Raw genomic sequence first — 72,089 nt, forward strand, 5'->3', positions numbered from 1 at the left:
TTTTTGAAAAATAAATTGCATTGAAAAAGCATTGAGCCAGTGAGGACCAAAACGTTTTTGTATAGTGTTCAACAGGAATAAAAATAATATAATATACAACCATTCGCCAAAGGTTTTCAGTGATACAGTTGTGGAACACAATTGCTCACTTTAATTCATAGTGTACATTATTTTCGTGTTTTCCTTGTGTTTTTGGGTGTTTTGTTTGTTTGTTTTTTGTTTCATTTTTGTTGAATTTGTATACACTGACAAATTACTGAGTGGCAGTCGCTATGTGTGAAAAGCATGTTGTATATTATTTCAGAAAATTGATATGTAATACACCAACATGGCCAAATGTTTTCAGTGTTACAGCTTGTAAGATACATGATTTGTCGTCATGACATTACTATGAGAGATAGGTTCATTTGTTTTTATCATGTACTCATTGCTCGTGAGATATGAGAGGTATGTCGTTTGGATATTCGTTTGTTTTTATCTGTCTCATTGATCGTGAGATACTCATATGATTTGTGGTTGTAACAGACTGATACGAAATTTTTTTATTGATCATGAAGGATTCACTGCGAATTTCTCAAGTAACAAATGATTAAAATATATATGCATTTAGCAAATATTTTCTATATCAAGACTACCTTGTATTATTGTGTACGTCATTGTTGTACCTACCGGCCATCGGTCTACAGGCTGGTAGGTACTGGGTTCGGATCCCAGTCGAGGCATGGGATTTTTAATCCAGATACCGACTCCAAACCCTGAGTGAGTGCTCCGCAAGGCTCAATGGGTAGGTGTAAACCACTTGCACCGACCAGTGATCCATAACTGGTTCAACAAAGGCCATGGTTTGTGCTATCCTGCCTGTGGGAAATAAAATGTGTTGAGTGCGTCGTTAAATAAAACATTTCTTTCTTTCTTTGCTGTGCATTATGCATCTTTGCCCTGAAATAGACAGTTTTGATTCAGAAGAAAGTATTCAACACTGGATTGAGTGTGCAAAAGGTACACGCCAATGGACACAGTCTTCCTAATTATATTGTGAATTCCTGTAGTGGCCATGTGGAAAAGTTGGTGAAGCTTGATTAATAATTCTTGACCTGTGGACAAATTTCATGACATGGTTTATATTATTGTGTGTTTTATGCTCTTGCTTTAAAATGAAAGTTACAACGTGATTTAATTGTTTGTTTTATTTTACTGTTATACTTAAAGAGACATTCCTGAGTTTGCTGCATTGTAAGATGTTTCCGACTAATAAAATAATTCTACGATTAAACTTGCATATTAAATATATTTTCTTGTTTAGAATATCAGTGTCTGTATATTCAATGTGTTTCTGGTCGTCTTAATATTTGTAAGAAGCCCAAACTCGATAAAAATTATATTTTAGGAAATAAAATATTAGAACGATCAGAAACACGTTTAATATACAGCCACTAATATTGTATGTAGAAAAATATATTTGATATATAATTACAATCGTTAAAAAGTCTTTGTTAGTCTATAACATCTTAAAAATTGCAGCAAACTCAGGAATGTCCCTTTAAGATTTCATTACTTTTTTATTTGTGGTGTTAGTGTTGTTTGAATGTGTGTGAATGAGCTTCTATTTAGGGGTGGGGGGGGGAGAGAGAGTGCCTCACACCCCGCTCTCCGGCGTGGGGGGGGGGGGGAGATGTTCCACCGGAAGGTTAGGGGTAGGGGGCATAGGCGGTTTTGGCCGTAGGGTGAGTTAGGTCTGATCGGGGGTCCGCCCCCTCCCCCTCCCCCTCCCCCCTGGCTGGTCACACTGACGTTCCCAATACGAATGGTACACTTCCCAATACCAACCATCAAATAACCTCCTCAGTGGCCTAGGCCTAACCTATCTAACCTACATCATTTTCCAACCTCCTAAGGGCTAATATTATGTTAAATTTAAGTATATTAATTTATATTCGGAAGTCCGCTCTAAATTGCGCCAAAATTATCAATGAATACTTTTATATATATTTTTTTTTTAGTTTATTTTTTGAATGCGCATACACATTCAAATAAGTCCCCTTTCTTTTGACATTCATAATCTAAATTGTCCCCTTATATTTTCTGTCCCGGATCATGCCCCTGGCTATCCAGGGTCGGGACCCGGGACAGACATGCTCGAAACTTTAGTGGTATATGAGCATGTTAAACCAGTTCAAAGTCAAAGTCAAAGGAAGGATTATTTTACTTAACATCGCACTCAGACATAGTATGGTTAAGAACCACACAGATATTAAATTAGTGAGGAAATCCGTTGTCGCCATAGCCATAGAGAGAGAGTGAGTGAGAGAGAGAGAGAGAGATATGGGACACAAATGTATGTATGTATGCATGCATGTATGTATGTATGTATGTATTGATGTATGAATATCTGTATATTGTATGTATGTCGAGGTTGACTGTTACATACATACATATTAACGCACTGGCGCAGGGGATAATTAAATCCTTTCTGGCCTCACAAATTGTCCCATGTCGTTGCTGGGACTCGAACCTGTGGCACCGAATCGCCCGCAAATTGCAAGACTAACCACGATACGCTCTGAGCTATCGAAGCTTCCATAAAAAGGAAGTTCTTTAACTCAACCATATGCATGGGGCCTACAATCTACGCGGTCGATCCCGCTTACGTGCACGAAACAGTGGGCATACCTGGCACTGGCTAGTATGTATTGATGTATGAATATCTATATATCGTATGTATGTCGAGGTTGACTGTTACTTGCATAGATATTAACGCACTGGCGCAGGGGATAATTAAATCCTTTCTGGCCTCACAAATTGTCCCATGCCGTTGCTGGGACTCGAACCTGTGGCACCGAATCGCCCGCAAATTGCATAAAAGGAAGTTCTTTAACTCAACCATATGCATGGGGCCTACATGTATGTATGTATGTATGTATGTATGTATGTATGTATGTATGTATGTATGTATATATATATATATATATTGTATGTATTTTGGTTTTGACTGTTACCTATTACATCTACGATTTTATTTTTTAAAAGTGCTATTAATGGGTACATTAATTGTTAAAAGGGGTACATTAATCGTTAAAAGGGGAACATTAATCGATAAAAGGGGAACATTAATCGTTAAAAGGGGTACATTAATCGATAAAAGGGTTACATTAATCGTTAAAAGGGGAACATTAATCGATAAAAGGGGAACATTAATCGTTAAAAGGGGAACATTAATCGATAAAAGGGGAACATTATTCGTTAAAAGGGGAACATTAATCGAAAAAAAGGGGAACATTAATCAATAAAAGGGGAACATTAATCGATAAAAGGGGAACATTAATCGTTAAAAGGGGAACATTAATCGTTAAAAGGGGAACATTAATCGATAAAAGGGTTCATTAATCGTTAAAAGGGGAACATTATTCGAAAACATCTTATAATGACTGCAAATTCAGGGCAGTCGCTTTAAATCCTGGGGCGGGATCTAGCTCACTCGGTAGAGAGCAAGCCTGAGATGCCTGCGTCGTAGGATCGAATCACCTCAGTGGACTCATTCACTGATTGAGTTTTCTGTCCCATGTAGTGCGCCAGGACTGGTTTGTCAAATGCCGTGTTATGTGCAGCCATGTCTGTGGTATAGTACATATAAAAGATACTACTAAAACATGTAGCGGGTTTTCTCTCTAAGACTATGTGTCAGAATAGCCGATAATCAAGGCATCAATGTTCTCTAGTGTCCTAAAATAAAATAAACTTTAATGCATCAATGTTCTCTAGTGTCGTTAAATAAAATAAACTTTAATACATCAATGTGCTCTAGTGTCGTTAAACAAAACAAACTTTAATGCATCATTGTGCTCTAGTGTCGTTAAACAAAATAAACTTTAATGCATCATTGTGCTCTAGTGTCGTTAAACAAAATAAACTTTAATACATCAATGTGCTCTAGTGTCGTTAAACAAAACAAACTTTAATGCATCATTGTGCTCTAGTGTCGTTAAACAAAATAAACTTTAATGCATCAATGTGCTCTAGTGTCGTTAAACAAAATAAACTTTAATACACCAAAGTGCTCTAGTGTCGTTAAACAAAACAAACTTTAATGCATCATTGTGCTCTAGTGTCGTTAAACAAAATAAACTTTAATACACCAAAGTGCTCTAGTGTCGTTAAACAAAACAAACTTTAATGCATCAATGTGCTCCAGTGTCGTTAAACAAAATAAACTTTAATGCATCAATGTGCTCTGGTGTCGTTAAACAAAATAAACTTTAATACATCAAAGTGCTCTAGTGTCGTCAAACAAAATAAACTTTAATACATCAATGTTCTCTAGTGTCGTTAAACAAAATAAACTTTAATGCATCAATGTTCTCTAGTGTCGTTAAATAAAATAAACTTTAATACATCAATGTGCTCTAGTGTCGTTAAACACAATAAACTTTAATGCATAAATGTGCTCTAGTGTCGTCAAACAAAATAAACTTTAATGCATAAATGTGCTCTAGTGTCGTCAAACAAAATAAACTTTAATACATAAATGTGCTCTAGTGTCGTCAAACAAAATAAACTTTAATGCATAAATGTGCTCTAGTGTCGTTAAACAAAATAAACTTTAATACATCAAAGTGCTCTAGTGTCGTTAAACAAAATAAACTTTAATACATCAAAGTGCTCTAGTGTCGTCAAACACAATAAACTTTAATACATCAAAGTGCTTTAGTTTCGTTAAACAAAATAAACTTCAATACATCTATGTGCTATAGTGTCGTTAAATAAAATAAACTTCAATACATCTATGTGCTATAGTGTCGTTAAACAAAATAAACTTCAATACATCTATGTGCTATAGTGTCGTTAAATAAAATAAATTTTAATACATTAATGCGGTGTAGTGTCGTTAAAAAAACAAAACTTTAATACATTAATGTGCTCTTTATTCCATTTCAACTTATTTCCGTGCTTATATCCAATTAAGTGTTAAGCAGCGCTGTCCTGGGCACAAACCTCAGCTATCTGGGCTGTCTGTCCAGGCCAGTGGGTGAGTTGTTAGTTGTTAGTGAGAGAGAAGAGGGTGCAGCGGCCTTGCACCTACTCATTGAGCCCTTAAGAACTCGCTCTGCGTTAGAGCCGGTACTGGGCTGCGAACCCTGTACCAATCAGCATGTAGTCCGGTAGCTTAACCACTGCGGCAACGAGGCCGGTTTTAACTTCTTGTATAACCTGTGTTCTGTTTATATTAACTGAATTCAATCTGTTGCTGTCCGGTGGTCATTTAGAAATATCGATTGCACCACATTGTGTGACTGTAACAGCTTGGGGAAAAATGTCTCTACCGCTATCAGATAAGGGCGGCAAATATGAAACTACAAAAAACAACAACATTATTATGTTACATTTTCTGCAAGCTGTTATACTTTAACCTTTTGTCGTGAGCGGCTTTGGAGGATGATTTCAATTTTTTTTTAAAATCGTCTCGTAACTGACATAAAACTACTTATAAGTGGGGGTATCCGCGATTTGAAATGTTAACACAATTAAATGTGATCCCTCAGATATTCCTCGGTTGTTCATCACTGTCCGAGGGATGACCCAGCTAAGCCTGAACTTTCCACCTTTTAGCACGTGGCTCCGTTCGTATATCCAGTGCGCCATTCTGTCTCACTTCAATGGTCGGGGTATGTTTTTAAAAATATAATTTCCCAACAAGTAACTGAAATCAATCAGACACGGTTCGTTAACAGTTTGGTTAGGATTTTACACATTTTGTTTTAAAGTTTCTAAGGTACTTTGTGGTATCTGTGGGATTTTTTTGTTTGTGGACATGTCTTGATAGGAAGTGCGTGCAACCCTTCATCAATACACTGCCAAGTGTTACAATATCAACTTTAATAAGATGTCGCACACCGACATAAAAATCGCTAACGGGATAGCAACGGAAACAGATACATTCCAGTTAAAGAAACAGCTTGGACTCTATAACGGTGTGACCCTTATCGTTGGAATCATTGTTGGAAGTGGGATATTCGTGTCCCCTAAAGGGGTTTTGCAGGAAGCAGGTTCCGTGGGCTCATCGCTCCTGATTTGGGGGTTGTGCGGTGTGATTTGCCTCGTGGGGGCACTGTGCTACTCGGAACTAGGCACGTCCATTTTGAAATCAGGAGGAGATTACTCGTACATAAATGAAGCGTTCGGAGATTTGCCTTCCTTTCTTTATTTGTGGGTTGCCATAGTGATAATATTCCCCGTTGGGAACGCAGTGACGGCCATAACGTTTTCAAATTATATTCTCCAACCAGTGTTCACGGGTTGTGGTCCACCGAATATTGCCGTTAGCCTTCTAGCGGCTTCGTGTATAAGTAAGTATTCAGGTTTGCTAACTTTTATTTATTCATAAATAAGTACACAGTGCATACAATATGTAAATCCATTTGTAGAAGGAAGGAAATGTTTTATTTGACGACGCACTCAACACATATAAATATTATTTTCATATACTTACCGTTTGTGACACCCAATAGCCGATGTGTATTTTTGTGCTGGGGTGTCGTTAAACATCCGTTCATTCCATTCCATTCAACACATTTTTCATTTACAGTTATATGGAAGGAAGGAAGGAAGGAAGGAAATGTTTTAGTTAACGATGCACTCAAAACATTTTATGTATGGTTATATGGCGTTGGACATATGGTTAAGGACCACACAGATATTGAGAGAAAAAACCCGCTGTCGCCACTTCATGGGCTACTATTTTATTAGCAGCAAGATATCTTTTATATGCACCATCCCACAGACAAGATAGTACATACCACGGCCTTTGTTACACCAGTTGTGGAGTACTGGCAGGAACGAGAAATAGCCCAGTGGGTCCACAGACAGGGATCGATTCTAGACCGACCGCGCATCAAACGAACGCTTTACCACTGAGCTACGTGCCCCCGTTTGTAAATGCATGCGTATAAGTCAATGTGTGTAACACTCTTAGATATGGAAGAGAGTTAGCCACTTTGTTTATATAGTAAAGGATGTTAGCGACTTCATGTATAAGTATGGAAGATTGTTACAGATTTAATGTAATAATACAGAAAACAGTGTTAGCGACTTCATGTATAAGTATACAAGATTGTTACAGATTCAATGTAATAATACAGGAAACCGTGTTAATACAAGTATAAAAGTCTTAACGGATGTATGTATAGGTGGGGGGAAAAAAGCTGACATCGGCTTCATGTATACATCTGAAAACGATTTTGCTGTTTCATGTATAAGTATGCCACCATGTTAGTGATTTCAAGTACATGAATAAGTATGAACGTTTGTTAATGGTTGTATGTATAATATAGAAGGCTGATTTTCATTTATAAGTATAAAAAGCTGTTAGCAACTCGATCAAAGTGTGTTTCCAGTTTCATGTATAAGTATAAAAATTACAGTGTTGCCAGCGGGAAGGAAGGAAATGGTTTATTTAACGACGCACTCAATGTTGACGGGCGGGATCCAGCTTAGTCAGTACGGCGCTTGCTTGAAGTACTTGGGTCGAATCATCTCAGTAGACCCATTCTCTGTTTGGGTGTTTTCCCCACCCCAACCAGTGCACCACCAAAGGTATATAAAAATCGTGGTATGTGTTGTTCTTTCCGTGGGAACATGCTTTTAAAAGATACCTTTCTACTAATAGAATAATGTGGCCGCGGGTTTCCTTTAAGTCTATATGTTAGAATTGCCAAATGTTTGACATTCAAAGGAATTAAAGGGACATTTCTGACTTCGCTGCATTGTAAAATGTTTCCGACTAATAAAATATTTCTACGATTAAACTTACATATTAAATATATTTTCTTGTTTAGAATATGAGTGTCTGTATATTCAATATGTTTCTGGTCGTCTTAATATTTGTAAGAATCCAAATAATTTCGTATGTACGAACAAAAGATATTTTAAGAAATAAAATGAAACTTAAAGGCATACTGTCACGGATTTAAGGACCTTATTTCTCTAACAATGGATAATAAATACAAATTACATTAATTGTTACAAACCAAATCTAGCTATCGCATCACCTTAACTGAACCATGATGGAGTGAAATCCATGTCAACGCTCTCGGCAATTTTAGTTTTTTAATTATGGACCATTGCCATAATTCAATTATTTTTACAAAATATCATTAATAAATGGAGTATGGTAGTTATGGAGATGGTTGAATAAAATACATTTATTGACAAATCAAATTATTTTTGTTCAGGTAATACTTTGTTAGTCCATTAAATAGGTCAGTGGTCTGTGACAATATGTAATTACAATCGTTAAAAAATCTGTGTTGGTCGATAACATCTTAAAAATTGCAGCAAACTCAGGAATGTCCCTTTAATAAATTAATGTGTTCTAATAATACATTTTTTTAACTTGAATTTTGTATTGGCAGCTCCATGCATAAATATTAAACGAATTCAGAGGAAACCCGCGACATTTTCCCACTATCAGTAACTAATCTGCATTTAAGTATGAAATGCTATTTTGCGACTTGATGTATGAACAAGAAAGGTTGGTGCTTTCATTATGTAAAGTAAAAAAAAAAAAAGGCTTAGGCGAGGGCCTCGTAAGTTAGAAAACTTATGTCCAATCCCTTTGTAAAATTTAATATACACTATATATATATATATATATATATATATATATATATATATATATATATATATATATATATATACTGTACAGTATGTTTTAATCAAAGTAAGTAGACAGCTAACACTTACTGTTAGCTTTATGCATATTAAATTATGTTTGGATATATGTTATAGTATTTGATATAATACATTTTTATATAAATGTTGGCTAATAATGTTTTCATTTCGTGATATTTTACGACATCAATGCTACTTATTACCCATATGGGCAATGACAACTGGGGGAAAAAACAAAATATAGCTTTCCTTAGGGACAGAAGCAGTCTTCTTCCACTAAATACGTGTTGACGTCATAATCAGTGCTTAACTATATTCGTTGACGTCACAGCTGTTCGCTGATCATTTTAGTGTGTGCAGCGGTTAAGTGCGCCAGTGCGTTTCCATGGTGGCAGTCATGTCAACAACAGTTACTAACTTACGTCATTAGCGATACTACGTACGCCAGAGCTGAGACGCAACGCTGTCTCTTGTTCTCAACCTGCAAACTTGTTTTCAACTGACCTGAACTTTATTTACTCTCAGGCCGTAAGCCACGGCATATGAGATAAATACTAGTAATACAATTATACATATATTTTAACAAGATTGCAAACGTATATGTATTTCACATAAATAAATAAAGAAACATACATACATTTATACATACATACATGCATGCCTCAATAGCTCAAAAGGTATCGTGGCAAGTCTGCAAAGTTGCGGGCGATTCGGTGCCATAGGTTCGAGTCCCAGCAACAGCACGGGACAATTTGTGAGGCCAGAAAAAAATTAACTATCCCCTGCGCCAGTGCGTTAAGTTCTGTATATGTAACAGTCAACCTCGACTCGACATACATACAATACATAGATATTCATACATCAATACATACATACATATTCATATAGGTATTTTAGCCGGGGGACTTCAAAAGTATTCATAATGAATTTACAGAATTGACAATTTACGAAGGACACCGGTTTTCTTGCTTTTGAAAATATTATAAAATTTATATGTATTAGGTTTCGGTTGACAGTATTGTGGAAAGTAAATAGTTCTGGATTCTTTTTAAAAAAAGGCATTTCAGTATATAGTGGAACTCGTCTCCGATGTCGTTACTGTTGCAGAGGGGACATACTCTATCATGTAGTGGTATTCGTGTCCATCTACCTGTTTCAATGGGGAGATTATGGTTTGAGAGTCTAAAGCGTAATAATGGACACCAATATTTTTTCGCAAGGGATGTTAAATATATCTAAAACGTAACACAATCTCTTAACAATTTGTAATTTGAAGCTTTTTCAGAATTATCGATATGAGTGTACCATGTTTGTAGGAATTGATCTTGTAAGTTTTAGAGAAATAAATTCTTTAAAAAGTGTAGCACTTACAATTCTGTTACATTGTGACATCCATATATATGTACAACCAATGTTATCCAATATTGATTTTACAAAGTCTATCCATGTATGTTTGTAAATATTATTATTGTAGTCATTCAACAACAATCTATAAACAAATAATGATAACTTGGACTGCTTCCCTGTAATTAGTCTGAACCAAAAGGTAATCATCCTTAGCTTTACAGTCATAGTTACCGAAAAACGTCTAAGTTCTCCATACAACGTGTACAACGGTGTAGAATTCCTCACTGGTAAAAGTAGTTTTAAAAATTATTATAAAGTTTATCTATGGAATAAACTTTGTTTGTTTGCTTTTATTATTGCACAACATTCTATAAAAACGATATAAAAAAACCTATTATTTTTAGATATGTCAAATAATATTACGAAAATATTAAATTATTTGTTAAAATACATATATTAAATATATATTAAATAATTAAATAATGGAATTAAATGTAATATTTAATACAATAATTAATACAATTATAAATACAAATAATCAATCAATTAATGTAACATTAATCATAATAATAATAATTAAATTTTAAATAATGTAATATAATTAAACACTAAATAATATTACGACGAGATACAGTTACGTGTATTGGTATGATATCTGATAACACGTGGTATGTGTATGTGATGGAGGAGTGGGTAGGTCGGGGGGGGGGGGGGGGGGGGGTCCTGGGTAGTGGAGAGTGTATGAACCTAAGATCGCCATCTGTTGGCAATGGTTAGACTGAATTGATTGATACATTGACCAGCCTGTGGTCTATGTGTCTGTGTTGTAAACTAATCCACGAAGCTAGCGCAGCGTATAATCGTGTCCTAATGGTATTTATAACATGGAGGTGGTTTGATTTAAAACATATTTTATTTTACAAAGAACAAAAAATTCGGGTAGCAGTTTTAAAACTTACGAAACCCTCGTCTATATACATACAATATAAATGTTGACTATATTACATAACTGTTTATTTAAACAATAATTAAACAGTCAAGGATAACAAGAGGAATGAATTATATACAAAATAATGTGAAAACAGGAAGGAACAAATAGTGATGCAAGAGATTACACAAATAATACTTCAATTGCAGACAAACTCTCGTTATCACATTTACAAATAATCCACATAGTGATTTATATTATACTTTATTAATTAGTACGATGCATCTGTATTATATATATATTTGAAGACAAGTAAATATTTCTTTGTAAAATAATAATAATAATAATAATAATAATAATAATAAATTTGAAGACAAATAAATATTGCTTTAAATAATAATAATAATAAATTTGAAGACAAGTAAATACTTTTTTATATAAAATAATAATAATAATAAACAAATAAGAATAATTAATAAATAATAATAAATAATAATAATAATAATAATAATAATGACACTATTTATTATTAGCATTGTTTAATGTTTTTCGATCATATAAAAGTAATTGTAAATCTATTACTTGAAAATACCGTTAGGAATTACACATAACCTGATGTTCATACTGTTTACAATGAAATAAAGAAAACATTTATATTGTTTTGTAACCCGTATCCATTGATACACGAAGTATCTGTTGTATCCACGTCGTAAAGCTAATGTTTACACTGGCTATATATATATATATATATATATATATATATATATATATATATATATATGTATGTATTGCTAATCAACGGATGTGTGCTTCACAGTTGACTATAAATCAACTTTTGACATGTCGTCTCCTTCAGAAATAATGAAAATGGAATGTATTAAATTAATCGTTCTCAACAAGTTTGTTTTCTTTTTCCATTTAATTATGCAATTCCTACTTCATGCGGTGTATTGTCATAGTAAGTGGCCGCTTAATACAGGTATTTTGGCGATTTGGGATCCGATTTAGGTGGCCGCTGGCCGCGTTAGACAGGTGACCGCTTATTACAGGTGCATTTATATTATAAATCGTTTGGGAGGGAAAAAATTGACGCTTAAGGCAGGTGACCGCTGAGTACAGGTGGCCGCTAAGACAGGTTTGACTGTATCTATATCTATACCTATCTATCTATCTATCTATATATATATATATAACAAAATTACATTAAAAATAATAATAATAATAAAAGTACTACCAACAGTTCAGTTATTTAATAATGACATGTTTCGGCATATTGCCTTTTTCAAATTAACAATAAGATGACGTAACGTCATCCTGACGTCATTCTCATCATGACGTCATTGAGACAAACAGATTATTTTTAATTTTTTATACACTCTCATTTCCATTATTGTAATATTGTTTTATCAATTTGTACAGGATCTGCGTAGATACAACAGTAGTCTAAAAACAGCAGGTTAATGCATTGAAAAGTAGCCGTCAAAACAGACATTAGACCACTAACTGAACATATTGAAATTTTAAAGAACAATGTCACATTTTAAATAGAAAAAGGTAATAATAAGTGTATAAATACATTTTATAGCAATTTTGTTAAATTACTATAAAGACAAGATTATTTAATTAATTATGGAACATGGAAACACAAAGTAATGTCACTGTACTGCATTGGATATTTATAACGTTACTGAATGCCTAAGATGTGTTTACATGAAATATAACGTTATCATAAGTCCATGTGGCGTTTTGGTTCTCAGTTCGTGTATCCAAAAAGTTTCTCTAACTAGTCGATGATGTTCATCATTGCTAAATACTTGTTCAATAGGCATAAAAGAAAAGTTAGATATGGAATGATAATTCGTATTAAAGTGGGTATTAACCAACGTAGATTTGCTAGGATATAAATTGATGTCGCTACGATGTCCATCATACGTAAAGACAGCTTACCCCGTTTGTACTACATATTGCATACTACATTTTGTGCAAGTGATAAGATAAATCACGTTTGAAGAATAGCATGTCATAGTATGTTTTATGGGATAAACGCGTCCAGTTTGACTGCTTTCAAAGTGCGTTTTTTCTTCAAGGAATTTGTCATTTTTACATTTACTTTTACCACATTTTAATGCAGAGTGCTTTTTATTATCATCATTAGATTGTAGTTTAGAATGAACAAGCATGTCTTTAAGATTATGTGGTCTTTTAAAAGCAACAATTGGTTTACTTTGTGCTAGTATGTTGAGTTTACTTGACTGTTCGAGAATTCCCCAATATCTGTGTAATATATGGCCAATATTTGGTAGGCATGGGTTGTCTGTTACGACAAAAGGTATCATTGTTTCTTGTTCAGACGTAGATGCAGGAGATTCGATATGTTTTTCTTTGGGTCCAATTAATGTGTTTTCTATAGCATTATTTACAATGGCAGGAGGGTAAAGTCTATTCAAGAAGTGTTTTTTCAAACTATTTAGTTCAGTTTGTAACGTGTCACTGTTTGAAATGATTCTGGTGTACCTTTTAGCTTGACTGAAAGGAATTCCTTTTTTACATGCCTTGGGGTGAGCAGATTTGAAAAGTAAATATTGGTGTGTGTTTGTTACTTTTGTGTGAACAGTTGATGAAAAAGACCCACTCTGTTTTAATGATATCGACATCTAAAAATGTAACTTTATTCCTTGAATATGTGTATGTAAATTGAATGGTAGGGTGCTGTTGATTGGCAGATTCAATGAATTTATTAAGATCTTGTTCAGAATGGTCCCAAATAAAAAATATGTCATCTATATATCTAAGCCAAAGTAGCGGCGATCTAACACATTTGCTCAGCAGAACTTTTTCAAAACAACCCATAAATAAATTAGCATAACTAGGGGCCATTCTTGTACCCATTGCAGTGCCTTGTATTTGGATAAAGGTTTCACCATTAAATTGAAAATTATTTGATTCTAATATTGTTGCAACTAGTTTACTAATTGTTTTAATGGGTATGTTGGAGTTGTAATTATCACCAGTTAGAGTTTTCTATTGCTTCAATCCCTTCGTTGTGAGGAATGTTTGTATATAAAGATGAAACGTCCATAGTTACGAGGAATGATTCTTTGGATACATTTGGTATATTACGCTTCAGAATGTCATCTATGAGACACGAAATACGTTCTGTTGGTGAATTACATCCGGATATGATTGGGCGTCCTGGATATCCCAGAGGGAGGTCTTTATTAACAGTTTTGTGTACTTTAGGTAAAATGTAGAACTGTGGAGTCTGACGTTCCTCGTGTTTTAAACATTTAAATACATCCTCTGTAATTTCTTTATTATTGCGCATTTGATGTATTATTTTGCTAACAGTTTTTATATGAGCCTCAGTTAAGTCTGTTTCTGGGGTTTTTTTGTAAAATCGTTTGTCTGATAGCTGTCTCTTGACTTGATATATATATACATACATACATACATACAATAGTCCTGGGTTTTTTTAACAGGCGAGTGAAAAAGCGCACACCTCAAAACACTTAAGTGAGTGAAAAAAAATCGCACTCATAAAAATTCTAAGGCGAGTGAAAACAAAGCATTATTAATGTGTGAAGTAATTAGTAAATGTAAATGTAGAAACTTATGTTGCAAAAATGAACCAATAAATTAATGTTTTCTTCTAATTTTATGTTGTTTGATTCATTTAGACATCATCATCAATGCGTAATAAGTTGTCAAGTAGACCAGCGTGTGCGTGCAGAATTCCAAGAGTGAAATAATCTGACCCCGATAGCTCTGATTGGTCAATATGCCACAGAGTACTGCGCATCAAATCATGTTCCAGTCACATGGTCTGTGACTTTCTAATTAACGAAACAAAAATTAAATAGTCGACAATGATCATTGATTACTGTTGCTATATTGTGTACACACACACACACACACACACACACACATATATATATATATATATATATATATATATATATATATATATGGTCATTCATTAACCTCTGGCTGAAATACAAATATTTAAATGAAGTTTTATTTGATTTTTTTTTTATAGATGAAAAATAATAGACGTAAAAAAATACCTAGGCTTATTCCTACATACCTATTATCACTTCTATTCCTTCTTTTTATTATTCCGTTTAAATTTCATTTCTTTGTTTTTAAAGAAAGTATAAAATTACACGATTGTCATTTTCGGGACCTCGCGTAGGCTTTGTAGGCTAACAGTTATGAACTAATCGAGACAATTTTACCGACTGCGCTGAGTTCATTTGTGTAGGCTACAGAAGCCACTATTTAATGCAATCCCTTTTCTCTTTTTGTCTCAACTATATGAACAGTATAAATGAGTTATCATTATCAGACGTTGTGATCTATTACCTTATAAAAGTGGACTGTTTCTAATTAATAATAAATTAAATAGGCAAAGAAGTTTTGATCGGCTTGGTACGTCTTCGAAAATATCTATTAAACCAGTGTTTTCCGATTTGTATCGCAGTCATATATTAAAATCTTGCATGGACACTACCGTTCTCGTAAAAAAGAAAATTATGGTATTATTAAACGGATTTTGTTATCAGCTACATAAGGTAAATAGTGGCAATCAATATACAAAATTATTTTACGTGCGCTGTGTGTAACGTGCGTTATTTTTCACACTCGCCAGATTGAAATTACGTGCGCTGTCGCACCCGCACACATTAAAAGACAAAGTCTGAATTATTATTATCATATATATATATGTATATGTATGTATATAACAAAAAAAAAAAAACCTCGAACAATCCGCTGCTTCATTATAGATTATTCTTCCTGCTCATTCATTCATCATTCATTCATTGTCATTCATTCATTCGATCGATCATTCATGCATCCATTCATTCGTTGTTTCGATCATTCATTCATTTTCTACTTATTTTCGTGCTCATATCCAATTATGATGCACACTCGCTGTCCTAAGAACACATCTCATTCATTCATTCATTGTCATTCATTCATTCATCGTCATTCATTCATTCGATCAGTCATTCATGCATCCATTCATTCATCGTTTCGGTCATTCATTCATTCATTCATTCATCCATTAATTCATTAATTTTCTACTTATTTTTGTGCTCATATCCAATTATGATGCACACTCGCTGAGAACACATCTCAGCTATCTAGGCTGCGTGTTCAGGAAAGTGGGTTGACTGTCAATTGTTTGTGGTTAATGAGAAAGAAGTCTGTTTAAAGCACACGTCGTAACGAAATATTCTCATTGAAATCCTATACAAAAGCTAAACAATTTTTAATATTCTTGAGATAATTATGCAAATATAATATATGGGATTAATTAGGGGCGGGACATAACCCAGTGGTAAAGCGCTCACCTGATGCGCGGTCGATCTGGGATCGATCTCCATCAGTGGACCCATTGGGCTATTTATCGATGCAGCCATTGCTCAACGAGTGTAACAAAGGCTGTGGTATGTACTATATGGGACAAATGAACCCTTGCAGCTAATCAAAATGTGTGGTCCATAAAGAGGCGGAAACGGGTTTCCTCGCTAATTTAATATCAACATGTATGTGGCCCTTAACCATATTGTGTCTGATGGCATATAATCGTAATTAAAATGTGTTTAACGAGTCGTTAAAGGAAACATTTTCTTCTTTCTTTCTTGATAATGCGCCTTTAAACACGGACCCGTTATCTCGGTGTGAGGTCTGTTTCACATAATACAATTGGGTAACACACTCGTTAAGCTTGTCTCGGTGACCGAGGTCGGTTCAATGGGTTGGGCAGGAAATCCAAACGAATCTTTTCAACAATCGCCAAGATAATTTGACCCGTTTACTGACCTCTCCGTAAGCACCTGTCTTCTGTTTAAATATGGAGAGCACTTGGAAGTACGTGTACACTCTTTCTCCCTCCTGCCACGGAACCCTCCACTGGCGAAGTCAGAGGTCGGATCCGTGGTGGGCGTGCCTGAACCTTCGTGGATATGGGCACGTTAAACGAGTTTCTATTCCATTCCACACTCTTTCTCTTTCTTCGTTCACGGTATTTGACTTGGGTAATGATAGTCAACACACCGCAAGACTTCATTTCAACTTATTTTCGTGCTTACATCCAACTGAGGTTATCTTGGTTGTCTGTCCAGGACAGTCTGTTAGTTGTTAGTTTGTTAGTGATTAGTGAGAAAGAAGAGGGTGTAGTGGTCTTACACCTACCCATTGAGTCGTTAAAACTCGCTCTGGGTGTGAGCCGGTGTAAACGGAATGCAAGTCCGTAGGAACAGTTGTCTGCCCGGACTTAATCTCCTAGGAATGCAGGTCATAGGTCTAATATACCCAGGACTTACGTTCCTTAGGAATACTGGTCTGACTGCCAGGATATCAAGTCCGGACCGGACTTGCATTCCTGGACAATAAAAATTTAAGTCTGGTGGTACTCATAAAAATTAAATTATAATGTAAACAAAACGAAAAGCAGTTTCCTTTCAGGGCCCATATTTTCGAAGCCATCTTAGCCACGATATGTCGTAAATCTGTCGTAAGTGAATGCGGCAAATGTAACGTATTTTCGAAATTGTCGTAACTCAAATATATCGTAAATACATCGTAGATCCTACGACAAGTTCCTACTTGTTCCTACTTGTCGTAGACTAGAACCAACATGACGCCTTACTTCTTATTTCATGATAATGACGAAGATACAGCTCTCCAGTTGTGTAAACTCGAAGTATTTTGCCGTCAAAACTTTAAAACAGTTTATTGCAACCGTGCCCGTTGATTGTTACGCTACCTATTTCAGAAAATGTACCAATCGATATAATGGGGCCTAATCGGGGTTGTTGAAGAAGGCACAGGCGTGAAATGTGATATGCACCTAAATAATGTATCGAAAAGCCCAAATAAAAGAAATATTACTGAAGTTAACCCAATTGACGATTTTTCACAATTTATAGCAATAAAAAAAATAGACATGAAATCTTTCCAAATAATATTATTTTATTAAATAATATTTATACTGCATTAGTAGGCTAAGATAGTAAAATATGTTGTGTGAATGTATGAGGGGGTGGGTGGATGTATGTACAAACGTTATGTAGCGTTACATGGGATGAGTATTGAACAACATTACGTAATGCACTTTTTTATTACTAAAATATTTTGTTTGTTTTTTAATGTGTTTGTTTTTTGTTTTTTTACCTTCTCATAAACACTGTCACGGCAACAGTGTTTAACGTAGGTAGTTACAGCTATAGTTCTTCTCACAGGGAACGCCTTTTTCATACTATGAAATTTACTATGCATTTTTTATTTCTAAGCGATTGTTTTCAAAACTGCACACAAAATAGTAAAAAAAGAATTTATTTCCCAAACACTTACTTTTCTTAAGTAAAACCAAAACTGAAATTATTTACAAAAAACATTTTTGTAGGAGGATGGGACAAAGTATATCGTCTCGGTATGTATTATGACGCGGTATGTATTTTGACGCGCTATCTTTAAATAGCAATTGTGCATCATCAAAGAAAAGCTATGACGTCAAATGCAGAAATTTGCTTTGACGGAAGTTTTTTTTTTGTTGTTGATAAGAATAATGCAATGTATCAATTTGCCAGTTTGCGGTAAGTATAAACAATTAAAAATGCCATGTAATTAAAAGTACTATTTTCCGTAAGGCACTTTTTTAACATACGTAAACATCCCTCTATCTCCAAATTTTCTCAATGAATTTTACTCACCTGCTGCACGAAACATTGTCGTCTGCTACTATTGAAATAAACACAAGACAATTAGATCACGTCTACGTCAATCTATTTTTATGGACGTCCGAATGAGTCCCCAGTCCTTATGATTATATTGGGTCAGGATTAAAGGGGCATTCCCGAGTTTGCTGCATTATAAGATGTTTCCGACTAATAAAATATTCCTACGAGTAAACTCACATATTAAATATATTTTGTTGTTTAGAATATCAGTGTCTGTATATTCAATATGTTTCTGGTCGTCTTAATATTTGTAAGAAGCCTAAACTGGATTCTCTGTTCAGATAATTTCGTACGTACGAAAAAAAAAACATTTTTAGGAAATAAAATGAAATTTAACCTATTACAAATATTAGAACGACCAGAAACACGTTTAATATACAGCTACTAATATTTTATGCAGAACAATATATTTGATATGTAATTACAATCGTTAAAAATTCTCTGTTAGTCGTAACATCTTAAAAAGTGCAGCAAACTCGGGAATGTCCCTTTAAACAACGTTCAAGTGCATATTACGTCTTAAAATAACTATTTCACATGAAATGTAAAGTGGACACTGTTTTGAATAATACTAATAATAAACAAACAAAAACGTTTCGAATGGCTGTCAGATTTACTTCCACCCTATCAATGTACAAATAGTGATTATATTTACACTGAGCTATATGGTTTACATGTGACAATATGGTTAAAATGTATTTTAATTGTGTTATTTTTTTTACGTGTATTATTAATATGGAATTTATGGACCACCACACATCGTTTCCAGTTGTTTGGAGTTGTTTTTCTTGAATATTGGTAATTCACAAGTTATCTGGATGTTCCGCGTCAAAATACATACCGCATCAAAAAGGTAGAATATTACAGTATGCACATGTAAGCAAAAACTAAAACTAAATATCTCACTATATATTGAATTTAATGTTTATATTTCAATGATATATATACATTAGGTTATGTCTCTGTAAATAATAACAAGAAAAACATCGTTATTTTTACACTATGGGAGATCGTTGCTTATCTGCGTCAAAACCCATACCGCAAGGATATATATAGATGTAAACACACAATGATGATTATAAATCGAGTTGAAATGCATGTATATCTGCGCCATTGGCGTAGCCAGGATTTTATATCGCCGCCGCCCCCCCCCCCCCCCCCCCCCCCAAATATAAAATCCTAGCTACGCCAATGGCGCAGATTATGCACGTCTTGTATATGCAGGTAACCCATATTGGGGAGGGGGCAAATCCACACTATGTATGTATGCATGTATGTATGATTTTATAAAATTTAATAGTTTAAAAAGGTTTGATTGGGGGTGGCATGACCCCGTGCCCCCCCCCCCCCCCCCCCCCCCCACACACACACACCACTGATCAGCGCTTTCCCAAATCACAAAACAAACCAAATCACATACAATCAGTTTATTCATAAGTACATAAACAACACCTTAAAATTATATTACACCCATAGCATGTCTTGTTTGGAAATGGGGGAGGTCTCCAAACTTTAAATAATTAAAAAAAATTGCGGGGTGTATGGTTTAGCGTTACAGGGGGAGGGAGGGTGTCTAATTTTGACACAAATATTTGAACGGCCTCTTAGGCTGTATCCATTTTCGTTCTTGGATTTGCGATTTTTTGTTATTAAAGTATAAAATTAAAGTTTGTTTTGTTTAATGACACCACTAGAGCACATTGATTTATTAATCATCGACTATTTGATGTCAAACATTTGGTAATTTTGACATATAGTCTTAATGAGAAAACTCATTTTTCCATTAGTAGCAGGGAATATTTTATATGCACCACCCGTAGACAGGATAACAAGTACCACGACCAGTCGCTTGCCTAGTATCCATTCTGGGAAGTCAGCTGTACCGAGATGACGTTTAGAGGGAATTTTCTTGATGACGTCACCGAGAAATACCCCATCTTTTCAGTTTTCTATCTCCACTTAATGAGAGTTCCCATTTTTGTTTACGATAAATATCATAAAACATGACACACTAAGAGAACTTTACTATACCTTCGAAAATCTGTCGTATCTTAAATCTACGACATTCGTATTTTGCTTTTAAGTAACTACGATATGTCGTAGCTAAGATGGCTTCGAAAATACGGGCCCTGGTTTATTTAATTAACTTAGAATAATGAAGCCTCTCTTTATTGAAATACTTGCCATTTATATCATTTTCAAGAGTATGTACACATTTTGTTGACCTTATTGCACGAGCAGAACCAATGTCTTTCACTGCGTGTTGTTCCAACTAATAAATGCTTAAACATTTAAAAGTAAACTTTGAAAGCTCGAAAACATCTTCCATAATACGACATGTATTAGTACGCACAAATAATTATAACTTGCCCATATGATATACCAATAAAATTATCTCTTAGACATTATTTACTGGTATTTAATAATAATAATATTAATAATAATAATAATAATAATAATCATTCAACTATAAAAATGTGATATCTGCGTTATGTAAATTATCTTGTTATTTTATATTTTAAGTTTGTGCCTTTTTGTCAGTAATGTTGCAGGCGCGTGTACATAGGGTCTGGGGTGGAATGGCGTCGTCTAAACATCCCTCTTCAAATCAAATATCTACTTGTCACAATCTATACCTACCCCCTACATAACTTACTGAACATGTGCCTTCTTTGTCAATTTCCCCCAGTGCATATTGGGCTCTATGATATCTTAGTCCGATTAATCAATTAATAGAAATATCAATGACGTAGGGTTGGTTTTTAACAGCTCAATATGTCACTACACGGACTAAAGCAAAACAATGACCCCTGAACAATGATCAAACTGTCAATAATATGCACACAGAATTTACAGAGATACTTTTAAACAGACTAACTACTCATGACACTTTAACACTTGACAGTTTTGGTCACAATAGGCATTCAGGCTCCCTTTTTGGGTGATGTTGATCATCACATTGTTTTTGCAATTACCATAGTTTGACACCCAATAGCCAATGTATTTTTCGTGCTGGGGTGTCGTTAAACATTCATTCATGCATTTATGCATTCATTCATTCATTCATTCATTCATTCATTCATTCATTCCCGTTTTGGGAGAAAGGGTGGGGAGTGGAGGGGGGGGGGGTGGCAGGCTGATTTTTTAGTCATTAATAACTCGCTCTGGGTGGGAGCCGGTACCGAGCTGCGAACCCGGTACCTACCAGCCTTATGTCCGATGGCTTAACCACGACACCACCGAGGCCGGTCACCGCAAGACAAATCATGCGTACATTTGTAACAGTTCTCTCCCTTACAACATGTTTTCAGCGAAAAGACAACGGTAAACATTGTCGTAATCAGACTGTTGTAGATCCATGACACTCGATGGTCGATGTATGAAGAAATGGGTTTATAAATGTCTAACAAGACCCGGGCACGAACACTAACATCTGGTTGGTCTCTTAGGCTATCGGGCAATGGTTTAGTTTACCTCACAGGACGGGACGAAGCCCAGTGGTATTTTAAGCGCTCGCCTATTGCGCTGTCTGTTTAGGATCGATACCCGTCGGTGGGCCCATTGGGCTATTTCTCGCTCTAGCCAGTGCACCAAGACTTGTATACGAAAGGCCGTGGTATGTGCTATCCTGTCTGTGGGATGGTGTATATAAATCGAAAAAAATGTAGCGGGTTTCCTCTCTAAGACGATATGTAAAAAATTACCAAGTGTTTGACATACAATAGCCGATGATTAATAAATCAATGTTCTCTAGTGGTGTTGTTAAACAAAATAAACAAAGTTACATAATGGTTTAAAATAAACGGTACTGGGCCTAGTCCGAGATGGACATTAAAGCGGCCCTTTGTTAAAAACAATAATAATATTAAAATAAAATAAAATAAAATAAAATAAAATAAAATAAAACAAAATAAAATAAAATAAAATAAAATAAAATACTACTACAAATAAACATTTTCTAGATGGGATTTCTAACTAGTCAGGGTCATGCCTACCCTAACATACTGGTGTTTGTTTTGTGTGTGTGTGTGTGTGTGTGTGTGTGTGTGTGTGTGTGTGTGTGTGTGCGTGTGTGTGTATGTGTGTGCGTGTGCGTGAAGGGGGGGGGGGGGGGTCGGTAATATAGGTTCTTTCCATGCTAGAAAAGGGGGGATTTTTATACTAAAACGGACACTTTTTCGTATTCCTCTCTCACAGACAAACCCCACCTCCACTCGTCCCATTGCAGGAAGAGCTGAGAGAATGATGTTCGAAAGAAAGGAAGGTGATATATACAAAATGGACGACTTTTTTAAAGAAAATCACAACCTAATTTGGTGTCTCTTTAGGTTTACTTTTTGTTTTAAATAAGTTTTTTTTTATCATTATGAAATTGAGATAGAATTTCCTCGCCGATATGACTCACTCGTTCTTTCATTCATGCATTCATTCCTTCATTCATGCATTCATACTTTCATTCATCCATTTAATTCGTTCAGTCGTTCGTTCGTCCGTCGGTTAATTCCTCCTCTCATTCATTCACTCTCACTCATTCATCATTCATTCATTCATCCACTCACTCACTAATTCAGTCATTTATTTATTTTTGTTCGTACATTCGTCCGTTATTTCCTCCGCCCGTCCAACCTACAATCCATCTATCCATTCGTCTATTGTATATTAATTTAAAATTACTCTTGTAAAGTTTGACATATACTTATATTGTTTGTTAGCTATATGTTACATGTTTATTAGGTCAGGCTAAAATATATGTCCGTCCGTCGAGCTGTCTGTCTGTGTTTCATAAATCATATTACTGTTAGTTGGCATTTCCAAAACTATTTTCGCATTTACCCAATTTCCTACCGATTAGCTTTTCTAATTTGAGGAAGTCGGTAGCAATTTGGATTAAAGTCCGTGAGAAATAAAGATCAGAGGAATAACTATTTAAATTTACATCATGGGAAAGGTTACAGGACAGTGGTCGATTCTCGGTGGAAAATAAACGAGTATTTCAAAAGTAGCGATGAATAATAATAACAACAACAATAACAAATGAGAACACAGTTAATTTTGCTGCTTGTTTCAACGTTAATTTTGCTGCTTGTTTCAGCGTTAATTTTGCTACTTGTTTCAGCGTTAATTTTTGCTGCATGTTTCAACGTTAATTTTGCTGCTTGTTTCAACGTTAATTTTACTGCTTGTTTCAACGTTAATTTTTGCTGCTGGTTTCAGCGTTAATTTTGCTGCTGGTTTCAACGTTAATTTTGCTGCTTGTTTCAACGTTAATTTTGTTGCTTGTTTCAGCGTTAATTTTGGTGCTTGTTTCAGCGTTAATTTTGCTGCTTGTTTCAACGTTAATTTTAGTGCTTGTTTCAACGTTAATTTTTGCTGCTTGTTTCAACGTTAATTTTACTGCTTATTTCAACGTTAATTTTGCGGCTTGTTTCAACGTTAATTTTACTGCTTCTTTCAACGACCTATTTTGCAATATGTACCCATTTTGCAATAAACATTCTATAAAAAAAGCAGATGCCAATTCTGTAATAAAACTAGGCCCATTTGTAATACTAAAAATATAGGTGCTCATTTAGTAAAAAAACAACAAATAAATAAATTATGTAATAAATGTTCAAAACGTTAAAACATATTAACTATTTACAAATTTAAATAATTTAAACACAGAATTTACATTAATTTCATGTGTAGAGGGTCCTACGCGAACAGTGTAAGCTACCCCCTCCTCCTCATAGACCTTTTTTTTTTTTTCTTCCCAGTGCTCCACGATTGGTATATCAAAAACTAGGTATGTATCAGTGGGAAAGATTTCCTGGATACCCAAAAAGAGTAGCGTACTAGTATCTGGATGTAGCAGTGTAATTCAGTGCAGGTGATTAATAACGTGTTTTATTGTATAACATTTAGTGAAATATCTTAAAATATCAGTGAAATAAAAGTGTTATCCAGTCACCCAGTGACGATAACACATTTTAAAGTGAAATTTTCACTATTTCACTCTAAAATGTGCTATCGTCACTGTAGAAAGCGTTATCTTCACTGTAAGAAAGCCGGAACTATTTTGCTTCTGGCATTTTAAAAGGTAAATAGCCAAAAGTTATAAAATTATAATAAATAGAAAATTTCATGTTTTTTCCTCAAATATGATTTATATCTCATCTCGTGAAGTTTGCAATCATATCACACTCGTCGCGCAAGCACGATTCGTGAGATATAATTGCAAACTTCACTCGGCGAGATATAAATCATATTTGACGAAAAACATGAAATATCCTCAATATACATCGTGTATTATATATATACTGTGAGAGTGTATACATCGTCCGTCCTTTTTTTGGTACCACAAATATAACATTTTGAATAAATTTGTTACATATTATCCATATATGGATGCATACTGTATATTTTCAAGTACTAAATTGTGATTATAATATACTGATTCAAAATCACAAGACATTCTTTATTACAGATCAGCTAATTTAGAATGTTCAGTTAACCATGTCAGTGTTACGAAATATTGCGACTCAATATGTTGTAAATATTAAGAAAGATGCATTGCGCCGTAGAAAAGGGCGTATCATACTAATTATTTTTGAAAGGCATATTTCAAAACACTAGTTTTGGTGTCGGACAGAATTTGAAAATTTGCCCTTGTATTTCTTTTAAGTCATTCACATTAGGAAGTAAAGTAATATAGTTTTGTATGACGCTGCATGGAGGGGCTGCATTAATACCATGCATAACAAATTCCTTAATTAACCCATTTTGAAATTTAAATAGTTTTGGTGTCGGACATTTATAGAAAACAAGGATGTCAAGTTAACAAACTCAATGCAACATTCTGTCAAAAGTATATTAGGGAACTTTGATTACCCAATGAATTTTCATAACCAAGAAACATGTTGAAATCTGGATTAACTAATTACTTCCCTGGTTAACCCATTACTGCCCTGATTAACCCTTTGTCTTCTATAAACCCTTTAATTTTAATGTCGGATGGAAGTTGTATTTTAGTGTCGGATGGAAAATATCATACATTTCATCAGTATAATTTTAATGAATATGTTATACCACACCTAGATATAGATATTTTAAAAATGCTTTCGTCATCATCATACTTCATGTCTATGTTCCCTCAGCTCTATTTTCCATCAGCTAACCCTAACCCGTAGGGAACATAAAGCTGAGGACCCCTAACCCTGAGGGAACAGATATGACCCCAAACAAAGATGTCACATTTATCACCAATGGCAGGACAGGTAGCGTTAACTGTGCAATGGAAAGTTCGGTGAACCGCCAACTTTGACTCGCTCAGATACTATTTGGTATACTGCTAAAATTCTACAGATTCAGAATAGTTCTTTAAATTCCCTTATTCTCTGTTTAAGGCCGGGATCTAGCTCAGTCGGTAGAGCGCTCGCCTGAGGTGAAAGCGTCGTAGGAACGAACCACCTCTGTGGACCCATTCTCTGATTGTGTTTTTCCCCGTCCCAACTATTGCACCACGACTGGTGCTTTCGTCGTAGGATGGTACCACCTTAGTGGATTCATTATCTGATTGTTTTTTTCCAATTCCAACCAGTACATCACGACATGCATATAAAAATCCGTGGTATGTGTTGTCCTGTTTGCGGGAAGTGTTGCCAATGGAAACATTTAGCGTGTGTCCTCTAAGACAACGAGTAAAAAACTCTTAACAATGCCAGACGTAACCACTGAACACTTTCCGAAGTGGTCAGGCTACGCCCACAACTAAAGAAGTTGAAATATAGGAGAAGTTGCCAGATCGGGAAAACATTAACTGGAATTCAAAGGAAAGAAAGGAAAGGAAAAATTGAAAATGTTTGACATCCAATATCCGATGATTAATAAATAAATGTCTTCCAGTGGTGATTTTCGTCGTCTTCTTCTTCTTCGTCGTCGTCATCATCGTCGTTGTTGTTGTTGTTGTTTCTTCTTTTTCTTCTTCTCCTTCTCCTTCTCCTTCTCCTTCTTCTTCTTCTTCTTCTTCTTCTTCTTCTTCTTCTTCTTCTTCTTCTTCTTCTTATTATTATTATTATTCTCTGTTTAAGCGCTGCTAACTCTGGTGAACTGCGTGAACGTGAAATGGGCGACTCGAGTGCAGGATATCTTCACTGTCACCAAGATCGTTGCGCTGCTCGTCATCATCATCACAGGGATCGCCAAGATCTGCATGGGTAAGTTTGTTGTGCATGTCTGGGATATCCCTGCGTAAATGTTCTTGATTGGCATGGTTTCATGATGATGATAACGATGAAGGAGTTGATGACGATGAAGGAATTATTGATGATGATGATGATGATGATGATGATAATGATAAAGATGATGGTGAATGATGATTGCGGTGATGATGATAACGGTAGTGATAATAATAATGATGATGACAGTGGTGATGATGATGATGATGATGATGATGATAATAGTAGTGATAATAATGATGATGATGATGATGATGATTGTGGTGATGATGATGACGGTAGTGATAATAATAATAATGACGGTAGTGATAATAATAATGACGGTAGTGATAATAATAATAATAATGATGACAGTGGTGGTGGTGATGATGATGATGATGATAATAGTAGTGATAATAATAATGATGGTGATGATGATTGTGGTGATGATGATGACGGTAGTTATAATAATAATAATGACAGGTAGTGATAATAATAATGACAGTAGTGATAATAATAATGATGATGACAGTGGTGGTGATGATGATGATGGTGGTGGTAGTGATAATAATAATGATGGTGATGATGATGATTGTGGTGATGATGATGACGGTAGTGATAATAATAATAATGACGGTAGTGATAATAATAATGATGACAGTGATGATGGTAATGATGATGATGATGATGTTAACGATGATGGTAGTGAATGTGGCGATGGTAATTATGAATAAGTTGTTGTTGCTGCTGTTGATATTGATGATAATGATGCTGATGATGATGCTGCTGTTGCTGCTGTTGATGATGATAATGACGATGATATACTGCTTCTGCTAATAACAATGCATTTTACGTTCCTACGGTATTTAAGTCTTTTTGTATTAAACATGTAATTATTTTGTTTTAGTTTTCTTAATTAAACGAGAAAAACATTTAACAATTAGTTAAATAAATATAGTTATGAAAATTTATGGTAATTGTATTTAGATTAACTTAGATCAAACTGATTAGCACACTTTTATTTGTTTTTGCGTTTTGCTCAATCATCACTGAAATAACTTTAACAACTACTCTCATAAAGATTGTTGTTTTTTGTCATTCAGGATATGTTGAGAGTTTTGAAAAGCCCTTTGAAAGCTCTACGTCTGACCCTAGCCGTTTTGCGTTAGCTTTCTATTCTGGATTGTTTTCCTACTCTGGATGGTAAGTTTTTTTATTACATACCTATTCAATCTTACTATAGTGATAAAGGCCTTTTGAAACCGTGTAATAAATTTATTCTGTATCGCACATAATTATGTGCAATCTGGACCGGAACTTTTAAATGGGGAATTCCCTTTTTCTTTTTACAGAAGTTAGTGTCTTTTATTTACTTACGTCATATATGATTTACAAATGACGTCATATTGTATTTGAAACATTACACAAGGCTGTCGCAGAGTGTGATACTTAACGTTAAATGAATCCATGAAAGGAGTTTTGATCATAGATTTAACAAAGTGTTGTTATGACGTTAAATTAAAAACCGTTTTTGTAAAACATGAAAGAAGGTATGTAATAAATACAGAACTTCACATACGTTGTTTTTGCTTCCTATTTATTGCACTCGTTTATTTTGCGAAAGAACATACCACTCGACCGCTACGCGAAGTTCTGTATATATATATTATACTTAACACCTGTTTTTATCCATTGATTTAAAAAAAAGTTTGTTTTATTTAACGACGCCGCTAGAGCACATTGATTTTTTATCTTATCATCGGCTATTGGACGTCAAACATATGGTCATTCTGACACTGTTTTTAGAGGAAACCCGCTGTCGCCACATAGGCTACTCTTGTTACGACAGGCAGCAAGGGATCTTTTATTTGCGCTTCCCACTTATCCATTGATATTCCTTATTTTATGGGGCGAGACGTAGCCCAGTGGCAAAGCGCTCGCTCAATGCGCGGTCGGTCTGGGATCGATCCCCGTCGGTGGGCCCATTGGGCTATTTTTCGTTCCAGCCAGTGCACCACGACTGGTATATCAAAGGCCGTGGTATGTAATACCCTGTCTGTAGGATGGTGCATATAAAAGAACCCTTGCTGCTAATCGAAAAGAGTAGCCCATAAAGTGGCGACAGCGGGATTCCTCTCTCAATATCTGTGTGGTCCTTAACCATATGTCCGACGCCATATAACCGTAAATAAAATGTATTGAGTGCATCGCTAAATACAATATTTGCTTCCTTCCTTATTTTATTTTGATGCTATGGTGTCTCTTAAAGGGACATTCCCGAGTTTGCTGCATTGTAAGATGTTTCCGACTAATAAAATAATTCTACGATTAAACTTACATATTAAATACATTTTCTTGTTTAGAATATCAGTGTCTGTATATTCAATGTGTTTCTGGTCGTCTTAATATTTGTAAGAAGCCCAAACTGGATTTTATCTTCAAATAATTTCGTACGTACGAAAAAATAATATTTTAGGAAATATAATGAAATTTAACCTAGTACAAATATTAGAACGATCAGAAACACTTTTAATATACAACCACTAATACAATATTAGTGGTTGTATATTAAAAGTGTTTCTGATCGTTCTAATATTTGTACTAGGTTAAATTGCAGAAAAATATATTTGATATATAATTACAATCGTTAAAAAGACTCTGTTAGTCTATAACATCTTAAAAATTGCAGCAAACTCAGGAATGTTCCTTTAAGGCACCAAACCACCATTTGTCATGTCGTTGCTTGCTGTAGCAATGTAATGTAGTCCGGTTTAGGAAATAGTGCCTCACTATGAAACATAATATAGTCCGGTTTAGGAAATAGTGGCTCATTAAGAAACATAATATAGTCCGGTTTAGGAAATAGTGGCTCATTAAGAAACATAATATAGTCCGGTTTAGGAAATAGTGGCTCATTAAGAAAACCCCTGCGCGTGCTGTAACCTCACCGTGGTTACCGGCCTCGGTGGCGTAGTGGTTAAGCCATCGGACTACAGGCTGGTAGGTACAGGGTTCGCAGCCCGGTACCGGCTCCAACCCAGAGTGAGTTCTTAAGGGCTCAATGGGTAGGTGTAAGGCCACTACACCCTCTTCTCTCTCACTAACCACTAACAAACTAACAACTAACCCACTGTCCTGGACAGGCAGCCCAGATAGCTGAGGTGTGTGCCCAGGACAGCGTGCTTGAACCTTAATTGGATATAAGCACGAAAATAAGTTGAAATCAATCAATCACCGTGGTTCAGGGGTGTAACATTCTCTTTGAGAATGGCCAATACAGCACAAAATTGAAATTTTTAGTAAAAGTCAGTATCTATCTGTGATATTTGTATTTTTGTACAGTTCTTTACACTGTGTTTTTATTTAAATCTTTTTTATATTGATGTTGATCATCATTTGTTTGTATTACCATAGTTTGACACCCAATAGCCGAAGCATTTTTTGTGCTGGGGTGTCGTTAAACATTCATTCATTCATTAAGAAAAATAATATAGTCCGGTTTAGGAAATAGTGGCTTATTAAGAAACATATATAGTCCGGTTTAGGAAATAGTGGCTCATTAAGAAAAATAATATAGTCCGGTTAAGGAAGTAGTGCATTATTAAGAAAAATAATATAGTCCGGTTTAGGAAATAGTCCATTATTAAGAAACATATATAGTCCGGTTTAGGAAATAGTGGCTCATTGAGAAAAATAATATAGTCCGGTTTAGGAAATAGTGACTTATTAAGAAAAATAATATAGTCCGGTTTAGGAAATAGTGACTTATTAAGAAAAATAATATAATCCGGTTTAGAAAATAGTGGCTTATTAAGAAAAATAATATAGTCCGGTTCAGGAAATAGTGGCTCATTAAGAAAAATAATATAGTCCGGTTTAGGAAATAGTGACTTATTAAGAAAAATAATATAGTCCGGTTCAGGAAATAGTGGCTCATTAAGAAAAATAATATAGTCCGGTTTAGGAAATAGTGACTTATTAAGAAACATATATAGTCCGGTTTAGGAAATAGTGGCTCATTAAGAAAAATAATATAGTCCGGTTCAGGAAATAGTGCATTATTAAGAAACATTATATAGTCCGGTTTAGGAAATGGTGGCTCATTAAGAAAAATCAAATAGCTCGTTTTAAACTATTTTCTTGACGATTACAAGTATGATGATCCGTGTAGTATTTAAATAATCCATTGGTTGCAAGTTACTTGTTATTTTGATACTATCTGATAACAGCTGTGCAAGTGATATGTTGTCACTTGTGTAACAGTGACCGGCCTCGGTGGCGTCGTGGTTAGGCCATCGTTTAACAGGCTGGCAGGTACTGGGTTCGGATCCCAGTCGAGGCATGGGATTTTTAATCCAGATACCGACTCCAAACCCTGAGTGAGTGCTCCGCAAGGCTCAATGGGTAGGTGTAAACCACTTGCACCGACCAGTGATCCATAACTGGTTCAACAAAGGCCATGATTTGTGCTATCCTGCCTATAGGAAGCGCAAATAAAAGATCCCTTGATGCTAATCGGAAATAGTAGCCCATGTAGTGGCGACAGCGGGTTTCCTCTCAAAATCTGTGTGGTCCTTAACCATATGCCTGACGCCATATAACCGTAAATAAAATGTGTTGAGTGCGTCGTTAAATAAAACATTTCTTTCTTTCTTTCTTTCTTTCTTTCTTGTGTAACAGCAGAATGAAGCGGTGCTTTGGCATGAGGTTGGCTTTGTGGTCAACCTATGTTGATGTTTTGCTAGTTAGTTGTCAACCCTCTCGATATTGATGTTTATTTTCACAGAATATATTCTGATATATAAATAGTATTGATTTGCATGGAATAATTAACGGTGGTGTGCAATCTAAATAATAATGCGTTAAATACAAATTGTAAGTGTTATAATACAACAAAAATAAATATACCTCTACACCTTTATTGTTATTTCCATCTTTACCTTATTTTAATTCATGTTTTTCATGTTGAGTATTATTTTAAAGATTAAATGATCACATGTTCAAAATGTTCAAGCTAGCACCGTCACCAACTTGCCTCTGTGGACTCGAAGACAAAACAATGGAGCACATGCTACAGCAGTGCCCAATCTATCATGGTTTCATACAATCTGAGTGGCCTATTTAAACAACCATACAAACCAAACTCTGTGGTAACAGAGGAGAACTGGAAAACACAGCTCATTACATTTTACAGACTGGACTACTGGTGTAACGTGTGAAAGATGTTGTTTGTTTGTTTGTTGTTGTTTTTTTTGTTTTGTTTTGTTTTTAAACTGTTAATACAGCCTGTGCCTATAAATAAAAAGATCTGTTTCCGTTAACCGGTAATACATGTAGCCATGTATGACATGGTGCCCCTGCATAGGCTGGTCCTCATCTTGGTGCAGGGATGGCAACAGTCTCATAGGTTTTCTTGAGAGTGGCGAATACAGCAGATGGAGCTCTATAAGCATATGTGATGTTTCCAAATATACTTTTCGTTTCGTTTTGTTTTAATAATTCGGTTCTATATTGGTTTCTTTACCACAGCTCCAAACACTGTTTTCAAGGACTGACCATAGCGTTTATTATTATTATTATTATTATTATTATATTAATATTATTATTATTATTATTATTATTATTATTATTATTATTGTTATTATTATTATATTATTTTTTATTTTATTTAATGCTAATATGCATCATTGTGTCTTTCATAAATGTAACTATTTCACAAATGTCTACACTGTTTTTATTAATGATTTTAGAATTTTACATCGATGTTGATCACCATACACCTTCGATTGACACCCAATTGTTTGTTTGTTTTTGTTTTGTTTTTGGGTGTGTTTTTTTGTGTGCTGGGGCGTCGTTAAATATTAATTGATTTAATTGACGTAGGATGTGGTGAGGTCATTAAAGATACAGTCACAAAGTTGTGCAGTGACCAAGCCTGTGTTCGTTTCTCTTGTGGAATGTAAAGATTATACCTTGTATTGAATGTCGACAAAAGTTGCATCCAAATAATTGGATTACATTTAAATAAATTAAAGGGACATTCCTGAGTTTGCTGCAATTTTAAAGATGTTATTGACTAACAGAGACTTTTTAACGATTGTAATTACATATCAAATATATTTTTCTGCACAATATATTAGTGGCTTTATATTAAACGTGTTTCTGATCGTTCTAATATTTGTACTAGGTTAAATTTCATTTTATTTCCTAAAATAGATTTTTTCGTACGTACGAAATTATTTGAAGACAAAATCCAGTTTGGGCTTCTTACAAATATTAAGACGACCAGAAACACATTAAATATACAGACAATGATATTCTAAACAAGAAAATATATTTAATATGTAAGTTTAATCGTAGACATATTTTATTAGTCGGAAACATCTTACAATGCAGCAAACTCAGGAATGTCCCTTTAAGCATCACCCACTTTTGACCATGCGGATTACACTTCGCAAATAGTAGTTGTGACCCGTTCGTGCATATTTAAAACTGAAATTAATGTTATCTCTATACAGAGGGTATTGTAAAACACTGACAGCAAGTGACATTGTCTTTACGTCAATAGTTAATGTATTATGGGGTTTAAAAAATAACGTTTGCTTTGTTTGACGACACCACTTGAGCACACCGGAAGACAGAAACCGTAAACAGGTATCAACGTGTAATTTGTTCATGCCTCTCGGTAAATACCTACTAGATACAGAACAGAACAGAACAGATCTTTATTTCGCTCAAGACCACCAACGAGTAGTATGAGAGGATTGTATACAAAAAAACTAATAAAATATTTATTACACACACGTGTAAGATATTGCTCATGTCATAACAATATCCCAATATCTAACTAGTGTAATATTGGCGTGGCGTGAGCGTGACGTAGATCACTTGCTGACCCAATTCGTAGAAAAATAACGTGTAGTAGGTCTCTACATCTGCTTACATTTACTTTGCAGCTTCTTTGCAATAAGGGGCGAGACGTAATCCAGTGGTAAAGCGCTCGCTTGATGCGCGGTCGGTTTGGGATCGATCCCCATCGGTGGGCCCAATGGGCTATTTCTCGCTCCAGCCAGTGCTTCACGACTGGTACATCAAAGGCCGTTGTATTGCTATCCTATCTATGGGATGGTGCATATAAAAGATCCCTTGCTGCCAATCGAAAAGAGTAGCCCATGACGTGGCGACAGCGGGTTACTTCCTTCAATATCTGTGTTGGTCCTTAACCATATGTCTGACGCCATATAACCGTAAATAAAACAGTTCCTTCCTTCCTTCTTTGCAATAAATGAAATACTAAACTAGCTTGCCTGTCATACCGTCTTTATGAAATTCGTGACCAGTGTTGGTATCTGACGAGCGAACCTGTTCCCTCATTTCATAAAAATGGTATGATAGGTAAGCTCGTTTCGTATTCTACATATATGAACATAAATAGATACACATTTTTAAACATTAATAACAGAAACTTAAGTAAAATGAAATATTTTTTCAGGAGGAAACGTTGCTATTTATAATGTTAATAATTTCACACAGGTTTTTTTAAAGAGTACTGACACGTTTGCAGTTAAGGAGTTCTTTCATTGACATTGTAATCATATTACGTCTCACAAAATAATATTTTACAGACTATGTAAAAACTCTTAATTTAATCCATACATGTGACGTCACACTATTGTTCTAAGTGTAGTTTATTTTTCAAGAATCAACACCTGTGAAACAATGTAATTTTAACTTTTTATATGCGTTCAGGTCAGGGATTCGAACCCACTACTGACAGAACGTGTACACTGTAAACAAATGCGTTAGCCCACGAGGACAAACATCTGCATCACCAAATTAACATGTAATTTAAGCTTAAAAAACGTGATACTATTGATATTGATATATCCTGGCGGAACATAGCGAAGATTGTCGGAAAGTAAATCGGAAATCAGAGATTACACGTTTTACACGTGCATCCACCGCTGAGGATTTGCTGACCGAATAGTTCAGGTTAAAAAGTAAAGTAAAGTTTGTTTATTTAACGACGCCACTGGAACACATTGATGTGTTTTTTTATCTTATCATCGGCTATTGGACGTCAAACATATGGTCATTCTGACACTTTTTTTTTTTTTAGAGGAAACCCGCTGTCGCCACATAGGCTACTCTTTTACGACAGGCAGCAAGGGATCTTTTATTTGCGCTTCCCACAGGCAGGATAGCACAAACCATGGTCTTTGTTGAACCAGTTATGGATCACTTAGGTCCGAAAGGATCCTATTGTTTTGGGTTATTAGTTTTATAAATATTCTTTGCCATTTTAATCAATATTTGTATTTTAAAAAGATAACATAGAAGTTAATTCAGCAGTCACGCAGTTTGTTTTAATCCATTAAGGATTCCCTGCAGGTTTATACGTGACATGAAAATTTGAATTTGAATTATATCTCCGTATTGACAAAGAACTGTTCTCTTTAATAATGGATGCTTGAACCTTAAAATGGATACAGGAGGAGATAAATCAACATCTACTGACGGGACTTTAACCACAGACCTTACAAACGAGAATATATAGTACTCAATTAATAGAGCTAATGGGAAAATTCCATTAAGGTAGGAGCAATTTGTAAATTTTAAAAACCTTTATTATAAAAAATTATTATCAATATTATTTTTAACAGGACGTATCTGAATATGGTGACAGAAGAATTGAAAGACCCATATAGGTAAGATTATAGATGGAAAAATAAAACCAACCCAAAAACAAAATTCCGCAAACTCTCTCTCCCTTCCCCCCCCCCCCCCCCCCCCGAATTTGTTTGTATCATGGTCACAACTTTTTAGTACCTAACTACTAAATAGCAACACTAAAGAACAACACACAGATAATCCAGCAAACGGAACCCTAAAAGGGGCTTAGTTTTTGAGTAGGTGGTCACGGAAGGGTAACATTTGTCCTCATGGCTAAACATTCCCAGTCTGGAGCTCCACGCGGTAAGACGTGTTTGTTTCGCGTGTGCACACTGCACGTGCTTTCGTGTGCTCGACTTGGGGGTCCTTCGTTTCGTTGTTTTTGTCAGCGAAATGAAGTTTTGTACTGGGATGTATGCGGCCATTGGAACTGACTGAACGCTGGAACGCTTCTCGTTTCGACAGCCTGCACGACCAGGTTGGATTCTTTTTTAGCGAGATTCCTTGCCTCCACGTAATTTCTCCATCTGACTGTCGACTTGGGTTTTTTTCGTGACTCGTATGGCGGCCATTCTGCAGAACGCCACGGTTGTTCGCGTTTAGTCTCTACATGTCCGAGCCTGTCCGAGCAGCACTGGAAGATTGACCGCCCCACTCTAAGAAGAAATAGGAAGCGGGGTCGGCCCATACTACTCTTTTTCTAGACTTTACCTTGCTTTATAGTGATTCCATCTCGTATCCTCCGGAGTCGGGCCCGTCCGCACTACTATACCAAACCATGACGACTGGACTATACCCTAGTCTGATACTCTCTCTCGTTCAGACGGATCCGGCTTCTCAATATCTGTATTTCAGCACAGCACTACACCTTCAACATCTATCGACTGTCAATCTAGGATTTTCTTGACGGGATGCAACCCATCTCGTCCCTTTAAGCTGTGCACCCAAACGGCCATAACGAGGCCACTCGCGTGGACATATTGATCGGACTTTAAACTTTTAGATCTGCGTTCAAAATTTTATGTTGAAATTACTTCTTTTTTTAAAAATATTATTAAATAGTCCGATCTTCTCTTCTTTCTCTTATTTAATTTTGGACTGTCCTTCTAAAATGCTCCAGATTATATAAATATTCGGCCGAGCAGTCAAATCTTTTTATTTTTGGCTTTTAACCTTTTTATTTTTTTTATTTATTCTATTAACTTTTTTACTAATTGCTATTTTAAAAATTCTGCCCATTTTCAAACACACCCCCCCCCTCCCCCTCCATCCCGAGTCATGCCACCGATCTTATCGGAGGTCGGACTCGGGATGGGCGTGTTCGAAACCCTAGTGGTATATGGGCACGTTAAACTAGTTATCATCATCATCGTGGCTAAACACCATTTTTCAAGATGGCGTATTTATAACTTAGTGACTATATCAGCTAGGAATGTGATTTGTTTTGGTCAAATCCTATGTTTTTGGGGTCATAGAACATGGAAATAATATTTGAAGAATGTACCCAGATTTGTAAACAAATAGAAAAATAATGTGCTATTTCCTTTGTAAAAACGAAGAAAATGTGACTGTTTTAGGTAGAGTAAATCCGTGAGTGTGGTTCAGTGTAAACAACTGGCCCTGTTCGCAACACCATGAGACAATATTATTTTTGAAAGTGAATATACATTTCATTTTCATGACAATATATAGTAGTTGAACTTTGACAGAATGACAGCTGAGTTTGGTGTGTTGTTATGACCCTGTGTGTAGGACTATGATACTAATTAATTAGAACGTAAATATACATTTCATGTTCATTTTAATATATAGTAGTTGCACTTTGGTAGAATGACAGCTGAGTTTGACGTTTCCAGCTCGAAAAGGCCCCGAATGGATATATTAGATTGTGATAAATGTATATTCTGTGGAGAGTCGTTTACTGGAAAACCAAGGGGAGTCTTCAGACTTGAAACAGATTGAGTCACTGTTGTTTGGCATGTTCGGAACGACAAGATGATCTGGGTAAAACATTACTCTCGAAAAAGCAAGATATTTTGAATGGTGATTTTACGTTCCCATTACCACAGAAACCGTAGGTCTACGTTTTCTAGCTCTCAACATTTGAAAAGGCTAACTATGGAGCAGGACGGCGATGAAATACATTCAAGTACAAGTTCTTCTGGACCTGCAGTTTGTTTCAGAAGATAGTGTGTGTCCACCCCCACCTTTGATTGGAAACACAACTGTTTTCTCAGACCGGCCTCGGTGGCGTCATGGTTAAGCCATCGGACGTAAGGCTGGTAGGTACAGGGTTCGCATCCCGGTACCGGCTCCCACCCAGAGCGAGTTTTATCAACTCAGTGGGTAGGTGTAAGGCCACTACATCATCTTCTCTTTCACTAACAACTATCAATTAAGAACTAACCAACTGTCCTGGACAGACAGCCCAGATAGCTGAGGTATGTGCTCAGGACAGCGTGCTTGGACCTTAATTGGATATAAACACGAAAATAAGTTGAAATGAATTAATTGTTTCTCTGTAGTGGAGAATGCAATCTGAAGAAACGATCTAGTTGGTGAATGGTGGTAAAAGAGACAAGTCAGATATGTCCATAGAGGTACTGCTGAACGGTATATAGACTATGACATGCCGGCAAGACTACACGGAGTAACTAATGGGGATACCGTGGCAGTGGAAGCCCTTTATCACCAGACAAATGGCTGCTTTTTAAAGTGCAAAGACGAGAGGAAGATCAATACACAACGGAAACAGAATGAAATAAAAGAGATTACCAAATCAGCTCTCGTGAAGGTGATTGCTGAATTCCAGTCTGCAATAATTGAAGATAAAAACGTTTTCTTATTTACAACGTTTAGAAACCGTTTCATTGAGCTACTTCAAAATGCTGGAATGGAAAATTTAGACGAATCTCGATCACATCGACTAAAAAAACTTCTTATGAATGATTGAATGGACAGATATTTCGTTCATACCACAACCAGGAATTTTTGATTTGGCCTACTCAAGAAGAAGAAGAAGAAGAAGTTTGTTTTGTTTAACGACACCACTGGAGCACATTTATTAATTAATCATCGGCTACTGGATGTCAAATATTTGGTAATTCTGACAAGTAGTCATCAGAGGAAAACCACTACATTTTTCCTAATGCAACAAGGGATCTTTTATATGCACCATCCCACATACAGGATAGCACATACCACGGCCTTTGATATACCATTTGTGGCGCACTGCCTGGGACGAGGTCTGCTCAAGATATATTTCTCATGATAAAGTCCTACGAAAATCTCGTGAACTAGTTCAAATCGTTAAGGATGTAGTATAGTGTGAGGAGAATTTGAACCAAATATTTGAGCCATGTCGCAGATAACAGTATCATTCGCGAAGCGGTTCGTATTTTGCGAAGGCGGATCTCTCAGATAAAGAAGCTTGACGGCAAATACCACTCCCCTGGAGAGATATCAGCTGCAGAACGGAAACAGTGGATGGTCAACTTTCATACAAGACAATTTGTTGGATCACTAACAAAACAAAACGTATATGATGATGCAGCTGATGTTTCCGAGATGGAGCCCAATCTTCCATGCCTTAATATTGCTTCTGATATAAGTATGCAAGCAGCAGCAGTTGACTCACCAAATCGCCAAGGTTTAGCAGGTTACCTACATCATGAATTTGATAGCAGGAAACATGTTGATACGCTGAATGCGATGGGATACTGTGAATTATGTCGTTTTCTTACATCAGCAGCAACACAAGTTAGCTCAGTTCACAAAAAGACACCAGCGGGTTTCCACAAGCTCCCAGAAATAGCTCCTAAGGGTGAAGGAGGGCAACTTACTGTTGCATCAGCAGATAACTGGGACCATAATGAACTTATTGACGATGGCAAACGCACAACGCATGCTATCACAAATCGTTTTATCCAGCGAAAAAGTGGTCTGAACAAAGTGTCCCCACGGATTGTAAAAGTGCCAGAGCGGAGTCTGAATTTGAATGCCACCCAGGGTGATGGTCTAGCAAAATTACTCGCATACCAGAAACCAAGATCAAGGCCGTTGGGCTATTTCTCGTTCCAGCCAGTGCTCCACAACTGGTGTAACAAAGGCCGTGGTATGTACTATCCTGTCTGTGGGATGGTGCATATAAAAGATCCCTTGCTGCTAATCGAAAAGAGTAACCCATGAAGTGGCGACAGCGGTTCCTTTCTCAATATCTGTGTGGTCCTTAATCATATGAAATTAATTTTGTGATATTAAAAACAGCAGGATGACCAAAAACACTTTGAATGTACGGAAATGGATAATTTAAGCAATACAATCTAAATAATGTCTGATTTCATTTATCAAAAAACCGGCTCAAATAGTAAAAAATATGTCTTAGTGTTTAAAACCTAGGGTATATCCCTTTAACCACGTGTCTCGGTGAAATATGTACATAGCAAGATATAAGCATGTCAGAAATACAACGACAACTGCATACTTTTTGTGAAATTATTTTGAAAAGTGGCTTAAAATACATCTAATTTGTCTGGAAGCATGTTGTTGATATTCATCACCCTCTAAGACATATGATTTGACACAAACCTCATCTCAATATGACACGCACTCTACGTTTCTTTTTGTTTTATCTCCCTCTGCCCCCCTCCCCCCCCCCCTCTCTCTCTCTCTCTCTCTCTCTCTCTCTCTCTCTCTCTCTCTCTCTCTCTCTCTCTCTCTCTCTCTCTCTCTCTCTCTGTGTGTGTAACTATCATTCACAACATAGTTTTTGTTTGTTTTTTCAAGATATTTACCACTTTCGTTTTCATTTCATTTTAGAAATTTACCACGTGCAATATGGATTTCCCTACCTCTGATAACAATCATCTACCTGTTGACGAACGTTGCCTACTTCGCAGTGATGTCGCCGATGGAGATGTTGGAGTCAGACGCTGTTGCAGTGGTGTGTATATGTCCTAATTAACTCGAATGTGTGTTAAATATAAAGAAAGAAAGAAATATTTTATTTAACGACGCACTCAACACATTTTATTTACGGTTATATGGCGTCAGGCATATGGTTAAGGACCACACAGATTTTTGAGAGGAAACCCGCTGTCGCCAGTTCATGGGCTACTCTTTCCGATTAGCAGCAAGGGATCTTTTGTTTGCGCGTCCCACAGGCAGGATAGCACAAACCATGTCCTTTGTTGAACCAGTTATGGATCACTGGTCGGTGCAAGTGGTTTACACCTACCCATTGAGTCTTGCGGAGCACTCACTCAAGGTTTGGAGTCGATATCTGGATTAAAAATCCCATGCCTCGACTGGGATCCGAACCCAGTACCTACCAGCCTGTAGACCGATGGCTTAACCACTACGCCACCGAGGCCGGTGTGTTAAATATAACGTAGACTAAGTCATCAAACGTAGTTTCAAAGCTTACGTCTTAAGATTCGTTGTGATTAAAAGGTAAAGTTTCTTTTGTTTAACGACACCACTAGAGCAATTGAATTATTAATCATCGGCTATTCAATATCAAACATTTGCTAATTTTGACACATAGTCTTAGAGAGGAAACACGCTTCATTTGTCGATTAGTAGATATGGAATTTTTTTATATGCACCATCACATAGATAAGCACATAACACGGCCTTTGATATACCAGTCATGGTACACTGGCTGGAACGAGAAAGTCCAATGGGCTCACCGACGGGGATCGATCCTAGACCGATCGCGCATCAAGCGAGCGCTTTACCACTGGGCCATGTCCCGCTCCTCATGGCGATTTAAAGGAACTACGGTATTCTGAGTTGATAGCCATTTTAAAACGTTTTATGCAAATAAAAATATTTTATGTATCGTCAACGTCCCTAACTGCGTTATGCTTCAAATTCCGTTCACTTTGTTTTCTCGTGCACGGTTCGCGCAATCAACATCCGATTTCTTGTCATCGGCATGTCGTTCATTTATGAGGTTTTTCTTCACAGTTCAGGAACATTTTTATAAACAATAAAGTTGAGAAAAGTAAGTATCTAAATACAAAACTTTACAAACCCCTAAAACCATTAATTTTACTAAGTCGTTTTTGTTTATTCATTAAAATTACCGATATCGGGTCCACATGACTCGTAGATATTGACTTAAAATGGAGAAAGATGAATTAATATTCGGTGCGTGTCACGTGACCTCACACGTGCCAGATCAACAAGGCCAAAGAATTTAATTTTTACGATTTTTAAGGCCTCTAGGGGTTGTTAGAAAAAAAATTCAATTATTATATTCGATCTGCAAAAGGTATGCTACATTTCTGTGCATCTATTGTAGTGAATAGTATTCATAATCCATTCATAAATGTAAATAATTTTGAGTATATAAATTGTGTTAATTTCGAATCAATTAATTAAAAAAATTATATTTTATAAACTATTCGCAGGTATGAACGTAATGCCTATCAGTATTGACATCAAGTGTGAGCGATGTGTGTTAATAAAACGCGGACCGGACCAGAACGCTTGATAAATATCGTATTCGTGTTTTTGTTGTTAGGTGAACGCAGTTTGGGACGTCGATGATAATAAATTATGTTTTACTTGTATTTTCTGGATTATAACATGAATATCTCTACAACCAATGTATTTCGTGTAATCGTCTTCGTTCCAGCCACCACGACTCGTATCTCAAAGGTTGTGGTATGTATTATCCTGACTGTGGGATGGTGCATATAAAAGATCCCTTGCTACTAATGGAAAATGTAGCGCGTTTCCACTCTAAGACTATATCTCAAAATTACCAAATGTTTGACATCCAATAGCTGATGATTAATAAATCAATGCGCTCTAGTGGTGTCGTTAAACAAAACAAACTTATGTTTTCTTGTAATGGTAATGTTTTGTAGTCTCTATCGATTTTTCTCTTTCAAAATTTCGCACGAACGATATATGTTTATTATTTCGTTCAACAACCAAAAGAAATTTGAAATAATTCAATCAAAGGTTTTATATATATATATATATATATATATATATATATATATATATAACAAAAAGACTCCCCCAACACCTCCCCAACCCCCCCCCCCCCCCAAAAAAAAAACAAAAAAACTACAAAAACAACCCCACCCAACAACAACAAAACCTAAGATGTGTATTTTGTTTTGGGGAATAAAACGGAAATCTTACTAGGGGTAAAAACTCGGAATAGTCCTTTTAACCAGTAAGATCTAATATCATTAAAATCGCAGACCCTAGTTTTAACCCGTAACAAAATGGACACTAAGTTTAGTTACATCTGTAACACATTTGAATAAAGTCACAACAGAGTGAAACAATAAAATGTAATTATAGTATGATTTCAGTTATGAAAAACGGTTATAATCGTGGAAAATATGCCTTAGTACTTAAAAACTAGGGTGTGTCACTTTAATAAACTGATTTCAAATGACACCAATCCACTCATGTAGTATTTTGTTTCAGACATTTGCGAACCGGACGCTTGGTGTCATGTCGTGGATCATGCCGATATTCGTAGCGTTCTCAACGTTTGGTGGACTGAACGGAGCTATTTTCACATCATCCAGGTAATATGTCTGGTAGGCAGACGATCTTCCAGGACGTCATTTTACGAAGCGATCTTAGCGTTAAAGCCGCACACCTTAGTTCTATCCAGCGAAAATAAATTATAATTTGGTTAATCTACAAACCTGTAACACACTTAGATCACGTTTTTATCAAATGGAGTGAAAAAGCAGGTTTTATATCGATAAAACAAACCGAACCAAAATGATAACGGTCACGTGGTATACCAACGTCTGTGACATTGAAATGGAAATATCCCGTCTAAAAATAGATTAGACCTTGTCTGCTCAACGGTTTTTTCTCAAACGTGCGCCCGTTTTTCAGAAATAGGAAAAATACATTTTGTGGTATTACAAACACCAGGATTACCAGGATTACCAAAAAACACTTCAGGTGAATGGAAATGTATATTCTAAATAATAAACGGTAAGTAAAGTGCAATTTTATTTGTGAAAAAATGGGTTTAATAGCGAAAAACAACGCCGTAATGGTTAACAACTAGCCGTAACTAGGGTGTGTCCCTTTAAAGGAGACGGACACCAAAAGACATGTAGTGTGTAATGGATTAAGTTAGCGTCAAAGACCACATTACTCGAACGCACGGCTCGCTGCCAAATCACCGGTCAGCTGCGCGTCTTAGGTTTGGGGTAAAAACAGAAGTGGGCGGGATTATGCATAGATCTGAACGAAAGCGAGGCAATATGTCATCGGTGAGAGTTATCAAGCAATACCGGTACACGTGTTGATTCTTTGGTTGTGCCTTTTAGTCGTCTTTTTTTTTTTTTTTGTCTCCAGGTTTATCGGAAATTTAATTTACAAGATAATTAGTGTTATTATATACTGTCGACGTAATTATATGATGGTTAACTGCGCAGTGTTTAACGGCAACAGTAATAGCAATGTATCCCAAGAAACGACCAAAATCGTGGTTTCGATTTCCAAAAAAAACGAAAGTTGTTTTAAAACATGGACGCATTATTGTCGTCGAACTCCAACTAAATACAGCAGGTTATTGTACATTTACTATGTGAAAATTAAAACAAGTATGTACTTAAGATATACATTAAATAAAGTTATTGCAATTTGTTCACATACGAATATTTAAACTTCACATTTATTTACCTATAATTACCAAATTAATTTTCACCGACAGCCCATAACGACTCCATACTAACGTCTCTTGATCTCGTTGGTCTGTTAACCTCATAACAAAACAGCTTCAAAACGTGAATTATTACGTTAGTTAACAATGTTTATCGTCAGTTCAGTATATTGTCATTCAAATTAAAATGCTAACACTTTGGCAGGAACAACATACGTACTCTGGCCAGAAGGAATGATGGTTAATTAGTTTTAAAGCTAATGTCGATTATTAAAGCATAATAAAATTGTACTTTGCAATGCTTTCTGTATGTCATATTAAAAATACTCTACACCAAATGATCGTTTACCTACCCTGGGTTTCTGCCAGAGAGTGCGGAGGGTAAACTTACATGTATGTACTAAAAAATCTCAGAAATTAATGGATATATATATAATGTTTTATTTTTTCGATAGATTATAGTAACATAATTGCTACTTAAAATTTGTAAAAGTGCATGAAATAAAATGTCCAATAAAAAAACATTTCAAACCTAAAACTACCCAATATACTTCTTTGAATATATTTAGTTTTTACAGGCCCGTAGGAACGACTTTAGGAGGTGGTGGTGGTGGTGGTGGGGGGGGGGGGGGGGGGGGGGCACTGACGGACCGGGTATAAACTCTACATCAGATTTTGGTTACAATGCTGAAAAAGCCACTGATGTGGGTAAGATTAACAACCAAGATACACAATCTCGCAGCCAAGAGACACAACCTAGCAGACACGAGATACAATATCACAGCCAAGGGACATAACCTTACAACCAAGGGACACAATCTGGCAGCCAAGGGACACAACCTGGCAGCCAAGGGACGCAACCTGGCAGCCAAGGGACGCAACCACGCAGCCAAGCTACACACCCTGGCAACCAAGGGACACAACCTAGCAACCAAGGTACACAATCTGACAGCCACGGTACATATCCTGGCAGCCAAGGGACACAAACTAGCAGCCAAGGGACGCAATCTGACAGCCAATGTACACATCCTGGCAGCCAAGGGACACAACCTGGCAGCCAAGGGACGCAATCTGACAGCCAATGTACACATCCTGGCAGCCAAGTGACAAAACCTGGCAGCCAATGTACACATCATGGCAGCCAAGGGACACAACCTGGCAGCCAAGGTACACATCCTGGCAACAAAGGGACACATCCTGACAACCAAGGGACACAACCTGACAGCCAAGGTACATATCCTGGCAACCAAGGGACACAACCTAACAACCAAGGTACACAATCTGACAGCCAAGGTACATATCCTGGCAAGCAAGGGACACATCCTGGCAGCTAAGGGACACAACCTGGCAGCCAAGGGACGCAATCTGACAGCCAAGGTACACATCCTGGCAACCAAGGGACACATCCTGACAACCAAGGGACACAACCTGACAGCCAAGGTACATATCCTGGCAACCAAGGGACACAACCTGACAACCAAGGTACACAATCTGACAGCCAAGGTACATATCCTGGCAACCAAGGGACACATCCTGGCAGCTAAGGGACACAACCTGGCAGCCAAGGGACGCAATCTGACAGCCAATGTACACATTCTGGCAACCAAGGGACACATCCTGGCAACCAAGGTACACAATCTGACAGCCAAGGTACACATCCTGGCAACCAAGGGACGCAACCTGACAGCCACGGTACACATCATGGCAGCCAAGGGACCAAGGGACGCAACCTGACAGCCACGGTACACATCCTGGCAGCCAATGTACACATCATGGCAGCCAAGGGACACAACCTGGCAGCTAAGGGACGCAACCTGACAGCCACGGTACACATCCTGGCAGCCAATGTACACATCATGGCAGCCAAGGGACACAACCTGGCAGCTAAGGGACGCAATCTGACAGCCAAGGTAACCATCCTGGCAGCCAATGTACACATCCTGGCAGCCAAGGGACACAACCTGGCAACCAAGCTGCACATCCTGGCAACCAAGGGACACAACCTGGCAACCCAGGGACACATCCTGGCAACCAAGGGACGCAATCTGACATCCAAGTGACATCCTGGCAAGGTGGCATCCAACCAAGGGACACATCCTGGTATGCACAGCCAAGATACATATCCTGGCAAGCAAGGTACCCATCCTGGCAACCAAGGGACACATCCTGGTAGCCAAGGGACGCAATCTGACAGCCAAGGTACACATCCTGGCAGTCAATGTACTCATCCTGGCAGCCAAGGTACACATCCTGACAGCCACGGTACACATCCTGGCAGCCAATGTACACATCCTGGCAGATAAGGGACACAACCTGGCAACCAAGCTACACATCCTGGCAACCAAGGGACACATCCTGGCAACCAAGGGACACATCCTGGCAACCAAGGGACGCAATCTGACAACCAAGGGACACATCCTGGCAGCCAATGTACACATCCTGGCAAGCAAGGTACACATCCTGGCAACCAAGGGACACATCCTGGTAGCCAAGGGACGTAATCTGACAGCCAAGGTACACATCCTGGCAGTCAATGTACACATCATGGCAGCCAAGGGACACGACCTTGCAACCAAGGTACACATCCTGGCAACCAAGGGACATATCCTGGCAGCCAAGGGACACAACCTGGCAGCCAAGTGACACAATCTGACAGCCAAGGTACACATCCTGGCAACCAAGGGACACATCCTGACAACCAATGTACACATCCTGGCAACCAAGGGACATATCCTGGCAGCCAAGGGACGCAATCTGACAGCCACGGTACACATCCTGGCAGCCAATGTACACATCCTGGCAGATAAGGGACACAACCTGGCAACCAAGCTACACATCCTGGCAACCAAGGGACACAACCTGGCAACCAAGGGACACATCCTGGCAACCAAGGGACGCAATCTGACAACCAAGGGACACATCCTGGCAGCCAATGTACACATCCTGGCAAGCAAGGTACACATCCTGGCAACCAAGGGACACATCCTGGTAGCCAAGGGACGTAATTTGACAGCCAAGGTACACATCCTGGCAGTCAATGTACACATCATGGCAGCCAAGGGACACAACCTGGCAGCCAAGGGACACATCCTGGCAACCAAGGGACACAACCTGACAACGAAGGTACACAATCTGACAGCCAAGGTACACATCCTGGCAACCAAGGGACACATCCTGGCAGCCAAGATACACAACCTGTCAGCCAAGTTACATATCCTGACAACCAAGGGACACAATCTGGCAGCCAATGGACACATCTTGGCAACCAAGGGACACAACCTGGCAGCCAAGGGACACATCCTGGCAATCAAGGGACACAACCTGGCAACCAAGGGATATAACCTGGCAGCCAAGGGACACAATCTGACAGCCAAGGGACACAACCTGACAGCCAAGGGACACAACCTGGTAACCAAGGGACACAACGTGGAAGCCAAGGCACACAATCCGGCATCCACGTGACACAACCTGGCAGCCGCGTGACACAAGCTGACGGCTAAGGGACGCACCTGGCAGCCGCGTGACACAACCTGGTAGCCGTGTGCAATCTGGCAGCCAAGGGACAAAACCTAACAGCGAAGGGACGCAACCTGGCAACCAAGGGACACAACTTGGTAGCCAAGGGACACAACCTGTCAGCCAAGAGACACAATCTGACAGCCAAGGGATAGAACCTGACAGCCAAGAGACATAACCTAGATATGTAGTGTATGTATGTCTAATGGGGTTTTTATCTTCTGTTTTTTTTTATATTATAAATTTGAAGAATCGGCTTGATGATACTCTGTCATAGTTTTCTTTCTATTTATGCAAACGAATGATCTGTTAAATTATAATTAATGTTGTCTTAAATACGTGTGTATGTTTTAAAACCATAGCATTGCCATCGATAAGCGGAGATAAGGTGAGCAAAAAGATCTCATTGGTTGAGTGGCGGCCATATTCGATTTGTGGAACAGGACAAAAAAAACACAACACCCTCTTATGCTAAAGAGACAGGTAATCAAACTAACAGATTAATTATGTGTAATTATATTAACATGATTAATTGTTCAACACGTATTTAAACATATATATAGTACAGTGCCAAAACACCACCACCACCAAGTATGTCTAATATTATCTAGAATACATGATAAATGTGTATTAAGTAATCGTGATGGTTCCATTTTAATGTTTTTGATTTAAATTTATGTTTTTTTGTGAGTGTGTTTTTTTTAAATTCTAGATTATTCTTCGTTGGAGCGCGTGCTGGTCATCTGCCTGGTTTCCTAGCAACTATTAACATGAAATTCATGACGCCACTTCCATCATTATTATTTGGGGTAGGTGTCTGGCCTACGTTTTTACTCCTTTCTGTCAAATTAATATAAATTCTTAAAATATATATTATGAGTCACGAAGTGTTATCTTTCATACGTTTCAGGAAAGGTTTCAGATGCAAATTGCTGTCTAGACGCGAACGTGTGTATTGAACGTATTGTAGTAATGGGTTTACTGTTTTCTTCATAATATTTGATTAAGTCGCATTATTGTTCCTTGTAAAGAAATGTCCACCCATTAGGAACATGAATATGATATAAGCGTCTTAATGAAGCATCAAAGATTTCAGTGAGAAAATGACTATTTACTCAAAGATGATTCTAATATAATAAAATATAAACTTTAAAGGGACATTCCTGAGTTTTCTGCATTGTAAGATGTTTCCAACTAATAAATTTTTCTACGATTAAACTTACATATTAAATATATTTTCTTGTTTAGAATATGATTATCTGTATATTCAAGGTGTTTCTGGTCGTCTTAATATTTGTAAGGAGCCCAAACTGGATTGTGTCTTCTAATAATTTCGTATGTACGAAAAAAATTATTTGATGAAATAAAATGTTAGAACGATCAGAAACACATTTAAAGGGACATTCCTGAGTTTGCTGCATTGTAAGATGTTTCCGACTAATAAAATATTTCTACGATTAAACTTACATATTAAATATATTTTCTTGTTTAGAATATCAGTGTCTGTATATTCAAAATGTTTCTGGTCGTCTTGATATTTGTAAGAAGCCCAAACTGGATTTTACGAAAAAAAAAACTTTTTAGGAAATAAAATGAAATTTAACCTAGTACAAATATTAGAACGACAGAAACACGTTTAATATATACCCACTAATATTTTTTCTGAAAAATATATTTGATATGTAATTACAATCGTTATAAAGTCTCCGTTCGTCGATAATATCTTAAAAATTGCAGCAAACTCAGGAATGTCCCTTTAATATACAGCCACTAATATTGTATGCAGAAAAATATATTTGATGGAATGTCCCTTTAACATCAGAGGTTGACTCCCCCCATCTTAAAAAAACTACCGTTTGTAATACTTTGGCACGAACTATTTTCATAATTGTTATTTGGTTTTAGGATGCGCAATGTCCTTAATCCTAATCTAACAATATGTCTAGTTATTGTGGTTGTTGTTTTGTTTTTCAGTGGGCATTGTCACTAATCCTAACCCTCTGTCTTAAAACAATTAATTAATCATTTAGAAAACAACAACAAAACAAAAGCAACAAACAAAACACACAACAAAACAAAACGAAATAAAATAAACAAAACAAGTAACCAGCAAACAACGTGTTTGGTTTTGATAACAATATGTCTAACTGTCATTTCATTCATTTCAACTTAGTTTCGTGCTTATATCCAATTAAGGTTCAATCACGCTGTCCTGGGCACACACCTTAGCTATCTAGGCTGTCTGTCCAGGACAGCGGGTTAGTTATTAGTTGGTTAGTGGTTAGTGAGAGAGAAGAGGGTGTAGTGGTCTTACACCTACCCATTGAGCCCTTAAGAACTCGCTCTGGGTTGGAGCCGGTAGTAGGCTGCGAACCCTGTACCTACCAGCCTGTAGCCCGATGGCTTAAACATTGCGCCACTGAGGCCGGTTCTAATTGTCATGGTTTTTATTTTGTTTGTCAGTGCGCAGTGTCGCTAATTCTAACTGGTCTTTAATCATTTAAAACAAAAGTAAAAAATAGAAAAAACCCAACCAACCAAACAAACAAAAAAGCAAAACCCCCAAAACCCAACAAACAAACAAACAAATAAAACAGTAAACTACATGTACGTTTTGATAATTTTGGGCGGACTATTTTCATGGTTGCTTTTTTTTTGTTTTTTCAGTGCGTAATGTCTCTGGTATACGTCTGCGCCAGTGATGTCTACGCGCTCATTACGTACGGTGCGTTCGTGGAATCGGTGTTCATCGCCATGTCAGTGGCAGGCCTCCTCTATCTCAGATACACCAGACCCGACATGAAGCGACCAATCAAGGTAACCTTTTTTACTCTTCTAAACGTCGTGGCACTGCTAACCGCCCTCGGTGGCGCAGTGGTTAAGCCATCGGACTACAGGCTGGTAGGTACAGGGTTCCCAGCTCGGTACCGGCTCCAACCCAGAGCGAGTTCTTAAGGGCTCAATGGGTAGGTGTAAGGCCGCTACACCCTCTTCTTTCTCACTAACCACTAACCAAATAACAACTAACCCACTGTCCTGGACAGACAACCCAAATAGCTGAGGTGTGTGCCCAGGACAGCGTGCTTGAACCTTAATTGGATATAAGCACGAACATAAGTTGAAATGAAATGAAATGGCACTGCTAGGGTTGGTGGGGTAGGAGAAGCCAATACAATACAATACAATACAATACAATACAATCTTTATTGCAACCACTGTATGAGTACACTGGGACAAATTTCCATTTGGTTGGCTTTGGTGGTTTTGTTTTTGTGTTTTGTTTGTTTGTTGTTGTTTTTTTGTCAATCGTTGGGTTTTTTGGAACAGTATTCACATCGACTTAAAATAAAACTTAAGAAACTTGGCCCTATCCCACGAGTCTGCCTTCCACCCTCACCCTCAAATTTGATAATGTTAACGTATACATGCATTTATACACAGCACATGTAATAATTCGTGGTCTTTTAGTTTGAAGTTCAATTGTGTTTTTATCAGTTTTGTTACAAACAACAGACTTAAAGGGACATTCCTGAGTTTGCTGCAATTTTTAAGATGTTATTAACTAACAGAGACTTTTTAGCGACTGTAATTACATATCAAATGTATTTTTCTGCATAAAATATTAGTGACTGTATATTAAACGTGTTTCTGATCGTGCTAATATTTGTACTATGTTAAATTTCATTTTATTTCCTAAAATATATTTTGTTCGTACGTACTAAATTATTTGAAGACAAAATCCAGTTTGGACTTCTTACAAATATTAAGACGACCAGAAACACATTGAATATACAGAGACTGATATTCTAAACAAGAAAATATATTTGATATGTAAGTTTAATTGTAGAAATGTTTTATCAGTCGGAAACATCTTGCAATGCAGCATAGTCAGGAATGTCCCTGTAACAGTCTGTATTTACACTCTTCAGTGAGTTGAATACACATGTGCATATTAATTCGATTCAGTATAAGTTTTATTCTCAACTGATACTATATTGGCCAGATGCAGACACAGCCTTTGCATCGGTGTGTTTTGGGCCTAATCGTTTATTATGATTGTTTATACATTTTCAGGTAAACATAGCTTTCCCAGTGTTTTTTCTGATCGTGTGCGTGTTTCTACTCATAACTCCACTGGCCTCCAGTCCTATGTCATGCTTCATTGGTCTCGTCATGATAGCCACAGGGGTACCGGTCTACCTTGTCACAGTTTTGTGGAAGAAGAAACCACAACGTTTTCTGCTAGCAATAGGTAATCACATAATTCGAGTATTTAAAAAAAAAAAAGAAGCGCTTTTTTACCTTTTTCTTCTTGTTTGTTTTTGTGTAATGACACCATCAAAGCACGTTGTATAACGAACTGACTTTTGGATGTCACGCATTTTGGTCATTCTGAGGAGGTAAGTTTGAGTCTTCATAGGAAACTCGCTACAGTTTTCCATCAAAGACAAGGAAAGAAAGAAAGAAAGAAAGAAAGAAATGTTTTATTTAACGACGCACTCAACACATTTTATTTACGGTTATATGGCGTCAAACATATGGTGAAGGACCACACAGATAATGAGACAGGAAACCCGCTGTCGCCACTTCAGGGGCTACTCTTTTCGATTAACAGCAAGGGATCTTTTATATGCACCATCCCACAGATAGGACAGTACATACCACGGCCTTTGTTACACCAGTTGTGGAGCACTGGCTGGAACGAGAAATATCCCAATGGGTCCACCGATGGGATCGATCCTAGACCGACCGCGCATCAAGCGAACGCTTTACCACTGGGCTACATCCCGTCCCTATCGGAGACAAGGGGATGTTTGTGTAAATTTTCCCACATACGGGACAGCACTGGTTTTCAGTTTTTCTTGTGACTCATGTCCACATCCCACTCCTCGTCTCTCCAACCGTGACGTATGCTTGTTTCTTGTTTTACCCCCGTCCCAGGTTTGGGATCGATTCCCGTCAGTGCACTGGCTGGAACGAGAAATAGCCCAATGGACCCACCGACGGAGATCGATCCCAGACCGACCGCCGGCTCCTCTGTCCAGGACAGACAAGGAGTGGGGTGGGTGGGATAGGGGACCGCCTGCGCTGGCAGGTGTGAGAGAGCACCAGCAGCCCGACCGGATTCGGTAACAGGCGGATGGCCGGTTTGGGTGCTATGAAATTTTGAATGTCCCGTATGATTAATGACAAAGGGAAAATGGTGCGCAATTTTAATGAAGGAAATTAGGCGCATGTTTGAATGGTCCGTCGAAAGATAAAGGAGGAAGACTGTGCAGTCCATCATGTCATCATATTGCTGTACACCTCGCCATCCTAGTGCCTATCGCTCCAATCGCCTTCCTTTTCGCCATGAGCGTTTGCTGAGGGTATAGTCCGACCACTTCTGGCAATGTTAAGTGGTACCTGCAACCGCCTACGATATTCCTTTACCATCGGGTCGAACATTTCGATCGCTGTATATATCACATTTCACATATAATATTGATTTATTTAGTACTGGCATGTTTTTTTTCTTCTTCTATGTACAAAACCAAAAAAACAAACAATTGTCTGTATAAATATCAAGTGGTCGGCGCGGTCAAATCTAATGACGACGTATGTAATTCTCTGGATTTCTTGGGCGGAATGTAGCTCAATGACAGAGCGCTCGCCTCAGCTGAGATGGATCGCAGGATCGATCGTCATCAGTGGACACGAAATTTTTTCCCGTCCCAAACAGTGCCCCACGAATGTTACACCAAAAGGTCGTGGTATGTACTGTCCTGTTTATGAGTAAACTCTCGCCTGATGTACAATGGGTCGTACGATCAATCGGACACTCTGGATTCAAGTTATGGCTGGAACGAGAAATAACCCAGTGGGGCTACCAACGGGGATCGATCCTAAACCGACCGCGCATCATTTTACGAAGCGATCTCAGCGCTAAGTTCATGACCACCTTATGTATTTAAGGTGATCTTAGCGCTAAGAAAAACGGGATCCTGTATCAAAGAAATTCTCGCTCCAGCCAGTGCACCACGACTGGTGTAACAAAGGCCGTGGTATGTGATATCCTGTCTATGTGATGGTGTATATATAAGATCCCTTGATGCTAATCGAAAAGAGTAGCCCATGAAGTGGCGACAGCGAGTTTCCTCTCCCAATATCTGTGTGGTCCTTAACCACATGTCCGACGCCATATAACCATAAATACAATGTGTTGAGTGTGTCGTTAAATAAAACATTTTCTGTACCATAGAAAATGTTTTTAGTTTAAAACTGTGATCGTTTGTTTTCGCGGTGCGGGTGCGTGTACCGAAAACCGAGCTATGCAGTCTGTTTCGACCCTTTCTGTCAATTTCCTCCGACTCTGTCTTCTGAGCTGTCCACACCATCGCCTACCTGTCTCAACTTCCTCCACGGGTGCAGTCTCTGTGTATATTCCTGCACCCACCTGACATCCTCGTCCTCTGCCGCTAATATAGCTGGTCTGACCCACGGCACTAACTAACGACCGCCGGTAGTAGGGTGCATAGTAGGTGGTTACAAGTGCCTCTTAACAATGCCAGAAGTAACTACTGAACACTCCCCGAAGTGGTCAGACTAAGCCCACAGCTAAAAGCTGATGGGGAACAGGTGTGTGGCACAGATAGCCACAAGAGACAAGCACTTGTCGCGGTTGGAGAGACAAGGACTGGGATGTGGAGGTGGACAGCGAAAGAAGTTGAAAGATAGGAGGAGTTGCCAGATCGGGAAGAAATGAGATGGAATTCAAAGAAGAGAAAGGAAAGGGGGCACTGAGATAAAAAAAACAAAAAGGAAAAAAAAGAAAAGAAAACCGAGCTATGCATGTGAAAACACTGCTATTGATAACCATGTGAGGGTTTTTTTTGTGGGTTTTTTTTTTCGTTTTTTTTAATCTGTCCGTTTTCAAAGAAACAAACAAAAAGAAAATTAAAAAGAAAAGAAATGAAAAGAAAAAAGATGGTATTTTATATATTTTAGTTAACTTTCTCATTCTCTCTCTCATTCTCATATAGTATTATGTACTTTCATTTACTCTAGAGACTTGTTAAAATCCAGGTCCTTGTGAATGTATCATTTTAATTAGTTCTGCCTGTAAAGTAGTAACTACACTGTGTGTATAATTACTATAACAACCCATGTCTTCTCTCTTTGCATGGGTTGGCATTTGTCAACAAGGGAATGGTCAAGAAAAAAGATAAACAGTTATATAAAAGAATGTTGCTAAACTTTGTAAAGTTAAAGGGACGCTTTAACAAGGTGATGACTACTGCCGTAAAGTTCCGTGTGTTACGAAAAAAACAAATCTCCTGTTTTGGTACTGATTAAGTGCATATTGTCACAGACCACTGACCTATTTAATGGTCTAACAAAGTATTGCCTGAACAAAAATAATTTGATTTGTCCCTAAATGTACTTTATTCAACCATCTTTATAAACACCATACTCCATTTATTAATATTTTGTAAAAATAATTGAATTATGGCAATGGTCCATAATTCAAAAACTATAATTGCCGAGAGGATTGACATGGATTTCACTCCATCATGGTTCAGTTACGGTGATGCAATAGCTAGATTTGGTTTCCAACAATTAATGTAATTTCTATTTATTGTCCATTTTTAGAGAAATAAGGTCCTTAAATCTGTGACAGTATGCCTTTAAAAGCGTGTGTACATCACGCTCGTTATAAAAATAATGTTTTATCACACATTGTGCCATAATCTAATATTCATGTAATTTTTGTTTCAGAACAATTTACAATTTTTGTACAGAAGTTATTCTTCGCCGCAAGAGAAGAAATGAAGGAAGATTGATTTAAAAAAAGAAGAATATATTTATATAGTTTTACCAACAGTGACTTACTTCCAAAATGTCTGTAACTTGAATAATTAAACTTGTACACCACGAACAGTTCGAAACTACGTAGACGTTTACAAGAGATTGCAACTTAAAGTCAATATGTTTTAATTAAGCTGTAATCGTTTATAGACAATAATACAGCAAGCTATCTAATTTCAAAGTACAAAATAGCAAAGTTGAAAAGAGAAAAGTTGAAAACAATAGTGTAAATTAAGCATATTCAATGTAGAAATGTGAAAGAATAGAATAGATGTTTAACGACAGCCCAGCACGAAACATACATCGGCTATTGGGTGTCAAACTATGGTAAATCCAAAACAGTAAGTAATGATCAACATTAATATAAAAATACAATAGTTCAATAAAACCACAGTGTAAAGAACTGTGCGAAAACTACAAACATCACAGACAGGTAATATTAAATTCTACAATAAAAGTCAGTATCACGTAGAAATTGTAATATATGTTCTGGATGGAATCGAAATTATTTTATCACATTTCTTTGACCAAAAATATATTTTCTACTTTCTTTGAGATGCGAAATTTGAAAGAACATTTCTGAATAGCAAAGATCAAGATAGCGATAATCATACGCGTACGAGATTGGGGGGTGGGGGTCGAGGTGGGGGTGAGGGCGGTCAACTCGTCAAATTTGGACAAAACGTTAGGGATATTCAGGCAAATTTATCTGACCTGAAACGTTTTTGCTGCGTATTTCCATTATTCTATCAACAAGATTAGTTGCAATGCCTGTAAAACTGCGTTGTGATTCGTTTGCAACCCTTTATAGCTGTTTGGCAGTACTGCTAATATGAATACATGACTAAATTCAAGTAAACATCAACCTGCCTTCCCACCCCCTAGAAAAATGGGAGCCCGTATATTATATCTATGAGGATAACTAAACTTCTGATACTGTGTACTTTCTTTTATTTAATATTTTTTTCAAGAGCTAGTATATTAATTGTTTATGTCGTTAACAATGTTTATTGCTGATCCTGCTGGATTTTCTGAAGATAAAATTGATTGTATCTAGGATGTTTTGCTGTATTTTTTCAACCTCAAAGAAATAGTTTTAAAATAAGTATACTTATTTAGTGATATATGCACCGTATTACTTATTGTGCTATCGATATCATCACTGTTTATACAGTGATTCATGAGTTACCTGGATCCATCACATCTGTATATTTCCTTTGAGGTCTGTCCTGTGCACAAGTTTTTGTTTTCTAAGTACGTCTGGTGAGTGGCAGTCCTCCTATCCCCGGTGGAGGGGGGCTGAAACATCCTGTTACGGATACCCAGGGCAATGGCGGTCCTCCAGTCCTTTAGTACGAGCACCTGACAGTGGATCATGGAAGCATGTGTGTGTGTGTACATCAAGCTCGTTATAAAAATAATGTTGTATCACACACTGCGCCATAATCTAATATTCTTGTAATTGTGAGTGGCAGTCCTCTTATCCCCGGTGCAGTAGGGCTGAAACATCCTGTTACGGATACTCAGGGTAATGGCGGTCCTCACTACTTTGCCTAAAATTCTTCGTCGGTTTTAACGTCACATGTTCTTGTGTCACTCTGTTGTAACTTTACCCAAATGTGTTACAGGTTTGTAGATTAACAACATTTAGACTCCATTGTCATGGGTTAAAACTAGAGTCCAACCACAAATGGTTGTGTCTCATCCTTATCCATTTTGTGAAATCCTTATTCTACCTCATGCGTTTTGTACTAATGATTTTATGTGAAATTATTATTCTGCCTCTAGTGCTTTTGTCTCAAATGATTTTATAAAAAATCATTATGCTATCTCAAATGTCTTGTCTAAGATAGTTATATACAAATATTTAATCTCCTAATAGTATACGAATTTTGTTTATACAAATAATTTGCCTTAAAGGGACATTCCTGAGTTTGCTGCAATTTTTAAGATGTTATCGACTAACAGAGACTTTTTAACGATTGTAATTACATATCAAATGTATTTTGTGGCATAAAATATTAGTGGCTGTATATTAAACGTGTTTTTGATCGTTCTAATATTTGTAATAAGGTTAAATTTTATTTTGTTTCCTAGAATACTTGTTTTTCATACGTACGAAATTATTTGAAGACAAAATCCAGATTGGGCTTCTTACAAATATTAAGACGACCAGAAACACGTTGAATATACAGACACTGATATCCTAAACAAGAAAATAAATATAATATGTAAGTTTAATCGTAGAAATATTGTATTAGTCGGAAACATCTTACAATGCAGCAAACTCAGGAATGTCACTTTAAATCAAAGCAGCTGTATTTTGACAGCGATTATAATGTGCATGTTGTAGAGTTCTGTGTGAATACGATTTGGACTCGGTGCTGTACATCGGTGCCGTTTTAATTATTGTATCATTGACAATCGGGCGATATTGTTTTTGATGTTGTTCCTTGTTTTAAATAGAATAGTTTAGTTGACATGAAGTCTTTTTATACCTCCCCTACTATGACTTATGTACTTCTAAAAATACTTATCTATTTTATTACTATGATTCTTTAAAGGGACATTCCTGAATTTGCTGCATTGTAAGATGTTTCCGACTACTAAAATAGTTCTACGATTAAACTTACATATTAAATATTTTTTCTTGTTTAGAACATCAGTGTCTGTATGTTCAACGTGTTTCTGGTCGTTTTAATATTTGTAAAAATCCCAAACCGGATTTTGTCTTAGGAAATAAAATGAAATTTAACCTAGTACAAATATTATAACGATCAGAAACACTTTTAATATATAGAAACTAATATTTTATGCAGAAACATATATTTGATATATAATTACAATCGTTAAAAAGTCTTCTTTAGTCGATAACATCTTAAAAATTGCAGCAAGCTCAGGGATGTCCCTTTAAACTTTCTGTACATTGTATGAAACTGAATAAAGGATCGGTCTGTCTTTCTGTCTGTTTGTCTGTCATGTATTATATACTAGTACTGATTACGATGGATTTGTCGAATATTTTACGGAGTGATATGAATATTATCGATCTTATATATTACCAAAGATGAAGATATTTCCGTCAGCAAACTTTAGCAAAATATTGTTTTCTTAAAGGGACATTCCTGAGATTGCTGCACGTTTTAGGATGTTGTCGACTAACAGAGACTTTAACGATTGTAATTACATATCAAATATATTTTTCTGCATAAAATATTAGTCGCTGTATATTAAACGTGTTTCTGATCGTTCTAATATTTGTACTAGGTTAAATTTCATTTTATTTCCAAAAATAGAATTATTTCGTACGTACGAAATTATTTGAAGACAACATCCAGTTTGGGCTTCTTATAAATATTAAGACGACCAGTAAAGCATTGAATATACAGATACTGATGTTCTAAACGAGGAAATAATTTATATTTAATATGTAAGTTTAATCGTAGAAATATTTTATTAGTTGGAAAGTGACAGTCCTGAGGTTACAACTATTGTAAAATGTTTCCGACCAATAAAGTATTTTTGATGACGTAACATACAGATTAAATACATTTTCTTATTTATAATATCAGTGTCTGTATTTACAAGGTGTTTGTTGTTCTCCTAATGCTTGTGGTTGCCCAAACCGGATTTTAACGGGCCAATAATTTTGTATGTACGAAAAGTATATATCACGAATTGAAGTAAAAACTGAGTGCTACAAACATTAGTATATGACCGCAAACGCATTAGATATATAGACACTTGTATTCTAAACAAAATGTATTTAGTATGAAATAGTAGTCGCCAACAAGGCTCTGTTATCGCAAACATCTTACAATGGCTGGTAACTCGAGACAGTCCCTTTAAGTACAGCAACCATAATAAATTGCACATACTAGTGAAACATACTAATTCAAACACGCATACTGAGAGTACTGCTAAAGCAATTTCATTTCTACTTATTTTGGTGCTTATATCCAATTAAGGTTCAAGCACGCTGTCCTGGGCACACACGTCAGCTATCTGGGATGTCTATCCAGGACAGTGGGTTAGTTGTTAGTTGATTAGTGGTTAATGAGAGAGCCGAGGGTGTAGTGGCCTTACACCTACCCACTGAGTCCTTAGAAACTCGCTCTGGGTGGGAGCCGGTACCGGGCTGCGAACCCTGTACCTACCAGCCTTATGTCCGATGGCTTAACCACGACGCCACCGAGGCCGGTTAAGTGCAGCGACTTACTGCAGTCTCAACAGATCCAGGTGTCCGGTTTTGTGTGTTTGTTTATATTTAATGTTCGTACTTATATCTAATTAAAGGGACATTCCTGAGTTTGCTGCAACTTTTAATATGTTATCGACTAACAGAGCCTTTTTAACGATTGTAATTACATATCAAATATATTTGTTTGCATAAAATATTAGCGGCTGTATATTAAACGTGTTTCTGATCGTTCTACTATTTGTACTAGGTTAAATTTCATTTTATTTCCTAAAATATGATTTTTTCGTACGTACGAAATTATTTGATGACAGAATCCAGTTTGGGCTTCTTACAAATATTAAGACCACCAAAAACACATTGAATATACAGACAGTGATATTCTAAACCAGAAAATATATTACTCAAAAGAATTTAAGGGTCAAAAATTTATAACCAAATAAGTATCAGAGTGTATTAGATTGATGATGTAAACTACACCAAAAATTTAATTTATTGTTCCATATTTACAAAAAACCACAAATAAACGTCACTGTATACAAGAAAGTCACATGACATGCTGTCAAAGTTGAAGGTTGTCAAACATGGATTTTACACATTAGAACATTCGTTTAATAGAGTGTGAATCCACCCCTGGCGCGAATACACTCGACACATCGTTGCCTCATGCTATTGATCAGACGTCTGAAGAACTCTTGGGGAATGGCCTGCCACTCTGCCATAAGAAGTTGACCCAGATCATGAAGGTTGGCCGGAGGGGCATGGTCATCCCGAACTCTCCTGCCTAATTCGTCCCAGGCGTTCTCTATTGGGGCCAAGTCAGGCGAATATGCTGACCAATCCATCCTGGCGATACCTTGTTGTCTGAGAAAGTCCGTTACCACCCTGGCGCGGTGGGGTCTGGCATTGTCATCCTGCAGAACTGCCCCGCCGCCAATCTGCTGAAGGCCTGGGAGAACCAACGGCCGGATAATCTCATTCAGATAGCGGATTCCATTCAGATTGCCATCCACCACATAGAGGGGGGTCCTGTGGTGGATAGAGATGCCGCCCCACACCATGACGCTGCCACCACCGAACCGGTGACGTTGTCTAACGTTAACGTCAGCGAAGCGCTCCCCAGGACGTCTGTAGACACGAACCCGACCGTCGTTGAACTGGAGACTAAACCTGGACTCATCAGTGAACATCACTCGACCCCACTGAACACGTTGCCACCGCAGATGAAGCTGCACCAGTGACGTCTGGCCGTTCTGTGACGTGGTAGGAGTGGTGGTCGAACAGACTGGCGACGGCAGCGTAGATTATTGGCTCTCAGATGATTGCGTATCGTTTGATCAGACACTCGAGTTCCAGTCGCAGTCCGTAGATTGTCACGTAATCGGCGTGCAGTGGTTGTGCGTTGACGTAGAGCCATATTGGTGATGTAGCGGTCCTCTCTATTTGTAGTGCTTCGGGGTCTTCCCGAACGTGGACGATTTCGAACAGAATTCGTTGCTTGGTACCGTTGCCACAGTCGGCCAACGACACTCTGACCGACACCAAGTCTCAGAGCAACATTTCTTTGCGTATTGCCATTTTACAATGCAGCAAACTCGGGAATGTCCCTTTAAAGGCGCAGATCCTAGTTTCGGTGAGTTAAAATGGACACCAAGTTTGGTTAATCTACAAACCTGTAACAAACATTTGTCTGTAGTCCGATGGCTTAACCACTGCGCCACAGAGGCCGGTTCCTACAGCAACACATGTTCCCTACTAAGTGCGGAACTAGGGTAGTCATAGACGCTACCCGTTATCTCAGAAACGAGCAGCTTGACCCCCAATTTTTTCTGATTCACTTGAAGTGTGAGGGGTGGTAGTATTTATATCCATGGTGTTTATGTCGACTGATACGCTGCAGGTAGGAGTTTTAGCCACATATGTTACTATTGTCGTCTATGGGATTTGATTTGGTAGTATATCTTCTAAGTTCGGGCTCCACAATTCTGTGAAAATGGATAAATCGCCATAAACGTTACAGGTGATCTGTAGCAGTTCTACCCACAAAGCTATACACAAAATGTCAGTTCAATATATCGAGGTATTGCACAACACAAGTCCGAAAAACTCATTTTCGTATTTCCTTAGTTAAAAAGCCATAACCGTTATCAATAGATAAATCATTCATTTCATGGCAACTTATTTCCGTTCTTATATCCTGCACTGGGCACACACATTAGCTATCTGGGCTGTCTGTCCGTCCAGGACAGTTGGTTAGTTGGTTAGTGGTTAGTGGTTAGTGAGAAAGAAGAGAGTGTAGTAGCCTTATACCTACCTATTGAACCCTTAAGAACTCGCTCTGGGTACCGGGCTGCGAACCATGTACCTACCAGCATGTAGTCCGATGGCTTAACCACGACGCCACCGAGGCCTATAATATATAAACTATTTTGTGTGTTTGTGTTTTTCTTAAGTTTTTTCAAGGTTGACTTTCATGGTTATTTACATTTACACACCCACACACCCACACACACACACACACACACACACACACACACATACATATATATATATATATATATATATATATATATATATATATATGTAAATAACCATGATAGTCAACCTTGACATTTTTTTAATAATAATGTAAATAACCTTGAAAGTCAACCTTGAAAAAAACACAACAAACAAAGCAATAATCTCGAGAAACAATACTATAATAACAAGCCTCACCTCATCCAGCGTAAAGACTTCCTGATGAGAATTGTAATCAAAACGTAGCCCTTATTTCGAAAAACAATGCGTAATTAGTTCATAGTAGATACTGATTAATGCCTGCTATTTGGGAAATAAATGATTTTTTTTTTAAGGAATTAATGACTGACAAGTAATTACCATTCCAGCGGTCATTGTCTTGAGAGTACAGCCTTGGGATCCTAGGCGGAAATTCTCTTTATTCGTAATCCGCAAGGTATATGTCGATGTAATCCGCAACAATGACCTTCCGCCGGCCTCGGTGGTGTGGTTAAGCCATATCGGACATAAGGCTGGCAGATACTGCTTTCGCAACCCGGCACCGGCTCCAACCCAGAGCGAGTTCTTAAGGGCTCAGTGGGAAGGTGTAAGACCACTACACCCTCTTCTCTATCACTAACCACAAACCAACTAACAACTAACCCACTGTCCTGGACAGACAGCCCAGATAGCTGAGGTGTGTGCCCAGGACAGCGTGCTTGAACGTTATTTGGATATAAACACGAAAATAAGTTGAAATGAATGAATGACTTTCCATCCAAATGGGGCGGTCTGTGATCGATTCCCGTCGGTGGGCCCATTGGGCTATTTCTCGTTCCAGCCAGTGCACTACGACTGGCGTATCAAAGGCCGTGATATGTACTATCCTGTCTGTGGGATGGTGCATATAAAAGATCCCTTGCTGCAAATCGAAAAGAGTAGCCTATGAAGTGGTAACAGCGGGTTTCATATATATATATATATATATATATATATATATATATATATATATATATATATCTGTGTAGTCCTTAATCACATATCTGACTCAATATAACCGTAAATAAAATGTGTTTAGTGCGTCGTTAAAATAAAATATTTCTTTTCTTTCTTTCCATCCAAATGGGTTGAGTAGATTCCAGTTATGCTTTGTAAAGTAAAATAAAATTTGTTTTGTTGAGCGACACCGGTAGAGTACATTCATTGATATATTAAAGGGACATTCCTGAGTTTGCTGCATTGTAAGATGTTTCCGACTATTAAAATATTTCTACGATTAAATTTACATATTAAATATATTTTCTTTTTTTAGAATATCAGTGTCTGTATATTCAATGTAAAAAAAAAAATTCGGAAATAAAATAAAAATTAACCTAATACAAATCAGAAACACGTTTAATATACAGCCACTAATATTCTAAACAAGAAAATATATTTAATGTGTAAGTTTAATCGTAGAAACATTTTATTAGTCGATAACATCTTAAAACATTGCAGCAAACTCAGGAATGTCCCTTTAATCATCAGCTATTGGATGTCAAACATTTGGTCATTTTGACATACAGGCTTAAAGAGGAAACACGCTACATTTTTCCACTAGTAGCAAGGGATCTTTTATATGCACCATCCTACAGACAGGATAACAAATACCAAGGCGTTTGATATACCAGTCGTGGTGCACTGGCTGGAACGTGAAATAGCCCAGATCGTTCCTTTGGGCCTGTTGTAGTTAATTATAATACTAGTAGCTCAAGTCTTGTGTACACCAGTAACGTATCCCAGCACTCGTTCAAATTTCGGGGCGGGACGTAACCCAGTGGTAAAGCGCTCGCTTGATGGGCGGTCGGTTTGGGATCGATCCTCGTCGGTGGGCCCATTGGGCTATTTCTCATTCCAGCCAGTGCACCACGACTGGTATATCAAAGGCGGTGGTATGTGCTATCCTGTTTGTGGAAAAGTGCATATAAAAGATCTGTTTCTGCATTACAAACAATGCAGCGGGTTTCCTCTGATGACCAAATGTTTGACATCCAATAGTCGATGATTAATGAATCAATGTGCTCTAGTGGTGTCGTTAAACAAACCAATTTTTTTTTTCGTTCAAATTTAAAATGGAGGTAGGTAGGAACTTTTGTTATCTACGATTATATGGCATCAGACATATGAACAAAAAATGTCAAACTTTTTTTTTTTTTAATGTTAGCCAATATATAAACAGAAGAACGTATTTTAAATAGATAATAATGCATTCGTGTCCGTTAGATACCATTTATCTCACAACGAGTTGTTTTAAAATGTATCTAACGAGCGAAAGCGAGTTTGTTACGTTTTTAAACAATGAATTGTCAGATAAATGGTATCTAACGGACACGAATGTATTATTCTTTTTCTTACATATCCTCAAAAAAAGGAAAAAAAGAGAGAAGGTTTTAAGCAAATTTTAACATCTTTATCGACAAAAAGATATTTACATCCCTTTGCACTTTAGCAGGCTTATGCGTCACAGACAAATGATTGTCAGGTTAACTATACGTCACAGTGTAATCGATTTCCACCGTGCTGTTTTTTCACTGGAGGTATGGCATTGGTGACCTGGTCATCACCTAGGAGCAGCCAGTCGTACGTCTTGAAATTGTACGTACATACACGTACACGTAGGTGTGTAAGCAAGTATGTGTTCTCAAAAATAACACATGGTGTTCTCACCAACGGGTGTGTAAAGAAAATAAATATTGCTTGCAGTTTATACCTTAACAGATAATGGGTGAGGAAACCCACTGTAACCACTCCATAAGCTACTCCTTTCGATTAGCATAAGGGAATCCTTTACATGTACTTTCCAGTGGACACACATCACATACTTAATATGCCAGTTGTGGAGCACAGACTGGGGCTTGAGAAATCCAAACCGATCCACAAAGGACAAGCCCCTTCGTCAAGCGTTTACGAATCTTTTGAGAAAACAAGTTTGTGTGTTGTGTGTGTGTGTGCTCTGTGTGTGTGTGTGCTCTGTGTGTGTGTGTGTGTGTGTGTGTGTGCTCTGTGTGTGTGTGTGTTTGTTTGTGAATGTCACGGTGTTTGTGTCACGGTGTGTATGTGTGTGTGTCACGGTGTGTTTGTGTGTGTGTCACGGTGTGTGTGTGTGTCACGATGTGTGTGTGTGTGTGTGTGTGTGTGTCACGGTGTGTGTGTTACGGGAATGTGTGTGTGTGTGTCACGGGTATGTGTGTCACGATGTGTGTGTGTCACGATGTGTGTGTGTCACAGTGTGTGTGTGTGTCACACAGTGTGTGTGTGTGTGTCAGTGTGTGTCACGGTGTGTGTGTTACGGTGTGTGTATGTGTGTTACAGTGTGTGCCACGGTGTGTGTGTGTGTGTGTGTGTGTGTGTGTGTGTGTGTGTGTCAAGGTGTGTGGCTTTTAAAAATTTTGTTTAATTTTTATGTTTTGGATATAGTGAAGTCGTACATTTTATTATTTGTATCCGTCCAATCGTTCGCTCTCCCCAGTTCTGTTTATCTGCCCGCTCTCTAACCATTTATTATCCATCCATCCTTCCTTCCTTCCATCCATCCATCCACCCATCCACCCATCCATCCATCCATCCTTCCATCCCCCTTAATATTTCTTCATTTCTTTATCTATATATCCGTTTATCTGTTCTGTAGACATCCATTAACTGTATTAATATAATATGTTATATTATGAATTTCCTCCAACATACGTTTAAAACAGAATCGCAACAAAGAGAAACTCCTATAATTAGAAAGCAGTTTTAATAGTTTCCTCTATTACATTATTACATACACCATGCACACGACCGTTAACCTCGACATGAAAGGTATCTAGTAATTACTTTGTCTGTCATCTGATACCAAGAGTCGTTACATTACAACATTCGACAATATGATCATAACGACAATACATCATACTGGGACATCAAAAATTCATGTGCGTATATGGCCGCACGCAGTGATTTTTCCTCATCAATATAAATGACGATCTCTTTTTCTCTCTTCTCATTTTTATCTGTTACTATGGTAACCAATACCTGCCACCTGTGCTACAATAGACACGAGAGAACTCTGACGGATATATACATAGCTTGGAATCGATGGTTTTTAATGTAAAGGCGTGGTCTTCAATGGTGGGCTGTTTGGCGAGACTTTTCTCAGATATCAACACACATTTGTAACACCGACGATAACAGTAGCTAGCTTTTTAGTTACTTGAAACAATTATTATTTCATTTGACAAAAGTAATTATAATTTTGTATATATATAATTTTTTATATACTATCAGAATGTAATTAAGACTTTAAGCTTTGTTTTATTTTAATTTTGTTTTATCAAATAGTACGGAATATGCATATAAACCGTAGGTAAAATGCACGATGTTTTATAATCAGCGGGTAGTGAACCTGTGTTTATAGTTCCAAGAATGAGTGTGTGCTGTGAAAAAGAGACAAAACGTATGGAAATTATTCAAAACACAAGTGACGGCAATTGAAAAACTGAGTGACGGCAATTGAAAATGTCCTGCGATGCAAAAGTTGTTGGTAAGATTTGAAGTTGTTTCTACTCTTGTTGTTCTTTTTGTTGTTGTGCTGCTACTCTTGTTGTCATCATCAACCGGCCTCGATAGGGTCGTGGTTAAGCCATCGGACATAAGGCTGGTAGGTACAGGGTTCGCAGCCCGGCACCGGCTCCCACCCAGAGCGAGTTTTAATGACTCAATGGGTACGTGTAAGACCACTACACCCTCTTCTCTCTCACTAAACAGTAACAATTAACAACCTATCCGCTGTCCTGGACAGATAGCCCAGATAGATCAGGTGTGTGCCCAGGACAGCGTGCTTGAACCTTAATTGGAACACGAAAATAAGTTTTTCCTTTTTTTTGTTTGTATTGGTATTTTATTAGTATTGTTATTTATTAGTGTTTGTAACAAATGGGACGGAAGGAAGGAAATGTTTTATTTAACGATGCACTCAAAACATTTTATTTATGGTTATATGGCGTCAGATATTATGGTTAAGGACCACACAGATATTGGGCGAGTAAACTCGCGGTCGCCACTTCATGGGCTACTCTTTTGGATTAGCAGCAAGAGATCTTTTGTATGCATCATCCCACAGACAGGATACTACATACCACGGCCTTTGTTATACCAGTTGTCGAGCACTGGCTGGAACGAATTACAAATGGGAAATGCTAAATATACTGTAACATTGTAATATAAATGCATTTTCCTCCTTTCGTTTTGCTGGAACTTTGTTGCTTCTGTTTCACTTTTTATAAGGATTTTAAAAACACATATAAATAAATATACATTTTTAAAAACACATATAAATAAATATACATTTTTAAAGGCGTAGACCCAGTTTTAACCATAGATACTAAGTTTAGTTAATTTACAAACCTGTAACTCATTTGGATAAAGTTACAACAGAGTGAAAGAAGAGTCAGATACGTTGGAACCGGGAAATATCCTTAAAAATAAACTTGAACTCAAATCAATAACCACTACTTCTCAGACGCACGTGCGTTTTATAAAATAATGAAAAATGCATATTTTGGTATTAGAAACACCAGGACCGGCCTCGGTGGCGTCGTGGCAGGTCATCGGTACTGGGTTCGGATCCCAGTCAAGGCATGGAATTTTTAATCCAGATACCGACTCCAAACCCTGAGTGAGTGCTCCGTAAGGCTCAATGGGTAGGTGTAAACCACTTGCACTGACCAGTGATCCATAACTGGCTCAACAAAGGCCATGGTTTGTGCTATCCTGCCTGTGGGAAGCGCAAATAAAAGATCCCTTGCTGCCTGTCGTAAAATAGTAGCCTATGTGGCGACAGCGGGTTTCCTCTAAAAAAATCTGTGTGGTCCTTAACCATATGTCTGACGCCATATAACCGTAAATAAAATGTGTTGAGTGCGTCGTTAAATAAAACACTTCTTTTTTTTTTTTAGAAACACCAGGATGACCAGAAACACTTCGGTTCTACGGAAACTGATAATGTAAAGAATATAATATAAATAATCTTTTATTCCAATGATCATAAACGGCTCTAATAGTGAAAAATATGCTGTAGTGTTTAAAAACTAGGGTCTGTCTCTTTAATATAGCACATTATTGCAAAATGTTACATTTATACATTGAACACATACTTTAAGTGTTTACTATTTTGATGTTTTTGTTTGTTTGTTTGTTTGTTTGTTTTGTTTTGTTTTTATTTTTGTTTTTGGTTTGTTTTATTTTTATTTTGTTTATTTGTGTTGGTTTTTTTGTGTTTTTTGTAGATATAAATTTCAAAAATATATATATACAAATTGTTCAATTATGTACACTTTCCATATACAGGAGAAAAAAAGGTTTGTTTTGTTTAACGATACTACTAGAACACAGTGATTTATTAATCATCGGCTACTGGATGTCAAACATTCACTAATTACGACATATAATCTTAGAGAGTAAACCCGTTACATTTTCCCATTAATAGCAAGGGATGTTTTTATATGAACCAACCCACAGACAGAATAGCACGTACCACAGCCTTTGATATACCAGCCCAATAGCCGATGCTTTTTTGTTTTGCTTTTTTTTTTCTGGGGTATCGTTAAACATCTATTCTATTCTATTTTGATATGCCAGTCGTTGAGCACTAGCTGTGTCGATAAACAGGATAGCACATACAGTGACATTTGATAATCTGTCGTGGGGCACTGGTTATGACAAAAACACAAACCACAAACAAAACTGGAGAATGGGTCCACCGGGGAGATTCGATCGTACGACCAACGCACACACCAGGTGACCGCTCTACCGAATGAGATACACCCCTATAGGGTCTTCACGAGTACTCGGGCAAGGGCCGTCATTTTGTCATATGCTTTCCGCCGGTTACATTATAGGACTACGAGACATGGAGGGAAAATAAAAGTCGAAAGTGTGGAATGCAATACAATGGCATGATTTGGCATTTATGTTCAGCGCTGGAATTAAGATGCATAATGCTATTTTACTTTATTCCTTAGCCTCATTATCATCTTAGATTCTTGTTGTGGATCTACAATGTGACACCCAATAGCCGATGTCTTTTTTGTGCTGGGGTCTCGTTAAACATTCATTCATTCATTCATTCATGCATTCATGCATTCGTTCATTCGTTCATTCGTTCATTCATGCATTTATTCATTCATTCATTCATTCATTCATTCATTCATTCATTCATTCATTCATTCATCTTAGATTCTAGTATAAGTGTCTGGGTTAAGTTCGACCCTCGGGTACTCGAGTCCAACATTTTGAACTCGTGGAGTTCCTATACCCTTCCTAAATACAGTTAATGAAACAATATCGTACGATATTAATAGCATCCAGTTCAGTAATAGTGACAGATAAAATTAGTGTATCTTATCTGAAACACATTCAATCCCTTTATTAAAATATTCACAAACACATTCACAAACAATAGTTATATTCTAGAAAGAAATGTTTACTTAACGATGCACTCAACACATTTTATTTACGGTTATATGGCGTCAAAGATATGGTTAAAGACCACACAGATAATGAGATAGGAAACCCGATTTCGCTACTTCATGGGCTACTCTTTTCGATTAGCAGCAAGGTATCTTTTATATGCACCATCCCACAGACAGGGTACACCTTTGTCCATTGGTAGCAAGGGATCGTTTATATGCACCATCCTACAGACAGGATAACACATACCACGGCATTTGATATTCCAGTCGTGGTCCACTGGCTGGAACGAAAAATAGCCCAATGGGCCCACCGACAGGGATCGATCCCAGACCGACTGCGCATCGAGCGAGCGCTGTACCAATGAACTACGTCCCGCTCCTTATATTCTAGAGTCCTGGGTAATTGTTTATGTTTCCCATCACAGGAGACTTTCTTCAAAAGATCTGAAACAAAGGGCATTAAAACCTTTCTTGTTTAGACGCATGGACATCTGTATATTCTGGGGAGCGGAGGAGGGGTTCAGAGGAGAGGACGAAAAAAACAACAACAACAACAACAAGCAAACAAAAAGAACATCAACAACACACAATAAAACCAATCACGACAACACACAACACAAAAAAGTAAAAATAAAGTTTGTTTTGTTTAACGACACCACTAGAGCACATTGATGAATTATTAATCATCGTCTGGATGTCAGACATTTGGTAATTCTGTTTCGTACATGTAGTCATCAGAAAAAACCCGCTACATTTTTTCTAATGCAGCAAGGTATTTTTATATGCACCTTCTCACAGACAGAAAAGCTCATAACCACGGCCTTTGACCAGATGTGGGGGAACAAACAACACAAAAGACACACACACACAAACCAAAAATCCCAACAACAACAACCAGACAAAAAGCACCTACACCATTCCAATATTTGCGAGGAAGTTCAAACTGATCAAATTAATACAGCTAACCACTTCACTACTAAAAGAGTAAATTCAGTCATAAACATCCGTTAAACCAATGATATATTTGGGGCACTTCGTTGGAGTGGGGTGGGGTGGGATGAGGTGGTGTTCATATCGATCATTTATGCATACAAAAACAATGGATGGTATTCGATTCGATTTATATAAAATAATCATTCAGAAAAAGAAGCCAATAAATTATTGTTTTTTAAAAAGAAATGTCGATTGAAATGCTTAATATGAATTCCCTCTAGGAAACCACCCCCAGCCAAAAAAGGAACAAAAAACAACAACAAAAAAACACAACACCCACCCACCCATAACAATGATAACGAATAGACAAAACCAACAGAAAAACGAAATCCCCAGCTGTAATATCTTCTTCCTTTCCACGTAATTAGGTCAAGATATTTAAAATGAATAATTATTCAAATCAAAGTCAAGATATATTCTAATCTCTCTCAGATCAGTCTGGTTCACTCTTCTGCCCCCCCCCCCCCCTCTGTGTGTGTGTGTGTGTGTCTCTCTCTCTCTCTCTCTCTCTCTCTCTCTCTCTCTCTCTCTCTCTCTCTCTCTCTCTCTCTCTCTCTGTGTCTGTCTGTCTGTCTCTCTCTGTGTCCCTCTCTCTCTGTCTGTCCCTCTCTCTGTCTCTCTCCCTCTCTCTGTCTGTCTGTCTCTCTCTCTTTGTCTCCCTCGCTATCTGTCTGTCTCGCTCGCTCGCTCTCTCTCTCTCTCTTTCTCTCTCTCTGTCTCTGTCTCTCTCTCTCTCTCTCTCTCTCTCTCTCTCTCTCTCTCTCTCTCTCTTTCTTGTTTTGTTTAATGACACCACTAGATCACATTGATTAGTAATCATCGGCTATTGGATGTCAAACATTTGGTAATTCTGACATATAAAGGAAACGCGATACATGATTCCGTTAGTAGCAAGGGATCTTTTATATGCACCATCCCACAGACAGGATAGCACATACCACAACCTTTGATAAACCAGTCGTGGTGCACTGGATAGAACAAGAAATAGTCTAATGGCCCACCGGCGTGGATCGATCCTAGACCGACCGCGTGCTTAAATAATGTTGTCTTTCTAACATAGAAAATATTAACTGAGGCTTTTGTGAAAAATAAAATTCACTATTTGTTCTTAAAGTATTTAAAAACAAATGTATACCACATTGCATAGTACCCAGAAGAGATATGGCAGCTGAAAACAAATATAGGTGACAAGAAAGTAAATCATAATATACTGACAGCCATACTAACATAATTGCAAAATGAATGAATGTTTAACGACATCTCAGCACAAAAATAAATGCAAAACAGTGCAGAATATATATATATATATATATATATATATATATATATATATATTTTGT

General features: G+C 37.2%; 1 protein-coding gene across 1 annotated transcript; it reads left to right on the plus strand.

Moving 5' to 3' along the window:
- Positions 1-5,878: 5,878 nt before the first annotated feature.
- Positions 5,879-55,550, plus strand: LOC121389127 (Y+L amino acid transporter 2-like). Its single transcript, XM_041520739.1, has 10 exons — positions 5,879-6,341; positions 26,754-26,879; positions 27,983-28,082; positions 35,543-35,587; positions 40,371-40,494; positions 43,008-43,111; positions 48,440-48,536; positions 50,395-50,544; positions 51,802-51,979; positions 55,486-55,550. Exons 1-10 carry the CDS (start codon positions 5,879-5,881, stop codon positions 55,548-55,550), a joined length of 1,452 nt encoding a protein of 483 aa, XP_041376673.1.
- The last annotated feature ends 16,539 nt before the right edge of the window (positions 55,551-72,089 follow it).

Source organism: Gigantopelta aegis, chromosome 14, assembly GCF_016097555.1.
Source record: "Gigantopelta aegis isolate Gae_Host chromosome 14, Gae_host_genome, whole genome shotgun sequence".
NCBI classification, from domain to species: Eukaryota; Metazoa; Mollusca; class Gastropoda; order Neomphalida; family Peltospiridae; genus Gigantopelta; species Gigantopelta aegis.

What these genes read in the sequence shown, in the direction of transcription:
- LOC121389127 (XM_041520739.1), top strand. Translation starts at nt 5,879, where the DNA reads ATGTCGCACACCGACATAAAAATCGCTAACGGGATAGCAACGGAAACA. An exon ending in TCTAGCGGCTTCGTGTATAA is followed by an intron (nt 6,342 to 26,753) that starts GTAAGTATTCAG and finishes TCTCTGTTTAAG; the next exon opens with CGCTGCTAACTCTGGTGAAC. An exon ending in AGTCAGACGCTGTTGCAGTG is followed by an intron (nt 40,495 to 43,007) that starts GTGTGTATATGT and finishes ATTTTGTTTCAG; the next exon opens with ACATTTGCGAACCGGACGCT.